The sequence below is a fragment of the Lathyrus oleraceus genome, chromosome 6 (assembly GCF_024323335.1).
Source record: "Lathyrus oleraceus cultivar Zhongwan6 chromosome 6, CAAS_Psat_ZW6_1.0, whole genome shotgun sequence".
NCBI classification, from domain to species: Eukaryota; Viridiplantae; Streptophyta; class Magnoliopsida; order Fabales; family Fabaceae; genus Lathyrus; species Lathyrus oleraceus.
Genome location: NC_066584.1, coordinates 192999929 through 193072017, shown reverse-complemented (window position 1 = coordinate 193072017; position 72089 = coordinate 192999929).

Genomic DNA, 72089 nt, shown 5'->3' with positions numbered 1-72089 from the left:
GGGGCGATCCAGGCAAAAGTTAGGGAATAAGCGAATGACTGTGATCTGAGTTCATCAGTGTTATATCACCGTTTCATTCAATCCGGCAATCTTCGAAGGTTAAAGATTGACTAATCATCCACTTCAGAAAGCAAGATGAGCAGAGCGTCTTGAGGACATACGAACCATAGCAGAGTCGAAACTCAGTGGGACCCCGTTTCCACATTGCCATTAGGATAATTCTCTTTTTTATAGCGATCACCTCTTTTCAGGGATCAGCTTCCTGATGCCCTCGCCTATTCCTGGCACAAATTTTCTCCCCAGTAAGAGTCGAATAATTCAGTTAAAGAGCCTCTTTATTTTTCATTTATCAGTTTGTTTGCAAAAATGTCCGAATTTTTGACAAAACATATTGCATTTGAACATAATGGTGGCTTTTGCAGATGATTTGCACAGGAAAACATTTAAAATTGCTTTGAATGTGCTTAATCCCGGACGGTGAATTCAAACCGAGTAATTCCTCCGAGGCATACGTGTATTTTTTGTTGCAGGTCACAGGAACCGGATGCCAAGTCATGAATCCTCATCCCCAAGCGGTTGACAAAGTCTCTCCTCAGCAGAGCATGTTCCCCAACAGAGTTGACAGTATCCAGACTGTCTATCCCCAGTAGAGTTGACAGTATCCAGACTGTCTATCCCCAGCGGAGTTGACGGTGTCAGACTGTATCTTCCTAGCAACAGCGGAGTGGTTGCATGCCCAACGGACAAGAGGGTGGTGTTCCCAGTGTTCATCTCATCCCCAACAGATTATTTCTAACAGATTTGTTCTAATCCCCAGCTTGAGGACGATTAGCAAGTTCATATCCCCAGCAAAGGTCGTTTCCTACGACATTTCCCCAGGAAGTGTTTTCCCCACAGACTCTCCTCACAGAGCCTCGCCGAAAAAAGTTTCCATAGTTGATACTCCCCCCGCAAGGTCAACTTTTCAAGCAGCCAATTTATTTTTGGTGGCTCATTGGTCCCGGCAGACGGATCATTCCCCACAGAGCATTCAAGGATTGATACAGCGATCTGTTCCCTACCGGAGTTTGCTTCCCCTAGCAGATTTCTTTTTTCTTTTACACCATGCATAGCATTTGCATTCGCATGCATATCATATCAAGCATACACATAAGCTGATAAACAGGTTCTTCCAAGCAGACTGAAGAATTACTTTACAACCAAGGTCATGAGATCCAGCCAGAGGATCAAGCGTGAGTGATCCAGCCTGAGGGTCATTTTGAAGATTCAGCCTGAGAATCGTTTTCCCGTGATCCAGCATGAGGGTCACTTTTTGAAGATTCAGCCTGAGAATCGTTTTCCCGTGATCCAGCATGAGGGTCATTTTTGAAGATTCAGCCTGAGAATCGTTTTCCCAAGAGTCAGCCTAAGGCTCAATTTGAAGATTCCCCAGTGAAGTCGCCTACAAGCTTTATTTCCCCAACAAGTCTAATTGAGGAGTCGTTACAACATGTTCTAGCCCGAAGAATATGTACGAAGCCCAAAAGTGGAATATGCTCGAAGCTGCATATCTAATATGAAGGTTGTGTGTAGATTTCAAAAGAGGGTCAACCAGCGCATGCCTCAGATGCGGGATCCTAATGATGGGAATTTATCATCAAAATAATCCAGATCTAGCCAGAAGATCGAAGTCAGGTCTAGCCCGAAGACCGGAAATAGATTCAGCCAGAGAATCGAAGCAATTCAGATCTAGCCAGAAGATCGAAGTAGATTCAGCCAGAGAATCAAAGGAAATAGATTCAGCCAGAGAATCGAAACAAAGAAGATCTAGCCAGAAGATCGAAAATCGCAACAATTCAGATCTAGCCAGAAGATCGAAGTAGATTCAGCCAGAGAATCAAAGGAAATAGATTCAGCCAGAGAATCGAAACGAAGGAGATCTAGCCAGAAGATCGAAGAAGATCTAGCCAGAAGATCAAAATCGTATCCAACCCGAGGATCAAAATTAATATCCAACCAGAGGACTAAATTGAGTATAGGTTCAGCCAGAGGATCGAAACTCCAGATTCAGCCAGAGGATCGACACTCCAGATTAAGCCAGAAGACTGATTCAGATCCAGCCAGAGGATCAGAAGAAAAATAAACAGCACGGTGTATTTCCGCGTTTTTGTGGTGTTCTCGGAGCGCAAATTTTCGGTCTATCTTTGGTATTCAATCACAGCTCACCCCGTTTGTCTGATAAGCTGTTCGCTTTCATCCTACTCGGTTTAGCTGATGATTGAATAGGGGCAGCTATAACACCCCAAAATTTGCCCTCCTCATTCATGCATTCATTTAGCATTTCATATTGCATTTCATCATGTTAATCAGAATTAGATCCAAAAAAAAAAAAAACGAAAAAAAAAAAAATTTACAAAAAAAATAAATAAATAAAAATAAATTTTTTTAATTAATTAATTAATTAATTAATTAAATAAATAATTAAATAAATAAAATATAATAAAATTTTTTGGACTTGGACCTTTCTCAAAAGCCCACTAAACTACCAATATTAGCCTATAAATACTAGAGTTTCATTGAAACAAAAGCCACACAGAAGAGGAGAAGAAGGAAGAGAAGCAAAATACTCTGAGGTTTCCTTGGAACAAAACCCTGAGGAAAAAGATAGTGAGAGAAGACCTAACGGAGTTCAGAGCAGCCTCCAAACCCCGAAGGGAACTTAACTACACAGAATCACCTCTGCCTCACATAAACCCTGAAGATTGTTTTGTAAACCTCACGGGTGCAACTCAATTTCAATCAAGCTCTCCAATCAGGTTTGCCATTATTCCCATTACCTTTGCCCATGGGTTTAATATGTATATGAATATATAAACAATGCCTTGAATGTTTAACCGTTTAATTTTTGAGTGTATGCCACAGGGTTTGAGGTTTCTGAAACCATACTGTTATTCATGAAAAAATGCTTATGATGTTTCACTAACCCTTTTGTTGAATTTTTGTGAGGGCTCACATGACTTTTGCAGGGATAACTTGCGTGGTTTCCCACTTTATTTGTGGGATAACCCCTGGAGGTTCATTCCGATTACCTGTACTGACTCACTTTTCTTTTATGGCATTAGCTTGGAAGGATCTCAGGGTTTCTTACTCATCTAATTGCTGTTACTTCGGATCTTTATCCGCGTGGTACTTTTACATTTTTCCCGCATTTTACTGCTTTCCTAGCTGGAAGACCTCGACAGGAGGCAACGTTTGAGCCCCTAGGTGGCATTTTACTTTGAGATACATGTTTTGTGTTTTGTATTCATATCCCTGCAGGTAGCGCGGTTCCTTCGTCAAGGACTGCCTTTTTGCCCTTGAGCATCCCAAACCCTAACCCTTCATTGATTTTTCTTCTCCTAAAACCCAAAGCAACGCGTTTACTCCTTCTACTACAGGCGAGTAAGTCTCCAAAGGTCGAGCATCCGGTAGATTGCGTAGTAACGTCGTTCGTCCAAAACCCAAACCATAACCCCGTAGTTAGCCGAACTACGTTTTGCTCTGATTCTCAGGCCAGATGAGATACGTAGGCATAAGACGCGATGTCTTAGCGAGCACACATCCCCCCAACCCATAGGTAGCCGAGCTACGAAGACTTTGATTCTCATATTCAGATGAGATACGTATGCAGTGGATGCGACATCCGCGCGAGTCATTTTCATTTAACCCTTTTTTTTGGTAAACAGCACAAGATAAACTCACACCCTTTAGACGAAAACTACAAAAGTGGATCCCGTAGAGTACTACGGATGCGTAGGGGTGCTAATACCTTCCCTTCGCATAACCGACTCCCGAACCCAAGATTTGGTTGCGAGACCCCGTCTTGTCCTTTCCTTTTTCAGGTTTACTTCGAGCGTTTCCTTTCCCTCCTTTGGGATGAATAACGCACGGTGGCGACTCTTCTGTCATTTTCTTTCGCCGGTTGTTTTTTCGCGCACTGTATTTTTCAGGTTGCGACAGATATGAACTTGCTAATCGCCCTCAAGCTGGGGATTAACAAATCTGTTAAAAATAATCTGCTGGGGAATGAGATGAACACTGGGAACGCCACCCTCTCATCTGTTGGTTATGCAACCACTCCGCTGTTGCTAGGAAGATACAGTCTGACACTGTCAACTCCACTGGGGATATATAGTCTGGATACTGTCAACTCTACTGGGGATAGACAGTCTGGATACTGTCAACTCTATTGGGGAATATGCTCTGCTGAGGAGAGACTTTGTCAACCGCTTGGGGATGAGGATTCATGAGTTGGCATCCGGTTCCTGTGACCTGCAACCAAAAATACACGTATGCCTCGGGGGAATTACTCGGTTTGAATTCACCGTCCGGGATTAAGCACATTCAAAGCAATTTTAAATGTTTTCCTGTGCAAATCATCTGCAAAAGCCACCATTATGTTCATATGCAATATGTTTTATCAAAAATTCGGACATTTTTGCAAACAAACTGATAAATGAAAAATAAAGAGGCTCTCTAATTGAATTATTCGACTCTTAATGGGGAGAAATTTTTTGCCAGGAATAGGCGAGGGTATCAGGAAGCTGATCCCTGAAAAGAGGTGATCGCTATAAAAAGAGAACTATCCTAATGACAACGGGGATACGGGGTCCCACTGAGTTTCGACTCTGCTATGACTCGTATGTCCTCAAGACGCTCTGCTCATCTTGCTTTCTGAAGTGGATGATTAGTCGATCTTTAACCTTCGAAGATTGCTGGATTGAATGAAACGGTGATATAACACTGATGAACTCAGATCACAGTCATTCGCTTATTTCCTAACTTTTGCCTGGATCGCCCCCTTTTCGGGTTTTCAATCCATCGGGATACCCATTTTTGCCTGAGCCGCCCTTTTGGGTTTTCGACTCACCGGGTGTACTCTTTTCTTTTTATATCCCTAATTTTTGCCCGAACCTCTTTATTCTCTTTTTTTGGTTCGTCGGGATGCCCCTTTTTTGCCTGGACTATTCTTTTTACTGTCCAGCGGGTCTATTTTATGCGAAGTATTTTTTTTAACTGCGTCTGAGTTGACAGGGGATGGGAAGTCTTCGCCATCCATGGTTGTTAGCATCAAAACTCCGCCATAGAAAATCCTTTTAACCACGTACGGACCCTCATAGTTCGGTGTCCATTTGCCCCTATGATCTGTGTTGGGAGGAAGAAATATTTTGAGTACCAATTCACCGACTTGATACCCCCGAGGGCGCACTTTCTGACCAAATGCTTTCTTCATTCGTCTCTGACCGAGATACGTCAATTCTGGGTACGTCGTTCCAGCATAGCACCATTTCCCGTTGGTTTGATTGATGACCAAAGCTGAATCCCCGTATACATCCAGGGTTTTAATCTGTATATTGACGGCTTCCTCAAGTCTTAGGATACAAGCTTCGTATTCGGCTTCATTGTTGGTGCAGGGAAAAGTTATTCTGGCACCAAATGGCATATGAACCCCCTTCTGGTGTGATCAACACTATACCAACTCCGCGACCATTGACGTGGACCGCCCCATCAAACATCATAACCCATTTGGATTCAGGGTCAGGCCCCTCCTCCGGGAGTGGTTCCTCTCAATCTTTCAATTTGAGAAACAGGATGTCCTCATCAGGAAAGTCAAACCTCATAGGTTGGTAATCATCAATCGGTTGCTCTGCAAGATAGTCTGACAAGACACTTCCCTTGATGGCTTTTTGTGAAGTGTATTGGATGTCATACTCTGTCAGTATCATTTGTCACCTAGTAACCTTTCTGGTAAGTGATGGCTTTTCAAAAATATACTTGACTGGATCCATTTTTGATATCAATAGAGTCGTGTGAGTCAACATATACTGTCTTAGTCGGCGAGAAGCCCATGCCAAAGCGCGGCAAGTTTTCTCGAGCAATGAGTATCTTTGTTCACAGTCGGTAAACTTTTGCTAAGGTAGTATATTGCATGCTCTTTTCGACCTGACTCGTCATGCTGACCGAGCACACAACCCATTGACCTTTCTAACACAGTCAAGTACATGATCAACGGTCTTTCTTCTCGGCCTGTAGACTTGCCCTGATCTTGATCTCTTTCTTGTCGTCTGCGGTATCAATGTTGATGGTCTCAACCACCTCCTGATAAGGTGTAATAGCTCGGTCCTCCTGTTTCAACAATCTGGCTAACCCTTCAAGCAATTCACAATCTTCCTCAGCCCCTTCTTCGGCTTGATAGATAGGATTGTCGAAGTCATACTTGGCCATAGCAGTGTCGTTAGCAGTGAGATCCGAGTGGTCGGCTCTGCATGATGGAGGATCATGCTTTACCTTAGAATGAGAGATTTTATTTTGGAAAGAAAGAAAAAACGAAAAAAGAAACATTGCCATTTTTTTTGTAAAAAGTAAAAAAACTGAAAGAAAGAGAACACAAAATTGTTTGCAAAAGCCGTCCTTTATTGATGATAAAAATAATTGCGAAACGTAACTAAATGGATGGCCCTACAAATGAGTCGTTACACCTTGGGCAAAGTGTAAGACTTTATTATGCATGTAATAAAGGAAAACAATAAAAATCACTCTTTCAGCAGAGTAACCCGGGCGGTTTTTTTCAGACGACCAATTGTCGAGCTTTTCTCCCGGGACACACGGGCGAATCCAGCTATCTAAGTCACAGTCGCTGTCAGCCTTGTCTTCATCTGCAGCATTGACAATGTGGGGGGAAACCAAACCCCCGCTGGAGAGAGTACCGGTTTCATTCTTCTGAGATCCCGGAGCATACCCCAATCCAAACTTGTCCTCTTTGATGACTGGCTCCACAAATTTGCCCCAGCCTTGGGCATTACCAGCTTTAACCACTTTGACAGCTTGCTTGTATGAAGAGATAGAAGTCCCGACCTTCTCAAACTCAGGTGAAAAGACAGCTTCGGGCGCGACCTCGTTGATGTTTGTAGTTTCGAAGCCCTGACACAGCATCTCATGCATCTCGCCATCCATCTCTACATACTTAAATATAGACAGGTGGCTAACAAAAATATCCTCTTCACCACATACAGTGACGATCTGACCTTCTAGTTCATATTTGAGCTTCTGGTGGAGGGTAGAAGTAACAGCACCGGCAGCATGAATCCAAGGCCGACCTAGCAGACAGCTGTAGGCAGGCTGGATATCCATCACATAAAAGGTGCTCTTGAACACCTGCGGTCCAATCTTAACTGGCAACTCAACTTCGCCAAAGACAGCTCTCTTAGAGCCATCAAAAGCCCTCACAACTAAGTTACTTGGCCTCAGGATGATGCCATCGCAATCCAACTTCATTAAGGCTTTCTTTGGAAGAACATTCAGAGAAGAGCCTGTATCAACCAAAACATGGGAAAGCACCACCCCTTTGCACTCCATTGTGATATGCAAGGCTTTGTTGTGATTCCTGCCCTCAGATATCAGGTCATTATCGGTGAAACCTAGCCCCCGGCTAGCATTTACATTGGAAACTACCGACTCCAGCTGGTTAACAGTTATCTCCGGTGGAACATAGGCCATATTCAGTACTTTCAACAAGGCTGCTCTGTGCGCCTCAGAGCACAGCAATAGTGAGAGAATGGAGATCTTTGAGGGTGTCTGATTTAGCTGGTCGACTACCTTGTAGTCACTTTTCTTGATAATCCTCATAAACTCATCCACTTCCTTCTCGAATGCGGTCTTAGGAGGATCTTCCTCAGTAGTAACCTCTTCGGTGGATACCTGTTTCCCTTTAGCCTTGGCAGCTGCCTCGGCTTCAGTATTCGTGCGCAATGTTGATGGTGCAAATAGGCGTCCACTGCGAGTGAAGCCACCAACCCCTCCAACATTGTCTACAGCGGAGCTACCAATGTCAATGTCTTCTTCGTTAACTTTCTGCCCCTGGCAGTAGATATCACCCCCATAGTGCCACGGGATAGCACTGTCTTTCTCATACGGAATGGGTCCTGGTATTGTGATGGTGATCGTACCAACCAAAGTCGGTTGAGGGTTGTCAGAGTGAATTGTAACCGGTGCTGAACTTTCGATGTTCACCGCTGCTGGTTCTGTACTTTCTGGGAAATATATTGTTGTCGGAGCGAGTCTCTCGGGAACATATATTTCTTCAGGAGTGAAATAAAACGTCACCGTCGATACATCATTCTTCACTGGACGGGCCTGATCGAACTGAAGACAACCTTCATCTATCAGTTGTTGAATACCCCTTCTCAAACTGTCACATCCGTTTTCGGCAGCTTGACAATTTCTGCATTCTTCCCCACAGCCCAGGAAAATTTGTCCTTTCAGAAGTCGGTCTTTAACCACCGATAGCGAAGTCTTCACCTTAGTCACATCAGAAACCAAATTCAAAGTTTCCCCACTATCAACAACATTAATCCTCTGCCCGCCGTGAGTCGGCATCGGGTTATAGATAACATTAGGCACTGGAGCAAAATTGATAGCCTGGGCATCTCGCAAATCTTGTACCTTTAACTGGAGAGCCTTGCAATTATTTGTAGTATGGCCAGGTGCGTTGGAGTGAAAAGCGCATCTGGCGTTGACATCATAACCTCTAGGCAAATTATTGGGATCGATTGGTGGGGCCAGAGTTCTCAATGTAACCAGATTCATGTCAATCAGCTTGGGAAGTAATATTGAATAAGGCATTGGGATTGGTTCGATGACCCGGTTCGTCTGCCTTGGACGTTGTTGATAGTGTCTCTGCTGACCCGGATTACCTCCTTGTTGTTGATTGTTGTACCTGGGTTGTTGTTGCGAATGATATTGCAGTTGAGGAACAGGTGTTGGAATAGTGACTGCGGCCACTTGATCTTGATAATAATTAGGGCGTCCTTTACTCCTGCCTCTGCCGGCATACACAACGCTTGCCTCGCCTTCTTTTCTTCACTGACCGTTACCAGCAAATGGTCTCTTGGGACCTGATGAGTTGGAAGCACTATTGTCTTGAATTCGGCCCATCTTCAACAGACTCTCGATTCTTTCTCCAGCAATTACTATCTCTGCAAAGCTGATTGACGGGCAAGCAGCCAATCTCTCAATATAATTGCCTTGAAGAGTGTTCATGAACATGTCCGCCATCTCCCTTTCAGACATAGGGGGTTGGACGGACGCAGCAATCTGTCTCCAACGCTGAGCATATTCTCTAAAGGTCTCCTTGGCAGTCTAGGACATACCTTGCAACAAGGTCCAATTTGGAGCCATGTCCAAGTTGTATTGATATTGCTTGACAAAAGCCTCTGCCAAGTCTTTCCAGCTCTTGATGGTAGTACGAGACAAATGAGAATACCATTCACGAGAAGCTCCAGTTAGACTGTCTTCAAAATAGTACATCCATAACTTTTCATCTTCCGTGTGAGCTCCCAACCTTCCCAAATAAGATTGGAGATGAGGAAGTGGGCAAGAAGCCCCGTTGTATTTCTCAAAAGTAGGGGGTTTGAACTTGTGAGGAATCCTTACTCCCTGAACCAGACCAAGATTTGTGACATCAAAGCCTAAGGAATTTTGAGACTCCAAAGATTTGAGCTTCTCAGCAAGCTCATCCATACGGCGAGTGGTCTCGAGGGCCTCGTCGTGCAAAGAAAATTGATCATACTGATAATCTTCAGTAACGGGGTGCCCGTTAATCCGAATTCCTTGATTCACATTGTACCTTCCGCCAATACCATTTCCAACATTCCCTGTGTTGCCAACATTACCCGGGTTTCCATCAGCATTTGCGTTACCCGCGTTACCAGTGTTCACAGGGTTATCAGCGTTCCCAGGGTTTCCCTCAGCATTTAGTATCTCCACCTCAGGCCTCGGTTGCCCAACCAATTCCCTCAGCTTTTCTTGACCTGCTGCCATACCAGTCATCAATGTCATGAACTGATCCATCCTTTCACGCATATCAGCCAGCTCTTTCTGTACTTGGTCCATCACTAGTCGTGGACGGTTTTCCTTTTTCGAGTATCTGTGAACTCGCTTGGGACCAATAACTGCCTGATACAGGGAACAAACATTAGACACTGCGGTGACACCTGCAAAACAGACAAGGCTTAATATGCATGGTATGCGATGCACTACTTGTTCAGTTTTAAGGCACCCCCGTTTTGAAAGGGAATACCCTGCAAATGAATGAGCATGAGATGTTGGATGCAAATATGCAGATGATGTTATGCAATGCAAAGGCATGTCAATCAGAATTGATGGATCCGCTTGAACATCTGTCAGGTTGCACTTCCTGGAGAGAAATTAACTGAGGAATATAATACAAGACCAAAACTCTGCTCCAGAAAACCGGGTTGGTTGGAGGTTAAGGTTTCCTGAATTTAGCCCATCCCTCACTGGTAGGTTCTAAGAACAGAAGTTCGTCAGCTTCAGCCCTTCAGTCGCGAATAATACGTTTACCACTGGAGGTTTGGCATTATTACGGGATAAAAGACCTCCACTGACTCCCCTCAACAGGACATCCTAAAGCAAGTTCCCAGTCTTGGGGTCCTCGGATTGATCAGCGAGAATGCGCCCACCAGAGCTAACATAATCACGTCTCGGAGGAGAGGCCTCGACTGAGTTCTCGGGAAATGGTCACCAGAGTCGACAATTTCTAGAGGAACATCATGTCGTTACGGAACATCCGTAGGACATAATATATCCAAAAGAAACCTCGTCTGGGTGTGGTTCTTCACGAACGACTTAACGTAGCAACATGCCACGCAAGCCTCATGATCATCCACTCTAAAACCTGTGTGTACACTCAAGCCTCGGTAATGGGCTTATCTCTCATAGAACATCCCATCCCAACAAACAAACAAACAGATCCAATAGATACAACAGATGCATGCAAATAAATGTACAAAAGCATGAACACCCAATAAACAAGAAATCACACAAGCTAGGAGGGACTCGCTTAGGGAAGGTGGACCAGCAAGAGGTCAACTTCTTAGTCCCCAGTGGAGTCGCCAGCTGTCGCAACCTGAAAAATACAGTGCGCAAAAAAACAACCGGCGAAAGAAAAAGACAGAAGAGTCGCCACCGTGCGTTATTCATCCCAAAGGAGGGAAAGGAAACGCTCGAAGTAAACCTGAAAAAGGAAAGGACAAGACGGGGTCTCGCAACCAAATCTTGGGTTCGGGAGTCGGTTATGCGAAGGGAAGGTATTAGCACCCCTACGCATCCGTAGTACTCTACGGGATCCACTTTTGTAGTTTTCGTCTAAAGGGTGTGAGTTTATCTTGTGCTGTTTACCAAAAAAAAAGGTTAAATGAAAATGAGTCGCGCGGATGTCGCATCCACTGTATACGTATCTCATCTGAATATGAGAATCAGAGTCTTCGTAGCTCGGCTGACCTACGGGTTGGGGGATGTGTGCTCGCTAAGACATCGCGTCTTATGCCTACGTATCTCATCTGGAATGAGAATCAGAGCAAGCCGTAGTTCGGCTAACTACGGGGTTGTGGATTGGGTTTTGGACGAACGACGTCACTACGCAATCTACCGGATGCGCGACCTTTGGAGACTTACTCGCCTGTAGTAGAAGGAGTAAACGTGTGTTATGGAGAAGAAAAATCAATGAAGGGTTTGTTTGCATTGTAGGAACGCGCATGCAAAAGGGTAATGAGGATAAGACCTCATAGCTCTTAACCCTGGACAAAGGAACCTGCATAAAGTAAACACAAAAACATTGCCTCCTATCGAGGTCTTCCAGCTAGGAAAGTAGTAAAATGCGGGAAAAATGTAAAAGTACCACGCGGATAAAGATCCGAAGTAACAATAATTAGAGGAATGGGAAACCCTGAGATCCTTCCAAGCTAACATCATCAAAGAAAGTGGGTCAGTACAGGTAATCGGAATGAACCTCCAGGGGTTATCCCACAAATAAAGTGGGAAACCACGCAAGTTATCCCTGCAAAAGTCATGTGATCCCTCACAAAAACTCAACAAAAGGGTTAGTGAAACACCATAAGCATTTTTTTCATGGATAACAGTATGGTTTCAGAAACCTCAAACCCTGTGGCATACACTTCAGAAATCATGTGATTAAACATTCAAGGCATAGGTTTCACCCATTCATAATACATCACACATTTAGAACATTCAAATTGAAGGCGTAAAATAATGGGAATAGGGCAAACCTGATTGGAGAGCTTGATTGAAATTGAGTTGCACCCGTGAGGCCCTTCAAGGTTTGGAGGCTGCTCTGAGTTCTCTGTCAGGTTTCTCTTCAGGTTTTGTCTAGGGTTTTGTTCCAAGGAAACCTCAGAGTATTTTGCTTCTCCTTTTTTCTCAAGTGAAGCCTTGGTATTTATAGACTGAATTTCATGGTTTTGTGGGCTCAAATGAGAGAGGCCCAAGTCCAAAATTTTTTATTATATATATATATATATATTTTTTTTTTCGTTTTATTTTTCATTTTTTTTCCATTTTTTTTTCTTATTTTTTTTTTCCGGATCTAATTCTGATTGACATGATGAAATGCAATATGAAATGCTAAATGAATGCATGAATGAGGAGGGCAATTTTTGGGGTGTTACACTGGGGATACGATCCAAGCCTGCAAGATGCAAGGGGAGAAAAACTCCTGCTGGGAAAGAAAGTGATCCCTTTGCTGAGCACACGATTCCTGATTCGATCTCCCAACTCTGTGGGGAATAGCACTGCTGGGGACGCTTGTTGATCTGTCATTCTCGAAACGGCAGAGAAACCCACTCAACTAGGGAGTCACTTGTTGGGAAAACACCAACCTCTCAACCATGCTGGGGAAACCAATTCTGAAATCGACCCAGATGACCAACGTCGCGATGCCAAACTCCTCAGAGTAACATCTTCACCAACCGGCTAAACCAATTCTCGAACGGTAACTACAGCTTGGGACTAGCTTATGCTTGCAATGCTGATGCATGAATTTTACAGCGTAATGCTCCACAACCATGGAAATGCTACGCAATTAATGATGCAATATGCTATTCTTTTCTAAATGATGAATGCATAAAAAATATCCCCCTCCGGGGACTCTACTGGGGATTTCGAGGAACTCTGCTGAGGAACTTGATGTCACTCCCATCTCCACCCTGCTAGGGAATAGCGCTGCTGCTGGGGAACGGATAATCCTCACTGGGGACGACCTCCGTTGAACTCGATCCGCTTGGGGACTTCGCTGGGGGAAAACAAACAACGCCCACCTCCGCTGGGGAAACAGCAACCTTCAGACCTGCTGGAGAAACAACCCTCTCAACCCTGCTAGGGGTTGCAGCAAACTTCGGACTAGCTGGGGAAATAACACTCTCAACCCTGCTGGGGATTGCAGCAAACTTCAGACTCGCTGGGGAAATAACACTCTCAACCCTGATAGGGGAGATAACCAACCTCAGGCCTGGCTTCCGAGGGAACACCGATCTCGAACCCGCTGGGGAGATAACAATCTCAAACCGTTGGGGAGGTACGAAATTGACATGGAACACCTGTCGACTCGTCGAACCCTGGCATTCACCGTCCAACCACAACGTCAACTTTCCACTTTTGAGAGCTCCCAGACTCATCTGGTCTCTCCTGATTCATCGCCTTGTATTCTCGGCTTTTCTCTATTTCGAGACAATCGATCTACTCAGATCCGGGCCAACTCTCTAATCCTCAGACTTTGAAGAGTCTTCTTGATTACCCTCTAGGATCGTCGCAATTCTTTCACCGTCTTTTCACCGTTCTTTTATCCCTCGTCCCTGATTGGACTTCAAAGGATTCTTTTGTCAAAAGGCTTCACATCACAACCTGCAAGTGAGTGAAAATATCTAACAACACCTGCAAAAGAGATCGTTAGATAAAAACGTGCCCCAGGCGCGCCAAAATATCAACACCTGGGTCACTCAACCTTCGAAATAAGATTTCGGTTTTCAATCTTATAAACATGCATTGGAAGGGACCCCTATGTCTCAAAATGCAAAGATTCTTATCAAAATAAATGGATGTTTTTGCAATCAAAGCGGTAATGAAAACAAAAACAAAATTATTTGACTGAATATGCATTTTATTGGTTGAACAAAAGGTGGCTCATAACTGAGCAATTCACAGGAAGCAATCCCTGAAATGAGGTAATTGCGCACAAAAGGAAAATCTATCCTAATGGCAATGTGAACCCGTGATCTCATCGAGTTCCAACTCGGTTACACCCAATATGTCCTCAAGACTCTCCGCGCTTTCTGCCTTCTGAATAAGACGCTTCCGACCGATCCCTGCCGGGGATTATCCATGTCATATCCAAAGTACAAACGATCATGCTAGACGCAGTTGTTCGTTTCAATCCCTCTTTTGCCTGGACCGCCCTTTCGGGTTTTCAGTCCACCGGGATACCCTTTTTTGCCCAAGCCTCCCTTGTGGGGTTTTCGACTTTCCGGGTGTACAGTTTTTTTCCTTTTTATCCCTAATTTTTGCCCGAACCTTTTTTCATTTTTTTTTTGGTTCGCCGGGATGCCCCTTTTTGCCTGGACTATTTTATTCTTTTCGTCCAGCGGGTCTCTTATACGAAGTATTTTTTAACTACGTCCGCATCCATAGGGGATGGAAAATCCTCGCCATCCATGGTCGTCAACAACAAGGCTCTGCCAGAGAAAACCTTCTTGACCATGAATGGTCCTTCATAACCGGGTGTCCACTTGCCCCAACGATCGTTCTGAGGAGGAAGGATCCTTTTCAACACCAAATCACCTATGTGGGACACACGAGGTCGCACCTTTCGGTCAAAGCACGCTTCATTCGCTGCTGGTACAACTGCCCATGACGAATGGCTGCCAGCCTTTTTTCCTCAATCAGGCTCAACTCTTCATACCGAGTCCTTACCATTCAGCCTCTTTCAACTTCACATCCATCAGGACTCTCAATGACGGAATCTGGACCTCGACCGGTAGCACGACTTCCATCCCATACACAGCGACAAAGGCGTTGCCCCAGTAGATGTACCCACCGAGGTTCGATACCCGAGCTACAAGCTTCGTATTCAGCCACATTGTTGGCGCACTCAAATGTTAGCCGGACAGCAAAAGGAATATGGGATCCTTTTGGCGTAACCAAAACAACACCAACTCTGCTACCATTCACGTTAACGGCCCCATCAAACATCAGAATCCGTTCGGATTCAGGGTCAGGCCCCTCCTCCGGGATTGGTTGCTCACGATCTTTCGATTTGAGAAACATGATGTCCTCATCAGGGAACTCAAACTTCATCGGTTGATAATCCTCAATGGGTTGTTGGGCGAGGTAATCAGGCAATACACTCCCCTCTATTACTTTTTAAGAGGTGTACTGAATATCGTACTCAATCAAGATCATTTTCCACCTCGCAACCCGTCTGGTCAATGCTGGCTTCTCAAAAATATACTTGATCGGATCCATCCTGGGAATCCACAAAGTGGTATGAACCAGCATATACTGCCTTAGTCGGCGAGCAACCTATGCCAAAGCACAACAAGTTTTCTCGAGCCGTGAATATTTTGTTTCACAGTCGGTAAACTTTTTGCTAAGGTAAATTACATGCTCTTTTCGACCAGACTCGTCATGCTGCCCCAGTACACACCCCATAGATCCCTCGAGGAATGTCAAGTATAGGATTCACGGTCGTCCCTCCACGGGAGGCATCCGAATCGGAGGCTCCTGCAAATATTCTTTTATCTTTTCAAATGCCGCTTCGCAATCATTATTCCACCTGACCGTTTTTCTCAACAACTTGAATATGGGTTCACTCGTGGCTGTTAGATGAGATATGAACCGTGAAATGCAGTTCAATCTACCTAAGAAACCACGAACCTCTTTTTCTGTTCTCGGTTCAGGCATTTCTTGTGTTGCTTTTTTTAGCAGGATCAACCTCGATTCCTCTTTCGCTTACACTAAACCCCAGCAGTTTACCGGACCGCACTCCGAAAGCGCACTTATTCGGATTCAACCTCAGTTTGAATTGTCTTAACCGGTCAAACAACTTGGCCAGATCTGCCAAATGCCCCTCTTCTGTTTGGGACTTTGCTATCATGTCATCCACATAGCATTCAATTTCATGATGAATCATATCGTGAAACAAAGTCACCATAGCTCCTTGATACGTGGCATCGACGTTCTTCAGACCGAACGACATCACCTTATAACAAAAGGTGCCCCACGGTGTGATGAACGTTGTTTTCTCCATATCATCTGGCGACATTTTAATCTGATTATAGCCAGAAAATCCATCCATGAAGGAAAACACCGAGAATTGAGCTGTATTGTCTACCCACACATCGACGTGATGTAATGGGAAATCATCCTTCGGGCCAGCTCTGTTCAAATCCCGGGAGTCCACACACATCCTCACCTTTCTATCCTTCTCCGGTACTGGCATTTACCTCCAAAGCGGCCCCAACCTTTACTTCCTTTCTGACCTCTTCGGTGCCCAGATTGACATCCTCAACTTGTTCCTCGTGCGGTTGAATCACCTTCTCCTGTTGTTTCAACAACCTGGTTAATTCTTCCGGCAGATCACAATCTTCTTCGCCTTCTTCTTCGGCATGATCGATCGGATTGTCGAAGTCATATGAGGGTGTAACAGAATTGTTATCAATGAGATCCGGAGAATGATCGCATCTGCATGAATGTTGATTCATGCATTGCTTTGGAGTCGGGACGATACCAATCAAAAGGAAGGAAAAATGAAAACAAACATTGCCATTTTTATTTATTTTAAACCGCAAAAATAAATGAAAAATAGGGAACACCGCTTTTTATGCGAAAAACATCCTTTTATTAATGATACAAAATGTTGCAAAATGAAACACATGAGGTGGCCTTTACAATGGACCATTACGTTTCGGGCAAAATGTATGGCTTTCATGCAAACAGAATTGAAAAACAGAAATATTACTCTTCACGCAGAGTGATAGTGATGATCTTTTAGGCCTTCCAGTTCTGGACCTCCATCCCTGGTACGCACGGTTTTATCCACGATTCGAGCTCGCAGTCACTGTCAATCTCTTCACCCACCGCACAGACGCGATCTGGATCTAGCATTCCAGCACTGGTGAACATGAACGGTTGACGATGTCCTCTATTCTGCCCAGACGAGTCTTGACCCGACTGATAATCAACCCCAAACCTATCTTCCTTCACCACCGGTTTTCCTTTTGCCCTGGCTAAAACCTCCGCCTTATCCACCCTTTTCGGCGATCGCTTGCTGCCCCAGGGCAAACCCTTGCCTGGCGTTGATTAACTCACCCATCTTCTCTTTCAGCTCGAGAATGTCAGAGTTGGGTGGATTCATCAGTCTGGGTTTGTTGAGTCTGGCAATATATCTAAGCGGACGAGCTATGTGCAGAGGAATGATCCGATGTGCACGAGCACTGATTCCTGAGTCAATCACACAGGTTAGATACTGACACCTACAAAACATAAAATAGGTTAATATGACTCACACATGAATGCAATGTCTATCCATATGAGGAATATTTTTTCTTTTGATTCTGGCTTCATCGAGGCAGATAATAATTCGACCATAACATTCTGACATCAGGATGTTTCTCAACCGGGATCTCAATCAAGAATGTACCCTGAGTATGGATAGACATGGGTTAGATGCGGATGAATGCAAAATGGGAATGATGCAGATGCATGAATGCAAGTCATGATGCCATCCTCCAAGTCATCTGATCACCAATTGTACTGAAGTTCCGGTCTCTGAACTGGTCACAGCCATCTGAGGGACCTAGTAACCGCGAATCCAACTTGAGGAGTTCCGAAATAAACGGAACGGAGGATATACCACCATCATCACAGGACAATCACTGGACAGATAGCCACAAGATCCTCTGGAAAAGTACCCTCAAATTCAACCCGGGGATCCGAAATAAACGGAACCCGCTGATAAATACCACGGACAGCCTTCCGGCATAAGGAATAAATGTCCATAAATCCGACTTATAAATAGGACCCAGATCAAGAACTGAACCATTACATCTGAGACGTCGAACGACACACAAAGGGAAACAGACTGCCAATGGTCGGTCTTACATCTGACTCCGAACAAACAAACGCAAATAGGAAACAGAATGCCAATCGCTGGTCTTACATCCAACTCCACAAAAGAAACAGGAAACAGATAGCCAATCAATGGTCTTACATCTGATTCCATAAACAAACAAACAAAAGAAGCAGGTGACAAACACACACTAAAAAAAGAAAGGGTCTCAATTGCAACTAGGGCAAGAGAAAAGGAAGGTCTCAATCACAACGAGGGCGAGAGAAAAGAAGGATTAATGTTAATCGTCAGTCAAACTCAGCAAGACATCGCGTCTCGTGCCTACGTATCTCATCTGGACATGAGAATCAGAGTTGCCGTAGTTCGGCTAAACCATTTCTGTTTGTTTTATGTTTTTTAGACGGACAACGTTACTACGAAATCTACCGGATGCTCGACCTTTGGAGACTTACTCACCTGTAGTAGAAGGAGTTAACGCGTCCTTAAGAAAAGAAAATCAAAGAGTTTGTTTGTGTTTTAGGATGCTCATGCAAAAAAGGAAGTCCTAGACGAAGGAACCGTGCTACCTTAATTGACATGCAAACGAGAGACTATACGAAGTCTAGCAATCCTATGGGGATACAATCACACCACGCAAAAACATATAACATGAAGTAAACACACCAACAAGGGGGCTCAAACATCCAAGGGTAAGGCTTTAGTCAAGGGGTCATATCAACCTCGACAAACAAGACGGGCTTTAGTCAAGAGGGGTCATATCAACCTCGACAAATAAGCCAGAATGCAAAGGCAAACAAGAGCTCTTAACCACTGACATTGAACGTCAGGGTGAGCAGATCAAAATGGTACTGAGGATGAGACCTCAGGCTCTTAACCCGGGCCTGGGTGAGCTTGAATCAATGAAGACGTGGGGATCCAGAATGAGGGACCCTACTCCACTGGACTGACTCTATATACAAGATCTTGGGTTAGGTTCAAGAGCCTCAACACGTAGTGCGACCATAATGAACGACTCAACGACTAACAGGGGACTGACTGCTAGTCCCTTCTATCTGTCAATTGCCTCTTCACTTAGGAGGACTTAAGTAACATGCCTCGACAAGAGGGTCTTTAGCACAAAAGTAAACAAACACAGTCATTGCCTCCTAAGGAGGACTTCAGCCAAATGCATGCCAAAAGAAACGACAGGGCTTCCAGACTACATGGAGTTAGAGAGTGATTACCTATGTGGTATACCAACCACCAGCAAAGCAAAGCTCAAGCAATGAGCTAAAAGTGACTAATGTACCTGTACAAAAGGCTAGTCAATTAGTAACTCAGACAAAACAATCAGAAACAGACAAAACCAACAGTGGTTTCCAATATGTACATAAAGCAAGTCCTAAAAGGCAATCATTCAAGTGAGTTCACCACCAAAGTACCTACAACACAATCAAAGTTAGTTAACTAAAGTAACTTGCACCTCAAGTAATGAGATCACATCAACCATTATAGCTAATTGCTTGAACCTGAAATACAAAGCTCAAAAAGTGAGTACAAACCACTAGTGCAAAGACTAGGGTCAAAGGGAAAGCAAAAAGTCAAAACATAAGTTAATGTTCAACATGAAGCACATTTAATCAATCATCAACATGTCCTAAAAAGGATCAAAGCCAAATCAATAAGGAAAACCATCAATTGAACAAGCTAAGGCAAAGGCAATCACAATGCACACAATTGGATATCAAACAAACAAAAATCCACATTAAAACAGAAATGAGTCCAATGATTATGAAAACTTTTATGTGCACACAACATATTAAACACAAGCATCATGCAAAAAATTGGAATCAGAAAAGCTTAATTGGCATGGGAATGAAAATGAACAAGATCAACATCAAAATGTGTGACACAAATTGTCACACCATACATTCATGTGTCCAAAACAGAAATGAAAAATGCTAAAAATGCCAAATCAAATCTCAAAAATCATGCATCCTGTTAGAATTCAGCATACCAAATTTCAAAGCAACTGGATCAAATATGAGCATTTCACAATCAATTGAATGAAGCATGGTAATTTTGCATACATGTTCAGACACACAATCTCAATTAAAAATCCAGAAATGATAAAATCAAGAAATCAGCATCATAAAATAATATACATTCAAATGATCATGTAGAAATTTTTTTGGAATAAATTGGATTAGTTTGTTATTTTTTATGATTTTATGAATTAATGAACAAAAAATGAAATAACATGAAACATTACATGGAAAATGAAATATGAACAAAAATTGGAAAATGCCTCAGCCAGGATTCGAGCTAGCGCACTCAGGGTCAAAAGAAGCGCTCAAAGGAATTAAATCAAATGAAATGTCCACGCCTGGAATCGAACCCAGGGCAATATCAAAACGCCGCGTTTGGCAAAGTGGAAAAACAAGTGGAAAATAAAAAGGCATTCGCTGGGAATCGAACTGGAGACGGGAAGGTTGCAAGCGCTTCCTATTCAAAACCCTAGCGCCTGAACCAGATGACCGGAACAGTGTTTCCGGTCATCTTCTCCGATCAATCGCCGACAACAGCAATGAACATTCATAAATTTTTTCCAGATTTTTGCATATTATACACGGTTCGACTCGTCTCATCATCAGGAACAAGGATCTAACATTATTTAAGTCTAAAACTCCATAACCAACGCGAATCGAAGGAAAACAAAATTCATGCATTAAACTTGAATTCACCATATCTAATCATGGTAATAGAATTAAGAATAGTGAGATTCGATTTCTGACCTCTTTGAAGAGTAGTGGATGAATATAGTGGATTCAAGAGCTTAAATCTTCCAGATCTCCTCTATCAACCATGTAATGAAGCTTTATGCACGAATTGAAGCTTGAAAAGGCTTGGATCTAGCTCAAATTGCAACTTCCATGTTCATCTTCATGAGCTTGATGTGCACGAACCTTGGCCAAAATCTTCAAATCAATGCTTGATTCTTCATCAATCACACTCAATAAACACAATTGTGCAGTAAAATCAATGAGTTATGTGAAGGAAATTGAAATTTGAGATGAGAGCAAAAATGGAGGGAAATCTAAAATCTAGATCTAGAATGTGTAATCTGAGCAAAACAGTTAGAATTAAGCTTTTATATCACCTGTTAATTATGCTGCTAATCACAATTAGGCTTGGCTAATGAAAAGTTAATGAAATATGATGTGTATGACCAAATTAGCAAATACACCTATGCATGGCAAAAGCACACGTGAACAGTGCCATGTGAGAGTGTAAAATCACTTAAAATCAGCTCATGAGCATAATTGGCTTGGAATTTTGTATGTATGATGCACCAAATTTGAATTATGCATTTTCCCTCCAAAATGCACTTTAATGGACAAATGATCATGTGATTCTCTTTCATGCAATGCAATGGTAGATTTGAAAAATATTGGTCACAAGAAGCATATTGCAAAAAGTTATCTTTCAAATTGGAGTTTTGGATTAAAAGTTATGGCACTTTGAAGTTTCATGCACACTTGGTGATCATTTGCTCATATCTTCTCAACCCTTCATCAGATGCTCATGATCTTGGATTTTTTGGAAATGGGAGAGAAAGATCTTCAACTTTCATGTTGACCAAAATTTCATTTGAAGCTTCTTTGATGTTGGAAAGTCAAGTTGAATGTGGTCCAAAACTTGCCATTTTTGGAAACTTTGAATTACAGGTCACTTTCCATTTTTGGAAACTTTTGATTTGACTTCAAAATCTTCAAGGTAGATGTTTGTCATGATGAATAAGCCTCTTTTGGACATGAATGAAGTGTCTCAAACCATTTCTCCACCTCCTAGCCTTCAGTTAACTTGCAGTTGACTTTTATGGGCCTCAGATGACGTGGAAGTGCACTGATGACTTTGGGCTTCTGCCACTTGGTAAAATTGCTTCAAAATGATCCTTGGCTCATATAAGCTCTCTAGAATGATCATGTGGCCTTCATCTCAAGGAAAAACTTGCTCTTTTGCACTGAGGAATTCTCTTGATGCCAATGCTAACTGCCAAGATGCAATGCAATATGAAATGATTTATGACCTAAAAAATGAAATGAATGCATGAATGGGGGGGTGCAAATTTGAGGTGCTACAGTAAGTATCAAAGCACCGCCTGAAAAGGCTCTCTTAACAACGTATGGACCTTCATAGTTTCGAGTCCACTTGCCCTTGGAATCGGGCGCGAAAGACAAAACTTTCTTGAGCACGAGGTCACCTTCTCGGAACACCCGAGGCTTGACCTTCTTATCAAAGGCTTTTTTCATCCTTTGCTGATATAACTGACCATGGCACATGGCAGTTAATCTCTTCTCTTCTATCAAATTCAACTGGTCATAACGACTCTGAACCCATTCAACCTCAGTCAACTTGGCTTCCATCAAGACTCTCATTGATGGGATCTCAACCTCCACGGGGAGCACAACCTCCATGCCATATACAAGAGAGAAAGGGGTTGCCCCTGTTGAATGCAGACACATGTACGATAGCCATGCAAAGCAAACAACAACATCTCATTCCAATCCTTGTACGTAACAACCATCTTCTGGATAACCTTCTTGATATTCTTGTTAGCAGCTTCAACATTTCCATTCATCTTGGGTCTATAGGGAGAAGAATTATGATGTGCAATCTTGAACCCGCTACACAACTCTTTCATCATCTTGTTGTTCAAGTTAGATCCATTATCAGTAATGATCTTATCTGGCACACCATATCGGTATATGAGTTGATTCTTGATAAACTTCACAACCACCTGCCTGGTCACGTTTGCATATGACGTTGCTTCTACCCATTTGGTGAAGTAATCGATGGCTACGAGAATAAATCGGTGACCATTAGACGCTTTTGGCTCTATCATGCCAATCATGTCAATTCCCCACATGGAGAAATGCCATGGTGAAGAAATAACATTCAGAAGTGTCGGGGGAATATGAATCTTATCCGCATAAATCTGACACTTGTGGCATTTCTTCACGTATTTGCAGCAGTCAGACTCCATTGTCAGCCAATAGTAGCCTGCTGTCAACATCTTCTTTGCCATGGCATGTCCATTGGAATGAGTACCAAATGAACCCTCATGGACTTCAGTCATCAACAGGTCTGCTTCGTGTCTATCCACACATCTGAGCAGAACCATGTCAAAATTCCTCTTGTAAAGCACATCGCCATTGAGGTAGAAACAGCCAGATAATCTTCTCAAAGTCTTCTTATCTTTAACAGATGCCCCAGGCGGGTAAGTCTGACTCTGAAGAAAGCATTTGATATCATAATACCATGGCTTACCATCTTTCACCTCTTCTACTACAAATACATGAGTTGGTCTATCCAAGCACATCATAGTAATATTGGGGACTTCATTCTAGAATTTCACCATAATCATCGAAGCAAGTGTAGCAAGAGCATCTGCCATCCTATTCTCATCTCGAGGAATATGATGGAAGTCAACCTTAGTAAAGAAAGATGAAATCCTCCTCGCATAATCTCTGTATGGGATGAGGCCGGTCTGATTCGTTTCCCATTCACCCTTAATTTGATTAACAACAAGGGTCGAATCACCATAAATATCAAGATGTTTGATCCTAAGATCAATACACTCTTCCAAACCCATAATACAGGCCTCATACTCCGCCATATTATTCGTGCATTTGAAAGTTAGCCTTGTTGTAAAAGGAAAATGTGTGCCATGAGGAGTAATAATCACTGCCCCAATACCATTTCCATATTGATTTACATCGCCATGAAATACCATACCCCATCGGGAACCAGGCTCTGGCCCTTCATCGAGCGTAGGCTCATTGGAATCTTTCATTTTCAAATACAGAATCTCCTCATCAGGGAAGTCGTACTGAACAAACTAATAATCCTCAATTGGTTGATGTGCCAAGTGGTCAGCCAAGATACTACCCTTAACAGCTTTCTGAGCTCGATACTCAACATCATACTCAGGCAACAACATCTGCCAACGGGAAATCCTCCCAGTTAAAGCAGGCTTCTCAAAGATATACTTGATTGGATCCATTTTGGATATCAACCAAGTCATATGATTCAACATACATTGGCGTAAGCGCTTAGCAGTCCAAGCCAAAGTACAACATATCTTCTCAAGCATTGAGTACCGAGACTCACAATCAGTGAACTTCTTACTCAAGTAGTATATAACATACTCTTTCTTCCCATATTCATCTTGCTGACTCAATACACAACCCATGGAGTCTTCAAGCACTGTTAAGTACATAATCAAGGGTCTCCCTTCAACAGGCGGAGACAGAATCGGAGGCTCAGACAGATACTCTTTGATACTGTCAAAGGCCTTTTGGCAATCCTCGATCCAATCATGACGCTGATCTTTCTGGAGGAGCTTGAATATTGGCGCACATGTGGCAGTCATGTGGGATATAAATCGGGAAATAAAATTCAAGCGGCCAAGAAAATCTCGGACTTCCTTCTCAATTTTGGGCGCAGGCATCTCCTCGGACTTCCTTCTCAGTTTTGGGCGCAAGAAAACCTCGGACTTCCTTTGACCTTGGTAGGATCAACTTCAATACCTCTTTCACTGACAATAAAGCCCAATAACTTGCCGGAACAGACTCCAAAGGTACATTTGTTCGGATTCAGGCGGAGTTTGTACTTCCTCAAATGCTGAAAAAGCTTCAACAAATGCTCTACATGTTCAACTTCCGTTCTCGACTTCACAATCATATCATCAACATACACCTCAATCTCCTTGTGCATCATATCATGAAACAAGGTAGTCATAGCACGTTGATACGTGGCTCCGGCGTTCTTCAAACCGAAGGGAATCACTCGATAACAGAATGTTCCCTAAGGTGTGATGAATGTTATCTTCTCCAAATCCTCGGGTGCCATTTTGATCTGGTTATAACCGGAAAATCCGTCCATAAATGAGAAGACATTGAATTTAGTTGTATTGTCTACCAACATATCAATATGTGGTAGAGGAAAATCCTCTTTTGGACTAGCTTTATTCAAGTCTCTATAGTCCACACACATTCAGACTTTTCCATATTGGCCACCCATTGAGGATATGTAGAAGTCACCAGAAACCCCGCATCAATTTGCTTCTGAACTTCTTCTTTGATCTTCACTGCCATATCAGGGTTAGTTCTTCTGAGCTTCTGCTTCACAGGCACACACTCAGGCTTCAAAGGCAGGAAATGTTGCACGATATCAGTATCTAGACCAGGCATGTCTTCATATGACCAAGCAAAGACGTCGACATATTCTCGTAGCAACTCAATCAACCCCCTCTTGACAGACTCTTCAAGGAGTGCCCCAATCTTCACTCCGCGAACACAATCTTCAGACCCCAACTTGACTGTTTCCAGATTGTCAAGATTTGGCTGAATGATCTTCTTTTCGTGCTAAAGCAGACGGGTAATCTCATCAGGAATCTCTTCAACATCATCTTCTTCTGCCTTAAATACAGGGAACTCAAAGTTGGGAGATGGTGTTTGTCATACCCCGATTTTGGTCCTGAATTTTTTATGTTTTTTATTTTTGTTTAGCATGCTTGGCCTAACCTTACTTTGGTTTTATATGAGGATTGGTCTTGATCCAAAGTCATGGTGTTGTTCATGTGATTGTTAATGCACATATGGTCTTGGTCATCCGAACAACCAACCTTCTTGTGTCACAAGCCAATTGCCAATCATGCCACTTGATTCATGAATATCCCTTTCAAATCCTAATCTTATACCATCATTTCATGGCCTTGTTAACACATACTACCAGTCAAGTCATGTTCTTTTCAAAGTCAAGCACTCAAGTCATAAAATAAACCAATTGTAAAACAAATTTCAAACCATTTCAATTCATTTCACATCATTCTAAACCATCACATTTGATTCTACATAAAAAAAAAGGGGTACAAGTCTTGACAGTTTTGACCAATTGTTGACTTTGGTCAACAGTTGACTTTTTGGTCAACATTGACCAAAGTCACCCAAAACCCAAAAGCCTTAATTTTCACCACAATCATCAATCATTTGTCCATTTACAAGAAAAATGCAAATAAAATTGAATTTTAACCAATTGTTGACTTTGGTCAACAGTTGACTTTTTGGTCAACTTTGACCAAAGTCAACCTTATGCCATTGGTCATCCCTAATCATTAAATGGATGGCCATAACTCTCATTCCATTATCCATGTCCATGTTATCTTTGGTTTAACCACTTGTGCTTGGCTTCTTCACTTTAATGGCAACATGGTCACACCTTGAACCTTTGGAATCTTGCTTTGCCAATTAACTTCCATCATGCTGCATTTGCCCTGCTATACCAACCTTCTGCAACGCCTAACCTGCACAGACCAAAGTCATAACCAACATTAAGGTCAATCCATGAAGTGTTGCTAATATGCCATGACCTAAAACCACAAGTGTTGTCAATGGCCAAGCATAAACCTGCTGATGAGCACTGCCTTGGACGGTTGGTTGAAAATGTGCGTTTCCAGATTGATTCAAATTTTGTTAGTGCAAATCATTGCAGAATATACAGGACCAAGGTTACTAATGAAAATATGGAGAATACCACTTCAATATTCTTGAAAGATATGAGCACAAATGGTACTTACCTTAACTGGGAGAAGTTGAAAAAGAATAGTGCTGCTGTCAAAGTCTGCCATGGTGATATTATTTCATTTTTCTGCTCCTCCTCATAATGAAGTTGCATTTGCTTTTGTATATCGAGAGGTGCATCTTTCAAATCCAGTACCAGACAATGCAGTTGCTAAACGAAAAGCAGAGGATTTTGTATCTGAAAACAAGAGATTGAAAGGTTTGGGCATTGGTGCTCCTGAGGGTCCTATATCTCTTGATGATTTTCGAAGCCTACAAAAATCAACTGGCATGTTCTCAAATAGGAGCTAGACAATGATGCACCATAATTCTCCATCACACCAATCCAGCTTTGAACCTGTCATGGAACATGCTAACAAACATTCAAGCATGCATGTTCATTAACAATGTAACAAGACCTAAAGCATTAACATGAACCAAGTTACATGGTCTGTCAATACTGATCCTGCAACAACACACATAAACCTACCAAGTAATGCACCATAACCAAATGCATGAGAATCACAAATTGACCTGCCACAATGAGGCTGCAATCATCAGCAAGCCAGAGTCCAAACACAACAAGTACACGGCAAGGCAATGGTAGTTCAGCAACAATGTTTCAAAATCTGCAATGCAAAAAAGACTTCCAATCCAAACATAATCCTGCAATAGCCCACGCCTCCAAAGTTAGGCCTACAACAAATGATCAAGAGCAATAACCAAGGAGTTAAAACAGTTCAGCAAGGCCAACCAATTTGTTGCAAAAATAACTTGTCCAAGTCAGAATGTGACTTCATGCTGCAACCTCTTGATCTCCTACTAGAAGTCCAAAGAATGGCCATTGGAAAGTTTGCTGCAATCCTGGTTCATAACTTTCAAACCTGACCACAAACATCATAAAAAACAATTCAAACAATATCATGCCAAGTCCAAGAGCCAATGCTAGTGCTCTCATTACCCTCACTCAAAAAAACACAATCCTGATCTCCTTTAGACAGATACAAACGGTCCTAACTCCTGTTAACAAAAGCAAACTCATTAACAAGGAGTTTGTTAAAAACAGCTTTTGTTTGGTGTTTATGGTTGGGATTATTGGAACTATCATATGGAGCAACAATCAGACACTACAACTTCGATGTGGAATACATGATAAAAAAAAACAGAGTTGTAATCAAACCAATGCTCCATTTAATTCACTGCAGTAAAAAGGATAAAGTAATTAGCAAAGGCAGTAATTCAGGGAATATCCCAAAAAAGGAATGAAGACAAATTTCAAAGAGAAAGTGTAGGCCTGTTTACCTTTTTGTCGAATTTAACAATAAATAGGACAACCCAATTTCTGAGGATCAAAAGGAGTTTTACAGAGGTGCTCTTTTGGAACCCAAGGGACCAATTCGAAACCCTAAGCTGTGAACATAAATAGGAAAGGCAAATCAGTGAGAGGGGGGAATCAGAAAAAGGAGGCGAAAATCTCAAACAAAAAACCCTAAAATCCCAAAATCGGATACCTAGATTGGGAGGCCAACTTCTTCACGCCTTTCACCACCGCCGTGACACTTTGTGAGAATTTCTTTCCTTTTTTCCTTTTATCATTTTCATGTATTTGTTGATAGATTCGGTGAGAGTGATGTGAGTGTGAGAGAGATGTTGAGAGTTGAGAGAGAGCGATTTTGAGAGCGATCGAGAGAGATGAGTGTTTGAGAGGAACGCCGTTTGGGAACGGCGAAGGTGGAGAGAGGTGTGAGCTAGAGAGATTTGGAGAACGAAAGTTGGGGAGGAGGACGATTGGGTTCTGGGAATCCCATCTGCGTCCTCACTTTTTTCTTTTTTTTTTATTATTTACTATTTGTTCTTTCCTAAACAGACTATTAAATCCCATTTTAAGTGACCATTTAGTTTCCCTTAGTTGGTCATTAATTTTGGTTTATGAGTATTTAGTAACATATTTATGGTTATCTTTACCAATTAATTTATTCCTTTTGAAAAACCAACAGCTAGGTGGTCCAGTAATATTAGTCCATCCCATTTTAATTGATTTGTTTTCTAAACTATCTCTAGCTAGTTCTGTTTATATACCCAAGTTGTTATTAGATGATAACTAATGATAAATGGCCTAGTGGAGGGAGGGTAGTTTCATAATCTTAAGTGGAGAGGGTTCAATACTCATGTGTAGCTTTTTTTTGTTTAGTATTTTATTTTTCTTTTAGCATTTTATTTTCCTTTAGTATTCTATTTCTTTTAACATTTTTTTGTTATGTTTATGCTTTATTATTTTCATAGTTTCCTTATCATAACATAGATTTGTTTTCTTTTAATTTCATCATTTATTCAAAACCATTTTAAAACTATTAAAATCATATTTTTCTCGATTCAATGTCGAGCCCTTTTTCACACCCTTGTAAGTCGATTGCTTTTAAGCATCGCCATCAACCTCACATAGCTTACTCTTGGGCTTTCTTACAATGAGCCGGTTCTCTTGCACTTAGACTCATATTTCGCATCATTTTGTTGTTTGGGCCCGATTTAATTATTTCATGATTTTTGACAACCCCCATTCATAACAAATGTATCCCTCTCCCATGAAATGTATAATATTTATTCTTTCATTCTTTATTCATCTGTTAATACAAGAATTAAAATGAACATTCGATAACCATTTCAAAGCAAGATAAAAACCTCGATCCAACGCCGAGTAATCATTTTTCAAAACCTAACAGAACTAGCACGTACTCATCCACCCTTTTGTAAGTCGATTGCTTTATGCATCGCCATTAACTTTGTAAGTCGATTGCTTCATGCATCGCCATCTACCTTTATTCCTAGCACTTCTCCTTGCTCCACTAGTCAATTCTTGTTCCGATTAGGTAGCACCCATTAGATAGAACCCTTTTGTATGATAACATAGGTAGGACTCCCTTATTCTTTTGCATGCTAACATTAGGTAGATATTCCCATTTGTAAATCCTAACACTTAAGTACATATTGCATGACAACTCTAGGGCAGAGCTTCCCCCACTTCTAGACCTTTCCGAGCGTCTCCGATCTTGTGGCATGTAGTCCGTCCTATTGCAAAGAGGTAACTGCCTAAGACTCGATTCAGCGAGCTGCGACACCTACTGCTAGGACGTGAACACATTGCCCACTCTCCTTTGACACAACTGGTGTCCTCCTTTGTAAGTCCATGTTCAGATGGCAATCCCTATGTAGCCGAACTACGTAAACTCTGATTCTCATGTTCAGATGAGATACGTAGGCACAAGATGCGAGGTCTTGCCGAGTTTGACTAACGACTAACAACTAATCCTTGTTTGCTTTCGCCCTTGTTGCGATCCTTTCTCTCGCCCTCGTTGCGATCGAGACCTTTCCCTTTCTCTTTCCCTAGTTGCAATCGAGACCTTTATTCCCGTAGTTAGCTGAACTACGTTTTGCTCTGATTCTCATTCCCGATGAGATACGTAGGCATAAGACGCGACGTCTTAGCAAGCACACTCCTCTTTAACCCATAGGTAGCCGAGCTACGAAGACTCTGATTCTCATTCCAGATGAGATACGTATGCAATGGATGCGACATCCGTGCGAGTCATTTTCTTTGACCCTCTCTTTTAGTAAATAGTACATTAGATAAACACACACCCTTTAGACAAGAACAACAAGAGTGGATCCCGTAGAGTACTACGGATGCGTAGGGGTGCTAATACCTTCCCTTCGCATAATCGACTCTCGAACCCAAGATTTGGTTGCGAGACCTTGTCTTTTCCTTTCCTTCCTCCAGGTTTACTTCGAGCGTTTCCTTTCCCTCCTTTGGGATAAATAACGCACGGTGGCGACTCTTCTGTCATTTTCTTTCGCCGGTTGTTTTTTTCGCACCTCTGTATTTTTCAGGTTGCGACAGTGTTGGATCATTATGTTCAATGGGTTTGATCAACCTGTATAATGATTTTGGATATAAAAGAAATTTCAAATTTCAAACAAAGCAAATCATTATGCAGATGAAAATATTGTTTTTATTCTCTTTTTTAGGGTTTTTTGGTGATCACCAATTTCATGCAAAAAGAAAAAAGGTTTTTTTTTTGGAAAAACAAACATTTAACATGTAATTATTGAATGAATATCATTGTATTAATGTGCCAACAATGTCATCACTTATCTTTTTGGAATGGGAGAAGGGTTTTTAAACAAAAGTGAACACATTACGTGGACTTATGGACTACTGTTGGAACATCAACATCGACCCAATTATTGCAGACTCCTCCAGGGATGACAAAGTTGCCAGAATCTTCCTCTGCATCATCTTCCACGATAGTAGCTATCTCTTGGTATTCGACCGGGTGGATGAAACCTCCACTCTGGAACAACCCATGCTCGTTGAAAGTGCCTGAAGAGTACCATATGCCAGCCCGGGATTTATTGTCTTCCAGCTTAATCATTTGTCCTAAACCAGTAGTTGCGCCATGCTCAATGGCCAACTTCGCATGATTATAGGAAGCAAATGAAGAAGGTATTTTCCTTAAAGGCTCAACAACAGATAAGGCTTGGAACGGAGTCCCAACCTCATCCTCAGCATCAATATAAGAAAAGGAAGACAAATGGCTTACCAAGAGAGCCTTCTCTCCCCTATCACCACCAACTTCTTATTCTTAATGAATTTTAACTTTTGGTGTAGGGTGGATGTCACGGCGCCTGCCTCGTGAATCCATGGTCTGCCAAGCAAGCAGCTATATGATGGGTGAATAGCCATGACCTGGAAAGTGATCTGGAAATCACTAGGTCCAATCTTGATTGGGAGCTCAACCTCACCAATCACAGTTTTTCTAGATCCATCAAATGCCTTCACAACCACTCCACTCTGCCTCATGGGAGGCCCCTGGTAGGAAAGTTTCGCCATAGTGGATTTTGGAAACACATTTAGCGATGATCCTGTGTCTACCAACACATTAGACAAGACATCATCCTTGCAGTTTATGGAAAACACGACCACTGCGGGTCACACCACTGACATCAGATATACTTACAATAGAAGTGGAGGGAAATGACACCTCCTTCCCATCTTCTAACGCAATTGCGTTATATATGTAGGGAACAACTCTATCCGAAGAGTAGGGGACAGGGCCCGCTGGCTTGATAATAAGAGAGGGAGAAACCTTCTTCTTGCTGCCATCATATTTGACAAAAACAGGTTCGGGTATTATGAAAATAGGGGATATAACATTCATTTCATCCTTATCACGATTCTGAAGTATCTCGATCACACCCTGATCCAGCATCTCTTGGATGTCGATCCTGACTTGGCGACATCCTCTCTTATTGACAATGCATACTCGACATCTGTCATGATCATGGTCATAATGACTATATCCACATAATAGTCTTTGCATCTCGACCAACGACTGCCTAATATGACTGACATATCGGACTTTGTACTTGCCAGGGCAACCCTGAACCATGTTTACAGTAGACTTCCCATGCTCGGGCAATGGGTTCTTCTTCACATTCGGACCTACGTCCTCGAAAAACAAGATCCCACTTCTAACAAGGTCTTGAACCTTGGCCTTCAGGGGATAACAGTTCTCCACTTCATGTCCGGAAGCACTGGAATGATATACACAATGAAGCTCTGGCTTGTACCACCACTGAGGGTTGGTTGGTACAGCGGGTGGGTCGCGCGGAGTAATCAGCTTCCTGTCTATCAAAGACGGGTAGAGTTCAGCGTAGGTCATTGGAATTGGATCAAAAGTGACCCTCTTCCTATCGTAGTTGGTGCTGGTATTGTTGTTGTTTCGAGGCTGGTAGGCCTGCTGTTACGGATGTTGTTGTTGTTGTTGATATTGTTGATGTTGTTGTTGTTGTTGCTGATAATGTTGAGTTTCCCTGAAGGCAGGTGCTATATGAGCCACCTGGTGCTGGTTACTAGCAGGGCACACAGTCTTCCTCTTCACAGAGGGTCTTCTCTTGACATGGGAGGACACATCATGTGCCTCCCCCTCCTTCTTCTTTGCAAAGGCCCATAACGCTTCACAGAAGAGCCTTCATCTTTGGCCAGACGTCCTTCACAGACTCCTTCTTCTAGCCTCATCCCCATGTTCACCATTTCGGTGAAGTATGAGGGAGCACTAGCTATCATCCGCTCGTAGTAGAAAGAGCTTAAAGTCTTTAAGAAGATCTTTGTCATTTCTTTTTCTTCGAGTGGGGGCACAATCTGTGCGGCCAATTCACGCCACCTCTGGACGTACTCCTTGAACGTTTCCTTCTCCTTCTGGGACATAGCCCTCAGCTGGTCCCTATCGGGAGCCATATCAACATTATACTTGTACTGCTTGACGAAAACTTCGCCAAGGTCGTTGAAGGAACGGATGTTCGCACTATCCCGACCCATATACCATCTTAATGCGACACTGGACAAGCTGTCTTGGAAATAGTGGATGAGGAGTTGATCGTTGTCAGTTTGAGTTGACATCTTACGTGCGTACTGTAGCACCTCAAATTTGCCCCCCTCATTCATGCATTCATTTTTAGGTCGTTTAACATTTCATATTGCATTTTATCATGTCAATCAGAATTAGATCCAAGAAGCTTGAATATCATCCAAGACACTTTGTGGTTTCTATCTGGGTGAGCAGTCAACACAAGGGAATGACTTGAGTTACTTCCAACATGTTCAAATGGGGTCTATTCATCATTCGACATACTACTCTTGAAGGAACAAAGGTCCAGCGCACAGGTTACAAATTTGGAAAGATGACTTGAACTGTCATGCTCGCTAGGCGAGCAGAATGGTTTGCCTAGCGAGCCACCAGAGTCTGAACTGTCATGCTCGCTAGGCGAGCAGATTCTTCGCTAGGCGAAGCCTACGCATTTTGAAAATAAAAAATATAACAGAAAGGATTTTGGACTTGGACTCTCTCATTTGAGCCCACAAAGCCACGAAAATCAGGGTATAAATTCTGAAAATTTCATTGAGCCAAACCCTATTCTATTCCTATTACCCTAGAAGAAAAAGGAGAGAGATTCTAACTAACTCAGAGCAGCCTCCAAAGACTGAAGGGATCACCTCTACCAATTCCATCTCATATAAACCCTAAGATTGTTCTGCAAACCCAACGGTGCAATTCAATTTCATTCGATCTCTCCAATCAGGTTTGCCTTATTCCCATTACTTTACGCTTTTAATTTGAAATTCCTAAAGCATGAGGTATTATGGTTGAATCCGGGAGAGTGGGTATAGCTAGGTTTCACATGTGGGTTTAGATATGCATGAATGTGTAAAACAATGCCTTGAATGTTTGACCACTTAATTTCTGAAATCGTACTGTTATCCATGGAAAATCCAGAACCCGCAGGCATTCGATAGCCGTATCGCTAGGCGAGCCTGCAGCGAAGCTTCGCTAAGCCTTCGCTAGGCGAAGCAATAGCGATCGCGACAGTAGCTGATTTTTTTCTGTTTGCTCTCCAATCTGTTTCACGCTTTGTTATGACATGCTTTCTATTGCCTCCGGGCACATGTTTTAGTATATATGTCACGTCTTGATGTGTGGATCCTTACACTCTGACCTTGAGTTTTAATACCCTTTTGATGCATTTGTTTGACGAGAGGTTTAGGCCTCCTATTCTTGGTTGCTTTTTGTGAGCTTTTTGTGAGCTTTAATAGCATGATTCATGTGGTTTCTATGATTCTTCTGTTTGGTGTAACTCTTGATTGCACCCTATCTTGTTATCCTAACTTGTTTGTTAAGTTTTTTGTGAGGGCTCACATGATTCCTGAAGAGATAGCTTGCTTGGTATTCCATTTTATTTGTGGGATACCATTTGGAGATTTATTCTAATTGCTTTGCTGACTTGTTTTCTTTGATGGTGCTAGCCTGAGAGATCTCTGGGTTTCTTATTTCTTTAGTTGCTGTTACTTCAGATCTTTATCCGTGTGGTAGATCTCTTGATCCCTTTTACATCTTTCCCGCATTTTACCGCTTTCTTAGCTGGAAGACCTCGATAGGAGGCAATGTTTTGTGTGTTTACTTTTGTGCCCAAAGACCTCCAAGAAGAGGAACCAGTGCTAAAGACCTCCACGAAGAGGCAATTGACGGATGAAAGGGATTAGTAGTCAATCCCCCGTTATTCAGTGTGTCGTTCTTTATGCTCGCACTACGTGTCGATGCTTCAGAACGAAAGCCCAAGATCTTTTGTCCGGTCAGTCAGTGGAGAGGGTTCCATCTTTCTGAATCCCCACTTTTTGTCATGAGCTCACCCTGTCCAGGGTTAAGAGCTATGAGGTCTTACCCTCATTACCCTTTGATCTGCTCACCCTGACGTCCAATGTCAGTGGTTAAGAGCCCAGTTGATTACCTTTCCATGGCTTGTTTGTCGAGGTTGATATGACCCCTCTTGACTAAAGCCCTACCCATGTATGTTGAGCCCCCTTGTTGGCGTGTTTACTTTATGCATGTTTGTTTTGTATGGTGTGATCGTCTCCCCATAGGATTGCTAGGCTTCGTATAGTCTCTCGTTTGCATGTCAATTAAGGTAGCATGGTTCCTTCGTCTAGGACTTCCTTTTTTGCATGAGCAATCCTAAAACACAAACAAACTCATTGATTTTTCTTCTCCTAAGAACACGTTAACTCCTTCTACTACAGGCGAGTAAGTCTCCAAAGGTTGAGCATCCGGTAGATTGCGTAGTAACGTCGTTCACCTAAAAAACACAAAATAAACAAATAGGTTAGCCGAACTACGTTTCGCTCTGATTCTCATTCCAGATGAGATACGTAGGCATAAGACGCGATGTCTTAGCCAGCACACTCCTCTTTAACCCATAGGTAGCCGAGCTACGAAGACTCCGATTCTCATATTCAGATGAGATACGTATGCAGTGGCTGCGACATCCGTGCGAGTCATTTTCTTTTGATCCCTCTTTTAGTAAATAGTACATTAGATAAACCCACACCCTTTAGACAAGAACAACAAAAGTGGATCCCATAGAGTACTAGGGATGCGTAGGGGTGCTAATACCTTCTCTTCGCATAATCGACTCCCGAACCCAAGATTTGGTTCCGAGACCTTGTCTTTTCCTTTCGGTTTTCCAGGTTTACTTCGAGCGCTTCCTTTCCCTCCTTTGGGATAAATAACGCACGATGACGACTCTTCTGTCATTGTTTTTTCGCCGGTTGTTTCTTTTCGCATTCCCTTTTTTAGGCTGCGACAGCTGGCGACTCTGCTGGGGATCCGGTTTCCCTAAGCGAGTCCCTCCTAGCTTTTGTAGTTTTCTTGTTTATTGGGTGTTTATTCTTTTGTACAGTTATTTAGTTACCTGCTTTACCTTATTGCATTCATGTACATATGTCTGCTGTATCTGTGGGTTCTGTTGGGTTGTTTGTTTGTTGGGGTGGGATGTTCTATGAGATAAGTCCACTACCCAGGCTTGAGCGTACACACAGGTTTTAGAGTGGATAGTCATGAGGCTTGCGTGGCATGTTGCTACGTTAAGTCGTTCATGAAGACCCACATTCCAGACGAGGTTTCTTTTGGATATATTCTGTCCTATGGGTGTTCCGTAACGACAGATGTTCCTTTAGAAATCGTCGACTCTGGTGACCATTCCCCGAGAACTCAGTCGAGGCCTCTCCTCCGAGACGAGTTTATGTTAGCTCTGGTGGGCGCATTGTTGCTGCTCAATCCGAGGACCCCGAGACTGGGAACTTGCTTTAGGATATCCTGTTGAGGGGAGTCAGTGGAGGTCTTTTATCCCGTAATAATGCCAAACCTTCAGTGGTAAACGTATTATTCTCGACCGAAGGACCGAAGTTGACGAACTTCTGTTCTTAGAACCTACCAGTGAGGGGCGGGCTAAATTCAGGAAACCTCAACCTTCAACCAACCCGGTTTTCTGGAGCAGAGTTTTGATCTGGTATTATGTTCCTCAGTGGATTTCTCTTCAAATAGTGCAACCCGACAGATGTTCAAGCAGATACCGTAATCCTGATTTCCATGTCACTGCATTGCATCACATCATTTTGCATTCATATCATTTAACACATGTTTATCTATTACTAGGGGTTTACATCTTCCTCTTGATTCCGGTCGGGGTTTTCTGGTTCTCTTAAGATGGACATTGGCAGAAAGAGACACGTCGCCTACAAGTTTCCTGTGGTTTATTTGGAGCCTATTCAACAGCTGATGAAGTGAATGGATCATGATTCTCTAGAAGGGTTCTGGAAGGATTACGGTTTGATTCTAAGTTTCGTCACGGTTCTCTCCAAAGATCAACACGATGCTCTCTTTACACTGCTACAGTTCTATGACCCTCCATTGAGGTGTTTCACGTTCCCAGATTATATTTTGGTCCCTACTTTGGAGGAGGTTTCCAGTTTTCTCAGAGTTCCTATCAAGCCGCAGTTGCTATTCTATAGTTCCGAGTTTCTGCCCGATCTCAGCATGGTTGCTTCAGCCACATATTTGGGGAAATCAGTCTTGAAGGCTAATATGTGTCAGAAGGGAGGAGTTAGTGGTTTTCATTTGAGTTTCTTACCGGGAGAAGCAAAGAAGAAGCTTGAAGATGGTAACCAGAGGGGTTTCAATGTTGTGTTGGCTCTTTGTGTGTATGGGATTGTCCTGTTCCCTAATGTGGTGAAATTGTGGACGTGGATGCCATACGCCTCTTCGTGTTGGGAAATCTAGTGCCGACCTTGTTGGGAGATTTCTTTCATTCAGTGCATCACAGGAATGAGAATAGAAGGGGAGGATTGGTGAATTGTTGCGCGCCTTTGTTTTATAAGTGGTTCAGTTCCCACCTACCCAAGTCAGGAGCGTTCGTTGATGTCAAAAACTCGTTGAGTTGGTCAAAGACACTGATGGGGATAAGAGCTAAAGATATTTCTTGGTGGTCAGACCGGAGCTTGCTTCGGGCAGATATTATTCATAGTTGTGGGAACTTCCCGAATGTACCATTGGTAGGAAGAAGAGGAAGTATCAACTACAATCCTTCTCTGGAAGTCAGACAGTTTGGATATGCTTTAAGAACTCCGCCTTTGGAAAAAGATGTGGAAGAATCTCTGTTTTTCCACTCTTCATCTGATTTGACTGTATCCCGTAAAGCAGCTGAGGCTTGGCTCAAGGTGATCAAGAGAGGAAGAATTGTGCTTGGGAAAGGAGATTGTAGAACTTACCCTCAGTATGAAGAGTGGCTTCAAGGGAGAGTCGAAGAGTTTGGTCTGCCGTTTCCTATTGAAGAACCTTTGTATCCACCTACTCCTGAGCAGTCAACAATGATGAGCCGAGAGGAGTATGACAAATTGAAGAATGCCATGAAGGAGCTTCAAACTGAAAACTCGGAGTTAAGTGGGAAGCTGCAAGACTATATGCGTCAATTCCATGAGGCGGAATATCAAAAGGGGGAAGCTATCAGGTTGCAAGGGGAAGTAGAGAGGAAATTAGTTGTGGAGGTGGACTTCTTCAGGAAAACTGACGAAGCCTTGGGATCATCCAGTTCTGAGTTGAGGAGAGTCAAACAGCAGTTAACAGATGCTCATGGTAAGTTAGCTGGTTGGCAAGAGCAATGGGATACATTTTCAGCTTCTAGGAAGGTAAAGGAGGAGGAGATGGTGGCCGAATTGACTGGTCAGATGGAGAAGTTGAAGATTTTGCTGAACGAGAAGAACAATGAGCTTCTGTGCGCCCGTTCAACCAATGGTTATATCACATATCAACTCAACAAAGCTCAAAAACAGATTGAGGAACTCAAAGTGCTGGCGGGTTTGAAGAAATCCAGACTTGAAGAGGTATTCGGAGAAGATGATGGGAATTACTACAGAGAGCACATCAACGAGATGGGTGGAGTTATTCACAAGAGGAATCTGCTTATCCGGCGTTTGACAGAATCTCTGGATCATCCTGACACAGTGGCACTACTGGATGAAGTGAGGAGCAGTCCTTATGGGTTGTATACAAGAGGCTGATTCCTGATTTTTGTTCCTCTCTTTACTTATTGTATTGTAGTTATAATCCATAGGCTTATTGTGGAGATCCTTTTTCGATGAACTATTGGCTAAGGCCTTTCCCTTCTTGAACCCATTTATATAATGGTTTTCCTTATTGCATCTCGATCTCAGAAGTTTATCCACAATTCGGTCTTCTTGCGCTTTCTGTCGGATGTGAGACTGGAATCAAGGGGGTAGAATACCCGTTGGAATTGATAAACATGTCATTGCATTTACATATTCATTTGCATATCTTGCATAACAGGTACCGTTGCGGTGTTCTTATATTATTTGGTGTTCACTAGCAGGATAGCTGACTCAGGCATTCATCGGTACGGTACCCGCAGAAACCAGCAGAGAGTAATGGAAAGCTTTCAAGTAGATCTAGCAGAGATGAGGACCAACATGGCCCAATTCATGAGTATGATGCAAGGGGTAGTGCAAGGGCAAGAGGAACTCCGAGCCTTGGTCCAGAGACAAGAAACTGTGATTCCCCCTATCGGTCAGAATCCGCCAGAAGAGACCCCTGTCGATGACGCTGCTGTTACCAACCCTGTCAACAACCATGCTAATGGTGACGAATTGCGTGGTATTAGAATCAATGGACAACCCATCATTACAAAAGCTGCTAATGCTCGAGCGGCACGTGCTCCAGTTCACCATCCTTCTCATTTGGTTGACAAGCAAGAAGATATGTTCACCATTCCCAGTGATGATGATGAATTTGGAAAGGCGGAAGAGAGAGAAAGAAAGGTCGACGCCCTTGCTGAAAAGATTCGTGCCATGGAGTGCCAGAATTCTTTGGGTTTTGATGTTTCTAATATGGGTTTAGTTGATGGTTTGAGGATCCCATACAAGTTCAAAGCGCCCTCCTTCGACAAGTACAATGACACTTCTTGTCCCCGAACTCATGTGAAAGCTTACTACCGGAAGATATCCGCTTATACTGATGATGAAAAGATGTGGATGTACTTTTTCCAAGACAGCTTGTCTGGAGCATCTTTGGATTGGTACATGGACTTGAGAAAAGAATCTGTCAGAAGCTGGAGAGAGTTAGGTGAAGCTTTTCTGAGGCAGTACAAGCATAACATGGACATGGCTCCGAGCAGAACCCAGTTGCAGAGTTTGTTTCAAAAGACCGGTGAGAGTTTCAAGGAATACGCCTAGAGGTGGCGTGAACTAGCTGCGAGAGTACAACCTCCGATGTTGGAGAGAGAATTGACATATATGTTCATTGGAACCCTGCAAGGTGTTTTCATGGATCGTATGGGAAGTTGCCCATTTGGTAGTTTTTCGGATGTTGTGATTTGCGGAGAAAGAACTGAAAGTCTTATGAAAGCGGGAAAAATCCAAGACCCTGGTTCTTCAAGTTCTTCAAGTGCTAAGAAACCATTTTCAGGGGCACCCAGAAGGAGAGAGGGTGAGACAAATGCTATACATAATCAGAGAAATGGAAACAGAGGACAACAATACCGTCAAGTTGCTGCTGTGACTATTCCAGCAACCCCACCTTAACAACAACAAAGAGGACAGCCACAACAACAACAACAACAACGCCAATTCCAACCTAGACAAAGAATGCTAGATCGTCATTTCGATCTGTTGCCGATGACTTATGTTGAATTACTCCCTGAACTGCTCAGGTTAAAGTTTGTTGAACTTCGCACTATGGCTCCATTAACAAGGATTCCCGCTGGTTATGATGCTAATGTCCGCTGTGATTTTCATTCTGGTGCGCCAGGGCACCACATCGAGAATTGTCGGGCTTTTCACCATAAAATCCAAGACTTGATCGATGCCAAGACGATTAACTTCGCTCCTACTCCGAATGTGATGAATAATCCTATGCCTTAGCACCCAGAGTAAACAGTGTGGAAGATGGGGAAAATTTGAACTTGGTAGTCGATGTTAATGACGTTCAGACTTCGTTGTTTGTAGTGAAGGAACGTCTGCTCAGAGGGGGAGTATTCCCGGGGTATGACAAGACTTGTTCAGATTGTGGTAATCATGAAAACGGTTGTGTGAAATTGAAAGAAGGTATCCAGGAATTGATGAATGAAGGTTGTTTACAGTTTGATCGAGTGGTGAAAGACCGTGGAGAAGTATCAACTGTTACCATTTACTTCACACCGTCAGAAGGTCCTGCACGTGCTCCAAGAACTATTAGCGCGCCTGTGACTATTGGTACTCCTGTGACCGTAGCTGCGCCCGTGACCATATCTGCTCCGGTGACTGTTGGTGTTCCCGTGATTGTTAATGCTCCAGTAACTATTAGTACTCCTACCACCATTGCTGCTTCTAGTGGAAGACTTTATGAGAATAGCAGAGCAATTCCGTGGCAATATGACAATGCTTCTTGCAGAAATAGAAGACCAGAGAATCAGACCAGATCAGCAAATGAGACTCTAGTAACAGTCGGTTCGGCTGTGGGTAATATGGGAGGACCCAGAGGATTTACGAGAAGTGGTCGTTTGTTTGCACCACAAGTTCCAAAGGAAAACATGTTGTAGTTGAAGACGAACCAGTGCGAAAGGAAGTGGCCGAGAATTCTTTTGAGAAGGACGTGGAGCAATTTATGAGAATTATCAAGAAAAGTGATTACAAGATCGTGGATCAGTTGAACCAGACACCATCAAAAATCTCTATTCTCTCTCTGTTAATGTGTTCCGAGGCACATCGTAACGCCCTGTTGAAAATGTTGAATATGGCTTATGTGCCTTAAGAGATTTCTGTTAACCAGCTTGAAGGCATTATTGCAAATGTTAACACGAGACATGGTTTGGGATTCACGGATCTAGACTTGACACCTGAGGGTCGCAATCACAATAGAGCTCTGCATATCACGATGGAATGCAAAGGCGCCGTTTTGTCGCATGTTTTGGTTGATACCGGTTCTTCTTTGAATGTGCTGCCCAAAAAGGCTCTGAGTAAGCTTGATGCCGAAGGGGTTGTTCTCACACCAAGTGATCTTGTTGTCCGTGCTTTTGATGGATCCAAGCGATCGGTTTTTGGTGAAGTCACGTTGCCTGTGAAGATCGGCCCGGAAGTGTTTAACATTGTCTTCTATGTGATGGATATCCAACCAGCATATAGTTGTTTGTTGGGGCGTCCCTGGATACATGGAGCCGGAGCAGTTTCTTCGACTCTCCACCAAAAGCTAAAATATGTGTGAGATGGTCAGGTTGTGACCGTGTGTGGAGAAGAGGACATCTTTGTGAGCCATTTATCCTCCTTCAAATATGTGGAGATGGATGGCGAAATTCATGAAACTCTATGTCAAGCTTTTGAGACTGTCAGTATTGAGAAGGTGGCTTTTGTTGAACAGAAGAAACCAGGTACCTCGATTGCGTCCTATAAACAAGCTCTGAAGGTCATTCATTCAGGTAACGCGGAAGGCTGGGGCAAGATGATTGATGTGCCCATAAAAGAAGACATGTTTGGCGTTGGTTATCAGCCTTTTCAACCATCAGAGCAGGGTGTCCAGGATCAGAAAGGGCCATGTACTTTCACTAGTGCTGGATCGATGAATCACGGGGATGTCTTTGCAACAGACAATGAAGATGGTGACAATGTTTGTGATATGGATAATTGGGTGCGCCCGTGTGCTCCAGGGGAGAAGATCAACAACTGGACTGCTGAAGAAATAGTCCAAGTTACTCTTCAGACAAAGTAATTTTCTTCTGTTTTGCATTTTGCATGAAAGCCCTACGCTCTGCCCAAGGCGTAGTGGTTCATTGTAGGGCCACATCATGTTTTGAATTTTCAATGATTATCATCAATAAAGGACGTTTTGCAATTAAATTTGTGCTCATTGTCTTTTTTTTTTTTCGTTTTCAAAACCATAAAAATGGCAATGTTTTCTTTGTGGCTTTCTTGAACTCTTTTCTAAAACAAAGCATGAAACATCATTCGTGCAGAATTGATCTTGCGGATTCCATTAAAAACAGTTATGTTATGGCTCAGTATGACTTTGATAATCCCATTTACCAAGCCGAAGAGGAGAGTGAAGAAGATTGTGAACTCCCCAAAGAATTGGCCAGACTATTGAAACAGGAGGAAAGGGTCATTCAACCTCATCAGGAAGAGTTGGAAGTCATTAACCTTGGTACTGAGGACGCAAAGAAAGAGATCAAGATAGGGGCTGCTTTAGAGGAAAAGGTCAAGAGAGGGCTGATTGAAATGCTGCGAGAATATATGGACATATTCGCATGGTCGTATCAAGATATGCCTGGTTTGGATATAGATATTGTGGTGCACAAGCTACCTCTCAGAGAAGATTGTCCTTCGGTAAAGCAGAAGCTTCGCAGAACTAGTCCTGATATGGCTGTCAAGATCAAAGAGGAGGTTCAGAAGCAATTGGATGCAGGTTTTCTAGCAGTTACCAATTATCCCCCTTGGGTGGCCAACATCGTACCCGTGCCGAAGAAGGATGGTAAAGTCAGGATGTGTGTTGATTACCGAGATTTAAACAGAGCCAGTCCGAAAGATGACTTCCCATCACCTCACATTGATCTATTGGTCAATAACACTGCTCAGTCCTCGGTTTTCTCTTTCATGGATGGATTTTCTGGCTATAATCAGATCAAGATGGCGCCAGAAGACATGGAGAAGACGACATTCATTACACCTTGGGGCATGTTTTGTTATAAGGTAATGCCATTTGGATTGAAGAACGCCGGTGCTACCTACCAAAGAGCTATGACGACTCTCTTTCATGACATGATGCACAAAGAAATTGAAGTGTACGTGGGTGATATGATTGTGAAGTCTCAGACAGAAGAGGAGCACTTGGTAAACTTGCAAAAGTTGTTTGAAAGATTGAGAAAGTTCAAACTGAGGCTGAATCCAAACAAGTGTATATTTGGAGTGAGATCTAGAAAGCTGTTAGGTTTCATTGTCAGTAAGAAAGGGATTGAGGTTGATCCAGCGAAAGTAAAAGTTATTCAAGAAATGCCTGAACCAAGAACGGAGAAGCAGGTTCATGGGTTTTTAGGGAGGCTGAACTACATTGCACGGTTCATATCTCACCTAACAGCTACGTGCGAACCGATATTTAAATTGCTAAGAAAAGATCAAGCAATCAGGTGGAACGATGATTGTCAAAAAGCTTTTGATAAGATAAAAGAATATTTGCAGAAACCTCCAATTCTTATACCTCCAGTTCCTGGGAGGCCTCTGATAATGTACCTTTCAGTAACAGAGAATTCGATGGGGTGTGTATTGGGACAGCATGACGAGTCTGGTCGAAAAGAGCATGCAATATACTACCTTAGCAAAAAGTTTACCGACTGTGAAATAAGATATTCGCTGCTCGAGAAAACTTGCTGCGCTTTGGCATGGGCTGCTCTCCGACTAAGACAGTATATGTTGAACCATACTACCTTGTTGATTTCTAAGATGGACCCAGTAAAGTATATCTTTGAAAAGCCGGCTCTTACCGGACGAGTGGCTTGTTGGCAGATGATTTTGACAGAGTATGATATCCAGTACACGTCGCAAAAGGCCATCAAGGGTAGTATTCTGACTGATTACCTTGCCGAGCAACCAATTGATGACTATCAGCCGATGATGTTTGAATTCCCCGATGAAGATATCATGTACTTAAAGATAAAAGATTGTGAAGAGCCTCTTGTCGAGGAAGGACCGGATCCCGATGACAAGTGGACACTGATGTTTGATGGGGCGGTAAATGTGAATGGAAATGGTGTTAGGGCAGTACTCATTAATCCTAAAGGTGCACACGTACCTTTTTCCGCCAGATTGACTTTTGTAGTAACCAACAACGAAGCTGAGTACGAGGCCTGTATCATGGGGATTGAGGAAGCCATTGATCTAAGGATCAAACTATAGACACTTATGGAGATTCTGCGCTAGTGATTAACCAAGTCAATGGAGACTGGAATACTCATCAGCCGCATTTGATTCCTTATAAAGATTACACCAGAAGGATCCTGACTTTCTTCAAGACAGTAAAGTTGTATCATGTACCCCGAGATGAAAATCAAATGGCTGATGCCTTAGCCACACTATCTTCCATGATTAAAGTTCATTGGCAGAATCATGTGCCACACGTTGCTGTGAATCGACTCGAGAGGCCTGCGTATGTGTTTGCAGTCGAGTCTGTTATTGATGAGAAGCCGTGGTTTTATGATATTAAGAATTTCCTCAAAAGCCAAGAATATCCTGAAGGAGCGTCAAAGAATGACAAGAAGACACTGAGAAGGCTAGCTGGAAGCTTTTACTTGAACAAGGATGATGTGTTGTACAAGAGGAACTTTGACATGGTTCTGCTCAGATGCGTGGTTAGACACGAAGCAGACGTGTTAATACAGGAGGTACACGAGGGATCTTTCGGTACCCATGCTGGTGGTCATGCAATGGCCAAGAAGTTGTTAAGAGCCGGTTATTACTGGATAACCATGGAACCTGATTGTTTCAAATACGCTCGGAAGTGCGACAAATGTCAGATCTATGCAGATAAAGTGCATGTACTACCAAACCCTCTGAATATTTTGAATCCTCCTTGGCCATTCGCGATGTGGGGCATCGATATGATTGGAAAGATTGAACCTACTGCTTCTAATGGACATCGCTTCATCCTAGTCGCGATTGATTACTTTACCAAGTGGGTGGAAGCAGCTTCCTATGCCAATGTTACTAGACAAGTGGTTGCTCGATTCATTAAGAAAGAAATTATATGTCGTTATGGTGTTTCTGAGAGAATCATCACTGATAATGGTTCGAATCTCAATAATAAGATGATGAAAGAGCTTTGCAAAGACTTTAAGACCGAACACCATAATTCTTCTCCTTACAGATCAAAGATGAATGGTGATGTAGAGGCGGCAAACAAGAACATTAAGAAGATTGTGCAAAAGATGGTTGTGACATACAAGGATTGGCACGAGATGTTGCCTTTCGCTTTGCATGGGTATCGTACCTCAGTACGTACGTCAACCGGGGCAACTCCGTTTTCACTTGTGTATGGCATGGAGGCAGTCTTGCCAGTAGAAGTTGAAATCCCTTCTTTGAGGGTGATGATGGATGTAAAACTTGATGAGGCTGAGTGGGTTCAAGCCAGGTTTGATGAGTTAAATTTAGTTGAGGAAAAGCGATTAGCAATTGTGTGCCATGGACAACTATATCAGAGAAGGATGAAGAAGGCCTTTGATCAGAAAGTGCATCCTCGAAGCTATCAGATAGGTGACTTAGTTTTGAAGAGGATCCTTCCTCCCGGTACAGATAACAGGGGCAAGTGGACTCCGAATTATGAAGGTCCATATGTTATTAAAAAGGTCTTTTCTGGTGGAGCCTTGATGCTTACAACTATGGATGGTGAAGATTTTCCGTCTCTTGTGAATTCAGATGTAGTCAAAAAATACTTCGCATAAACTGACCCGCTGGACAAAAAAAGAAAGTCCAGGCAAAAAAGGGCATCCCGGAGAACCAAGAGAAAGAAAAGAAAAAGGTTTGGGAAAAAAGTTAGGGAGAAAGAATAAAAATAATATGTACACCCGGTAAGTCGAAAACCTGCAAAGGCGGCTTAGGCAAAAATGGGTATCCCGGTGGATTGAAAACCTGAAAAAGCGGTCCAGGCAAAAGAGAGATTAAAGCAAAGACTACAGTCTGAGTTATCTGTACTTGATCATCGCGTTTCAGTGTCTACCATCTTGAAGGATATGATCGGTCCGATCACTCTTCTCAGAAAGCAAAGAATTTGGGGAAAGCGAAGATCTATAAGTCATAATAGAATAGGGAAATAGTGGAATGCCGTGTTCACATTGCCAATAGGATAGTTTATTTTCTCTTTTGGCGCAATTACCTCTTCCTAGGAATTGCTTCCTGATGTATTTGCCTTTTATAGGCCATTTTCAATCAATAAAAGTCGTTATTGAGTCAAATTGCTCTCTTGTTTTTTTCTTTCATTTCTACTGTTTTGTTTGCAAAAAACGTCCGAATTTTTGATAAACATTGCATCTAAAAGCATGAAGGCTAGATAATGACGTGCGGAAAGATAAAACATCTGAAAATCATTTTGAATGTTGAGTACACTTGAGTATATTTTGTCCATACGATCCCCTGGGGCATGTGTGTCTTGCCGTTTTGCAGGTTACTATCTTTGATTGATGGCTAAAGCAGATGAGCCAAAGTTTGTTCGAAGGAAGACCCCGTCGTTTCAACACTGTCCAGTCGTGTAAGAAGTTGGGTCGTCTAAGTCAAGTTCAGAATTTATTTCCCCAGCATAGTCGAGAGGTTGGTGTTTTCCCAACAAGTGACTCCCCAGTTGAGTTGGTTTCTCTACCGTTCCGAGAATGTCAGATCAGTAAGTATCCTCAGCAGAATTGTTGTATGTCCCCACAGAGTCGGGAGATCGAATCAGAAATTGTGTGCTCTGTAAAGTGATCATTTGCTTTCCCAGCAGGAGTTTTCCTCCCTTTGCATCTTGCATATAGTAATCATCATTTGCATTCGCATTCTCAAATCGCGTAGCATTTCCATTCAGTGTGGAGCATTACACCATATAAAACTCAAACATATGCATACATGCATTAAGCCATATTGGCTCGTATCCCCAATAGTGACAAATCATTTTTTCACATCACTATAGCACATTTGCAGCAGTTGCTCTTGGCAACATTCAGAATCGATAATCCCAGTGAGATTTATTTTCCCACCAGTCCGTGAAAGGAAAGCTTGATTCTCTTCCGATTTAGTCCCCGACAAGTGTCTGCCTTATTATGACATATGTAAATGTCACCCTTGCGATACCGGTAAGTGTCGTATTGATCCCCATAAATGTCTGTACTTTTCTTTGGTGTCGGTAAACATCATTGATTCGAAGTCGGTAAACATCACCCGCTTGTTAACCATCGGTAAATGGTTTTTTCGTTCAAGATTCCCCAACGTCTTGGCTATCCGTAAATATCGAGTATTTCATTTTCGCCATCGGTAAATGGTTTTCGTTTCATAAGTATATTCTTTCCTTGGTGTCTGTAAACATCATTGTTCGATGTCGGTAAACATCGAGTTCCTTCCCAGTCATCGGTAAATGTCTGGTCTTGTTTCACTTTTAAACATCATTGTTCGATGTCGGTAAACATCGAGTTCCATCCCAGTCATCGGTAAATGTCTGGTCTTGTTTCACTTTTAAACATCATTGTTCGATGTCGGTAAACATCGAGTTCCTTCCCAGTCATCAGTAAATGTATGGTCTTGTTTCACTTTTAAACATCATTGCTCGATGTGGGCAAACATTGAGTTCCTTCCCAGTCATCGGTAAATGTCTGGTCTTGTTTCACTTTTAAACATATTTATTCGATGTCGGTAAACATCGAGTTCCTTCCCAGTCATCGGTAAATGTCTGGTCTTGTTTCACTTGCTCCTCCCCAGTGAAGCCTCCATCGGTAAATGGCCTCGCTTTCTTTGATATCGGTAAATATCAAATCTATTTTGAAGCCGCCATCGGTAAATGGCCTCGCTTTCTTTGATATCGGTAAATATCAAATTTGTTTTGAAGCCGCCATCGGTAAATGGCCTCGCTTTCTTTGATATCGGTAAATATCAAATTTATTTTGAAGCCGCCATCGGTAAATGGCCTCGCTTTCTTTGATATCGGTAAATATCAATTTCTGTTTTGAAGCCGCCATCAGTAAATGGCCCTGCTTTCCTTGATATCGGTAAATATCAAATTTGTTTTGAAGCCGCCATCGGTAAATGGCCCCTCTTTCCTTGATTAGTCACCTACAGAGTGCAAATTCTCCGGTTCTTTTGGTATTCAATCCTTATTTACCTTGGAAGTCTAATAGCCGTTGCTTTTATCCGCTCAGGTTCACAGTGGATTGAATAGGGGCAGCTGTAGCACCTCAAATTTGCCCCCCTCATTCATGCATTCATTTTTAGGTCGTTTAACATTTCATATTGCATTTCATCATGTCAATCAGAATTAGATCCAAGAAGCTTGAATATCATCCAAGACACTTTGTGGTTTCTATCTGGGTGAGCAGTCAACACAAGGGAATGACTTGAGTTACTTCCAACATGTTCAAATGGGGTCTATTCATCATTCGACATACTACTCTTGAAGGAATAAAGGTCCAGCGCACAGGTTACAAATTTGGAAAGATGACTTGAACTGTCATGCTCACTAGGCGAGCAGAATGGTTAGCCTAGCGAGCCACCAGAGTCTGAACTATCATGCTCGCTAGGCGAGCAGATTCTTCGCTAGGAGAAGCCTACGCATTTTGAAAATAAAAAATATAACATAAAGGATTTTGGACTTGGACTCTCTCATTTGAGCCCACAAAGCCACGAAAATCAGGGTATAAATTCTGAAAATTTCATTGAGCCAAACCCTATTCTATTCCTATTACCCTAGAAGAAAAAAGGAGAGGGATTCTAACTAATTCAGAGCAGCCTCCAGAGACTGAAGGGATCACCTCTACCAATTCCATCTCATATAAACCCTAAGATTGTTCTGCAAACCCAACGGTGCAATTCCATTTCATTCGATCTCTCCAATCAGGTTTTCCTTATTCCCATTACTTTACGCTTTTAATTTGAAATTCCTAAAGCATGAGGTATTATGGTTGAATCCGGGAGAGTGGGTATAGTTAGGTTTCACATGTGGGTTTAGATATGCATGAATGTGTAAAATAATGCATTGAATGTTTGACCACTTAATTTCTGAAATCATACTGTTATCCATGGAAAATCCAGAACCCGCAGGCATTCGCTAGCCGCATCGCTAGGCGAGCCTGCATCGAAGCTTCGCTAAGCCTTCGCTAGGCGAAGCAGTAGCGATCACGACAGTAGCTGATTTTTTCTGTTTGCTCTCCAATCTGTTTCACGCTTTGTTATGACATGCTTTCTATTACCTCCGGGCACATGTTTTAGTATATATGTCACGTCTTGATGTGTGGATCCTTACACCCTGACCTTGAGTTTTGATACCCTTTTGATGCATTTGTTTGATGAGAGGTTTATGCCTCCTATCCTTGGTTGCTTTTTGTGAACTTTAATAGCATGATTCATGTGGTTGCTATGATTCTTCTGTTTGGTGCAACTCTTGATTGCACCCTATCTTGTTATCCTAACTTATTTGTTGAGTTTTTTGTGAGGGCTCACATGACTCCTGAAGAGATAGCTTGCTTGGTATTCCACTTTATTTGTGGGATACCATTTGGAGATTTATTCTGATTGCTTTGCTGACTTATTTTCTTTGATGGTGCTAGCCTGAGAGATCTCTGGGTTTCTTATTTCTTTAGTTGCTGTTACTTCGGATCTTTATCCGTGTGGTAGATATCTTGATCCCTTTTACATCTTTCCCGCATTTTACCGCTTTCTTAGCTGGAAGACCTCGATAGGAGGCAATGTTTTGTGTGTTTACTTGTGTTCCTAAAGACCTCCAAGAAGAGGCACCAGTGCTAAAGACCTCCACGAAGAGGCAATTGACGGATAGAAGGGATTAGTAGTCAATCCCCCGTTATTCAGTGTGTCGTTCTCTATGCTTGCACTACGTGTCGATGCTTCAGAACGAAAGCCCAAGATCTTTTGTCCGGTCAGTCGGTGGAGAGGGTTCCATCTTTCTGAATCCCCACTTTTTGTCATGAGCTCACCCTGTCCAGGGTTAAGAGCTATGAGGTCTTACCCTCATTACCCTTTGATCTGCTCACCCTGACGTTCAATGTCAGTGGTTAAGAGCTCAGTTGATTACCTTTCCATGGCTTGTTTGTCGAGGTTGATATGACCCTCTTGACTAAAGCCCTACCCATGTATGTTGAGCCCCCTTGTTTGCGTGTTTACTTTATGCATGTTTGTTTTGTATGGTGTGATCGTCTCCCCATAGGATTGCTAGGCTTCGCATAGTCTCTCGTTTGCATGTCAGTTAAGGTAGCACGGTTCCTTCGTCTAGGACTTCCTTTTTTGCATGAGCATTCCTAAAACACAAACAAAATCATTGATTTTTCTTCTCCTAAGAACACGTTAACTCCTTCTACTACAGGCGAGTAAGTCTCCAAAGGTCGAGCATTGCGTAGTAACGTCGTTCACCTAAAAAACACAAAACAAACAAATAGGTTAGCCGAACTACGTTTCGCTCTGATTCTCATTCCAGATGAGATACGTAGGCATAAGACGCGATGTCTTAGCGAGCACACTCCTCTTTAACCCATAGGTAGCCGAGCTACGAAGACTCTGATTCTCATATTCAGATGAGATACGTATGCAGTGGATGCGACATCCGTGCGAGTCATTTTCTTTTGACCCCTCTTTTAGTAAATAGTACATTAGATAAACCCACACCCTTTAGACAAGAACAACAAGAGTGGATCCCATAGAGTACTACGGATGCGTAGGGGTGCTAATACCTTCCCTTCGCATAATCGACTCCCGAACCCAAGATTTGGTTGTGAGACCTTGTCTTTTCCTTTCCGTTTTCCAGGTTTACTTCGAGCGTTTCCTTTCCCTCCTTTGGGATAAATAACGCACGATGACGACTCTTCTGTCATTGTTTTTTCGCCGGTAATTTCCTTTCGCATTCCCTTTTTTAGGCTGCGACACGTACATCACAAGATGGATGAGAGGGCAAGTGTTTCCTTTATATTTTTCAATCTCAGGCACTTTGAACTTGATAGGAATCTTGACATTTGGCACAAGGCACAACTCAACAAATTTTTTACCAAAGAGGTCTTTCCCTCTTAGAGTCTTCAGTTCCTTGCGCAGCTCAAGGAATTGGTCATTCATAGCATCCATTTTCTCGTAGACATCTGGGCCCTCAGATGGCTCAGAGTGATAAATGGTGTCGTCGACTCTCGGTAACGTGTGCACAACGGGAGGTGGCACTGCAAGGACCGGGCTAGATGCCGGCAGAGAAGCAAAGGTCAGAGCAAGACCCTCTGGCACAAATTTCGCGAGAATCCCCCAGGGAAACCCGGCTGGCATAGCAGACGGAGCGAAATGAGCACTGACGGCAGGCACAGTAGAGGAAGCTACCTCTGAGATGACCGTCCTCTGGGGAGGAGTTGCAGGCGTTGGAGAAGACTGGCTTTGGACGGCCAGAAATGACTCCATCAGGGTAGTCAGCCTAGCCACTTCCTCCTTAAGTTCTCTATTCTCTTGTTCAAGATGATCCATCAGCTTTGAAGAATTGGCTCTAGTGTTGTACCGGTGCGTCAACTTGTCTTTAAAATAAATGAAGAACACAAAGTTAGACCACTGATCAAGAAGCCCTGAACAAAACCTGCCTATGCATATGATGCATGCAATGTTTGTGCATATGATTTATTTTTTGTTTGAGGAACTTTTTAGAGATCTATTTGCAAATGTTTTGGAAATATTACTCTTTTTTAGACATATAATGGAATATTCATATCAATAAAATTTGGAATTTTTTTTTACACCAAAGAAGTACAGTCTTGGTAACCAAATACAATACAAGAGAGAAGGAAAAATGACATCCTATGGAACCCTAGAAGCAATCGTCCAAAGCTCTCGGGATTGGAAGATAAGCTGCACGAAGCCTCTTTACCTCTCTCTCATAGGCGGCCTCCATATCTGCCTTCTCCTTGGCGAGTCGGTCATACTTCCTCTTCCAAAACCTGGATGACTGAGGAAGAAGAGAAGTAACCACATCATCAGGCTCGTCGATAACCTGATGCTCCAGAAATTCTATCAAAGCATCCTTATCTTTGAGTTGCTGAAGTAGCTCTTCTCGCTCACGGACCCAAGCACATGAATGGTCTTCATCTCTCAACTCCTCTACTCCTTGGTTAGGGAGGGTTGAAGGCCTAACCATAACCATAGGTGTAGGTCTCGGGTAATCATAGGGCATGCGGTACTCAGAAGCTCTCTTCCTCACCCAAGAGGTGTAAGGTTCCAAGGCAATACATTTCTTCGGACCAAGCTCTTTCCTTCCCTTCCTATGAATCTTGCGCCAAGCGCGAATCATCCTGCCCTTCAAGTTCTGGGGATCTTTACCCTCTTGAAAGAACACACCTTCTAACAAAATGTTATTAGGTTTGTCCTTTGAGGGGAACCCAAGCTGACGGCGAGGCAAGATAGGGTTGTGGTTAATTCCACCACATGTACCAATAAGAGGCACATTGGAGAATTCACTACAAGAATCAATAATCTAGACACCATCATATACACGGTTATACCAAAAGATATCATCATTAATGAGATACATAAGTCTCGTGGACCACCGTAGACATCCTTTGTTCTCCTTGAAGGCGAGTGTCTGAGGCAAGTGTGAAATAAACCACTTGTACAACAGAGGCAAACAACACACAATGGTACCACCACCCTTTGCATGCCTCATATGCAAAGAGAAATAAGTGTCACCCAACAGAGTATGAACAAGATTAAGAGTAGAGAAAATCCTAATAGCGTTCACATCCACAAAATTGTCGACGTTTGGAAATAACACTAGCCCATAGATGAGAAGTACAAATACGGCTTCAAAGGCGTCCTCACTCATGGCCTTCCCAAACAGAGTAGCTTGGGCGATGAGGAAATCTGATGGGAGACCTTGAATTCCACCTTTGGTAGTCATATGAGCACCAATATCAGATATATCTATGTACAACAGATCAGCAATCTCTTGGGAAGAAGGAACTCTTTCCAAGCCACTGAACGGAAACTGATCTAGAATAGGTATACCCACAAGATAGGCATACTCCTCAAGCGTAGGAAAAAGCTGGAAATCCAGAAAAGTGAAGCAATGGTACAGAGGATCATAGAACTGCACCAACACACTCATCAGACCTTCATCCACCTGAGTAGCAAGAATAGACAGAAGCTTCCCATGACGGGCTTTGAACTCCAAGGGATCTAATACATGGGATGTTAAACTCCTTAACTCTTTCAAGTCGGGTTGTCTGAACTGTACTTCTTTGTATTCCTTCTTTGCTTATCCATGCCTGAAAATTTGCAAATAGACCTCTTAAGTTCCTTGAAATTTTCTCGTTATTGATGATATGAATGCAAATGAACGCATGAATGCATGGATGCAACAATCACACTTAAGGATCAAGAAAATCACACCATACAAAGGTCACGGGATGGATCAAGTCATCCTTAATATCAATCATCCACTTAAGGATTTACGAGAACGGATCAACCGCGAATCAAGGGTTTGTTGTAAATCACGAGCATGGAGTCTCGGTTAAGGACCACCCAAGGGGAGTGTACTATGGTTAAATCTGACAATCATGTTCTAGAAGAGGTTCCCATAGTCATCATCTCATCTTTCGGATATTATCGGATAAACGACTACTCGTATTCCAAAAATATTCTCAAGAGAGGCTCTTATGAGTGTAGTATCGCGTAACAATCGTATCAAATCTTACACTTGAACGATATTCGCACTACGTCCTAAAATAGGCCAAGATGGGCTAGGTAATCTAAGGTCCTTGGCTTCTAAGGTATATATTGGAAAGAGTAATGTCTAACCACGACTACTAGTGTGACATTATTGATCCCAACAAAACCTCCACCAAGTGAATGGGCTTGCAAGTCAACTTGCTAAGGAATAAATCCACACAAGTCAACAAGACTATGCCATTCTCCTATCATAAGTGCACTTGAGTTCGGGTATAGAACTCATCTCACAAGAGACCACGAAGCACACAAGCAATTGAATATATCAAGCAATTCATACATTACAAACAATACAGTCATCCCAAATTTGCACAAAAAATATGTCACAAATAAACATACAACACAACAAAGGCAAAAAGTAGGCTAAACCCACTAGGAAGCACAATTGATCCCCATCAGAGTCACCACTTTTCTGTAGTGTGGTATTCGTTACCTTTAGATTTATTGACTAAATCAAAAGTAAATCATACAATTCGAGTCGCCACCGCACTTCTATTTATCCAAAGGAAAGGTTAGAAAGCGAACAAAAACCGAGAAGTTTTATCAAATCAAAAACTAATAAAAATGCCAGAGATCTGGGTAAGGGGGTCAGTTATCCAATGGGAAGGTTTTAAGCACCCAAAATGTCCTTAGTACTCTAAGGGAGCCCTTTTTGCAAAGTTGTATGCCAGGTTGGTATTTATGAAAATATTTGTGCAAACAAGATTGGGGAAATGAGAAAAGAATATACAATTATTTACATTTTGTTGTTTGAATGGATAAACCCATTGCCTACGTACCATCATAAAGGTAGGATCAAAACCTCGTAGTTCGGGGTAAAAAACTCAAAATAAGTTGGTGAATTGATTTGTCACAAGCCTTAAGGTCTTTTGTTATTAAAGGGAGAAAACTCAACCTAAACCACAATCCACCATGTGAGGAGAGCCTCAACATACTAGTGAGGGATCCACCCTATAATAAGTATGGAAGACTTATAGTCCAATCACTAAGGATAAGGTGAGGTTTACATCAACCACTATGATAACTCAAACCTATGGCTAATGTTTAAGAAAAGTTTTAACAAAGGTGGCCATTGGAACCACAAAAACAAGCTTTGAGTGAGTTGTATTTACAAATTAGAAGTATTCACAAAATAAATCAAAGTTGACTTAAGGTTCAATTCAAAATAAGTATTATGAAAAGAGTTTGGAAAGTCAAAGGCATATGTCCTAGGTTTCTAGTTTTGAAAATAATGTCAATGTTTGCATAAAATATGTTTGGCTTGGGTTAGAGTGAAGAGAAGAAGAGAAGGGCTAGTCCTAAACATGCAAAGATGAGAGAAGATAATAAAACCCTTGGAGTTCCTTTCTTGAGATCATAAAGATGATTCAAGTTACTCATTTCCTTTGGACTTAGCAATTAACTCAAGCAATCAAACAAATCTTAAATCAAGCTCCTAGGATTTTTCAATTGGCTTGTCTCTCTTAACTTGGATGCTCATGACAATGGTCCTTATAACTATCTCAAGTTTGGGATCCCTATCACACAAGAACAAACAATCAAAAAGTTCACAATGCAATAAGTGGAATGGACAAAGAAAGAGTTTAGATTAGGGGTCCTTTCAAGTCATCTTCAAGATTTAAACATTCTAAAGGCATGAGGCCTCGTTGATCTTCAACAAATTTAGCATTCTAAAGGCATGATGCCTAGTTGCTCTTCAACAAATTTAGCATTCTAAAGGCATGAGGCCTAGTTTCTCTTGAACTTCATTAAGAATAGGTGAGGTCCTAGTTCTAAGTCCTTTCTCCTTTTTGCATTGGGTTCACACAAACAAAGACAAACCAAGCACAAAGCAACAATATATTTACACAATAATGTGCTCAAGTGAGCAAAAGGCAAATGACATAAACATAAACATGAGCTAAAGTGAGCAAAGGAAATAAGGCAATATGAATAAATGAGCAAGAAATTAAATTGCATTAAAGTAAATTGCAAGAATTAAATGCTTGAGTTAAAAGTTAGTCATTAGCAATAGTCACACCTATCTGAGGCCGGTGAATAAAACTATAGGCAAATAAACACAAGTTAGAGATCATGACTAGTAAGCCAAGCTCCTACAACTTGCCATGCCAAAAGAAAAGAAGAATGACCTTGTATGGATTTTAGGTTTTTTGCTTGACCAAGAAGGAACCTATCTTGGACACAAAGCAATTCACTTGATCTTTGATCAATTTGAATTTGATTTAGATCAAATAAGGTTAAGCCTCCCATATGTCAAGGCTAACCACAAATCATTAACTCATTGGTCAAAAGAAAAAGATGAAGAAAGGAGATGAAGATAGAATGTACAAGATGAAAATTCAAATGACATAACCAAAACACAATGATCGAATGTGAATGAAATCAACATCAATCAATGGTAAACAGAAGTGAAATGAAGATTAGAAGTCAAGAAAGGTCAAACATATTTTTGGTATTTTTTGGAATTAGAATAATACATACAATAAAATGAACAAAGTAAGGTCAAACTTTAAATCCAATTCAAATCAACTTGGATAAGTCCAATTGGATCATCATAAGTCTAACATGGTCAAACTAGGTTTGACAAACTTTCTCAACATTTTTTGAAAACAAAAACTAATTTTAAACAATTAAAAATGGAGAAAAATAACACAAATGGACTAAAATCTCAAAGAAATCTCAAATCAATTAAGAAATTGATGAGAATATTTTTCATAGACCTATCATCATCCACATGTATTAACAAAATATTTTTGGCATTTTTGAATATCTAAAAGTATTTAAAATGAATTAAAAACAATCAAAAACAAAATATTTCACAAAAAATATTAAATTGAATCACAAAAATAATTAAATATTAGATTATGAAACTAGAATTTAAGAGATTTTTGTTGCAATTGGTCCCATATTTTTGTGATTCCAAATAAAGGAGTTATGAATTTTTGAAAATAAAAGGAATTAAAGAAAATAAAACAGAAATTAAGAAAATAGAAAAAATATGGAGCGCAGGATCAACACTCTTTAATTGACGTGGATCATCCAAAGGCCATGAAGCGCGCGCCCATTGCGTTCCCCAGTCAAACGCAAAGCAAACACAATTAAATAAAGTCAAACATAACAAAGGCCATTATTAGATCACCATAGTTGGATCCAATGGACATGAGGCCATCCACGTGGGGACGGTGGTGGAAACCACCGTCTTCTCCGGTGAGCTCACTAAATCCGGCCACCAGTTGCAGGTTTTGCAACCTCAACCAAATCAAACGATCTTTATACCAAATTAAAGCTGGGGTGATGTACAGCCCCCCTGTAACCTTATTTTTCACTCAAGATCCCTAAGGAAGGAGAAATCTGAGGTTGAAAATCTAGGTGTTCAATCTACAGAGCAACAATTCATGAAATTAAAGCCACCATTGGCTTGCCACTCACACGAGGACTTCAGAAAACCAAACCAACACAAGCAATGCACAATATATTGTGAGATTCGAAGCAAAACAGTTCAGATGTAAAGCTTTGAAGTGCAACTTTGATGAACACAATCCACTCCAATTCTTGATTGCAGCTTGATCTTGAGGTGTTGTATGAGTGCAAGGCTTAGGAATTAGTGTTGAAAATCAACTAATGTTGTTGAAAATCAAACTTGAAAAAGAGAAATGAAAATGAAAATTCCTTTGGTGAGAGGTTAGGATTCAATTCCAGCAGGGTTATAAGTGCCTTCAGGTTGAGAATTGAATGAAGTGAGCATGCTATTTATAACTGAGATCCAAGGCAAGGTAGATGAAAACCGTGTGCATGAAGCTTTGGGTCCTCCATGCATGGGCCTGTACAGGCGCATGTGAGGCCCAAAAGCTAATGGTTTTTCAAGCTGAGAGCAAAATGGAATGGTTTGGACGTGCAGTTTGCATTACAATTGCTTGTGTATGAAGTTTCATCATGAAATGCATAAATGGTCACAAATATTCATCTCTTAGAAAGTCCTATTTGAAAAATCCAAACATAGGAATGTGAGTAATGGTTGGAAAGGTCTTGACATAAGGAACAAAAGCTATGTTGGACAAAAATCCATTTGGAGTTTGGAAAATTGTGAAAACTGGCCATGAAGTTCAAGGTACAAAACATGTCTTTGAAAATTTTGCCAAAAATGACCAACTTCAAGCCCTTCTGTTTTAATGATTAAAGTCTCAAATGAAAAAACCTTCAACGTCAAAGTTATAGATATTTTCAAGATGATCAATTTGGACTTATATTTTGCATCATTTGGATTTTTGATGAGAAAGTTATGGGCACTTGAAGTTGGACTTTTTCAAGATTCAATGGCTTTGGTCCAAAGTGACCTATAATGTTTTGTATTATCAAATGTGTTTCTTTTAGGATTATGAAATTTTGTCCAACATAACATTTGAATTATACATCTCAAACTTTCCAATGCAATTGGTCTCACATCAAAATCATAACAAATGAAGGAGTTAGGTCCTTGCGAAGTTGACCCAAAATTAGGGTTTCAATCAAAATGACCTATAATGTTTTGAAATGAATGATGACCTTCCAAGTTTCAAATGAATTTTTGATGAAAAATAATTTTTTTATATTGTTCTTAAGAACACCTTTTCTCTTGGGATCATCTTCATTTGACAAACACATCAAAAGTTAGGGCTTAGTGGATTTCAAAATAGTCATATGACTTGACTGGTCAACTTCTCAAGTCCAAACTTCAAATCTTGATGAATTAATGATTGAGGATACTCAAATATGCTCATATATACATAAAATAATGAATGAAAGAACTTCCCTTGATTGAATTTGATCATAGGTTGAGGTTGCTTGATGGGCAGGGCACAGTCAATGCACAGCCTGATTGCCTTGCTGACTTATTTTCTTTGATGGTGCTAGCCTGAGAGATCTCTGGGTTTCTTATTTCTTTAGTTGCTGTTACTTCGGATCTTTATCCGTGTGGTAGATATCTTGATCCCTTTTACATCTTTCCCGCATTTTACCGCTTTCTTAGCTGGAAGACCTCGATAGGAGGCAATGTTTTGTGTGTTTACTTGTGTTCCTAAAGACCTCCAAGAAGAGGCACCAGTGCTAAAGACCTCCACGAAGAGGCAATTGACGGATAGAAGGGATTAGTAGTCAATCCCCCGTTATTCAGTGTGTCGTTCTCTATGCTTGCACTACGTGTCGATGCTTCAGAACGAAAGCCCAAGATCTTTTGTCCGGTCAGTCGGTGGAGAGGGTTCCATCTTTCTGAATCCCCACTTTTTGTCATGAGCTCACCCTGTCCAGGGTTAAGAGCTATGAGGTCTTACCGTCATTACCCTTTGATCTGCTCACCCTGACGTTCAATGTCAGTGGTTAAGAGCTCAGTTGATTACCTTTCCATGGCTTGTTTGTCGAGGTTGATATGACCCTCTTGACTAAAGCTCTACCCATGTATGTTGAGCCCCCTTGTTTGCGTGTTTACTTTATGCATGTTTGTTTTGTATGGTGTGATCGTCTCCCCATAGGATTGCTAGGCTTCGCATAGTCTCTCGTTTGCATGTCAGTTAAGGTAGCACGGTTCCTTCGTCTAGGACTTCCTTTTTTGCATGAGCATTCCTAAAACACAAACAAAATCATTGATTTTTCTTCTCCTAAGAACACGTTAACTCCTTCTACTACAGGCGAGTAAGTCTCCAAAGGTCGAGCATTGCGTAGTAACGTCGTTCACCTAAAAAACACAAAACAAACAAATAGGTTAGCCGAACTACGTTTCGCTCTGATTCTCATTCCAGATGAGATACGTAGGCATAAGACGCGATGTCTTAGCGAGCACACTCCTCTTTAACCCATAGGTAGCCGAGCTACGAAGACTCTGATTCTCATATTCAGATGAGATACGTATGCAGTGGATGCGACATCCGTGCGAGTCATTTTCTTTTGACCCCTCTTTTAGTAAATAGTACATTAGATAAACCCACACCCTTTAGACAAGAACAACAAGAGTGGATCCCATAGAGTACTACGGATGCGTAGGGGTGCTAATACCTTCCCTTCGCATAATCGACTCCCGAACCCAAGATTTGGTTGTGAGACCTTGTCTTTTCCTTTCCGTTTTCCAGGTTTACTTCGAGCGTTTCCTTTCCCTCCTTTGGGATAAATAACGCACGATGACGACTCTTCTGTCATTGTTTTTTCGCCGGTAATTTCCTTTCGCATTCCCTTTTTTAGGCTGCGACACGTACATCACAAGATGGATGAGAGGGCAAGTGTTTCCTTTATATTTTTCAATCTCAGGCACTTTGAACTTGATAGGAATCTTGACATTTGGCACAAGGCACAACTCAACAAATTTTTTACCAAAGAGGTCTTTCCCTCTTAGAGTCTTCAGTTCCTTGCGCAGCTCAAGGAATTGGTCATTCATAGCATCCATTTTCTCGTAGACATCTGGGCCCTCAGATGGCTCAGAGTGATAAATGGTGTCGTCGACTCTCGGTAACGTGTGCACAACGGGAGGTGGCACTGCAAGGACCGGGCTAGATGCCGGCAGAGAAGCAAAGGTCAGAGCAAGACCCTCTGGCACAAATTTCGCGAGAATCCCCCAGGGAAACCCGGCTGGCATAGCAGACGGAGCGAAATGAGCACTGACGGCAGGCACAGTAGAGGAAGCTACCTCTGAGATGACCGTCCTCTGGGGAGGAGTTGCAGGCGTTGGAGAAGACTGGCTTTGGACGGCCAGAAATGACTCCATCAGGGTAGTCAGCCTAGCCACTTCCTCCTTAAGTTCTCTATTCTCTTGTTCAAGATGATCCATCAGCTTTGAAGAATTGGCTCTAGTGTTGTACCGGTGCGTCAACTTGTCTTTAAAATAAATGAAGAACACAAAGTTAGACCACTGATCAAGAAGCCCTGAACAAAACCTGCCTATGCATATGATGCATGCAATGTTTGTGCATATGATTTATTTTTTGTTTGAGGAACTTTTTAGAGATCTATTTGCAAATGTTTTGGAAATATTACTCTTTTTTAGACATATAATGGAATATTCATATCAATAAAATTTGGAATTTTTTTTTACACCAAAGAAGTACAGTCTTGGTAACCAAATACAATACAAGAGAGAAGGAAAAATGACATCCTATGGAACCCTAAAAGCAATCGTCCAAAGCTCTCGGGATTGGAAGATAAGCTGCACGAAGCCTCTTTACCTCTCTCTCATAGGCGGCCTCCATATCTGCCTTCTCCTTGGCGAGTCGGTCATACTTCCTCTTCCAAAACCTGGATGACTGAGGAAGAAGAGAAGTAACCACATCATCAGGCTCGTCGATAACCTGATGCTCCAGAAATTCTATCAAAGCATCCTTATCTTTGAGTTGCTGAAGTAGCTCTTCTCGCTCACGGACCCAAGCACATGAATGGTCTTCATCTCTCAACTCCTCTACTCCTTGGTTAGGGAGGGTTGAAGGCCTAACCATAACCATAGGTGTAGGTCTCGGGTAATCATAGGGCATGCGGTACTCAGAAGCTCTCTTCCTCACCCAAGAGGTGTAAGGTTCCAAGGCAATACATTTCTTCGGACCAAGCTCTTTCCTTCCCTTCCTATGAATCTTGCGCCAAGCGCGAATCATCCTGCCCTTCAAGTTCTGGGGATCTTTACCCTCTTGAAAGAACACACCTTCTAACAAAATGTTATTAGGTTTGTCCTTTGAGGGGAACCCAAGCTGACGGCGAGGCAAGATAGGGTTGTGGTTAATTCCACCACATGTACCAATAAGAGGCACATTGGAGAATTCACTACAAGAATCAATAATCTGGACACCATCATATACACGGTTATACCAAAAGATATCATCATTAATGAGATACATAAGTCTCGTGGACCACCGTAGACATCCTTTGTTCTCCTTGAAGGCGAGTGTCTGAGGCAAGTGTGAAATAAACCACTTGTACAACAGAGGCAAACAACACACAATGGTACCACCACCCTTTGCATGCCTCATATGCAAAGAGAAATAAGTGTCACCCAACAGAGTATGAACAAGATTAAGAGTAGAGAAAATCCTAATAGCGTTCACATCCACAAAATTGTCGACGTTTGGAAATAACACTAGCCCATAGATGAGAAGTACAAATACGGCTTCAAAGGCGTCCTCACTCATGGCCTTCCCAAACAGAGTAGCTTGGGCGATGAGGAAATCTGATGGGAGACCTTGAATTCCACCTTTGGTAGTCATATGAGCACCAATATCAGATATATCTATGTACAACAGATCAGCAATCTCTTGGGAAGAAGGAACTCTTTCCAAGCCACTGAACGGAAACTGATCTAGAATAGGTATACCCACAAGATAGGCATACTCCTCAAGCGTAGGAAAAAGCTGGAAATCCAGAAAAGTGAAGCAATGGTACAGAGGATCATAGAACTGCACCAACACACTCATCAGACCTTCATCCACCTGAGTAGCAAGAATAGACAGAAGCTTCCCATGACGGGCTTTGAACTCCAAGGGATCTAATACATGGGATGTTAAACTCCTTAACTCTTTCAAGTCGGGTTGTCTGAACTGTACTTCTTTGTATTCCTTCTTTGCTTATCCATGCCTGAAAATTTGCAAATAGACCTCTTAAGTTCCTTGAAATTTTCTCGTTATTGATGATATGAATGCAAATGAACGCATGAATGCATGGATGCAACAATCACACTTAAGGATCAAGAAAATCACACCATACAAAGGTCACGGGATGGATCAAGTCATCCTTAATATCAATCATCCACTTAAGGATTTACGAGAACGGATCAACCGCGAATCAAGGGTTTGTTGTAAATCACGAGCATGGAGTCTCGGTTAAGGACCACCCAAGGGGAGTGTACTATGGTTAAATCTGACAATCATGTTCTAGAAGAGGTTCCCATAGTCATCATCTCATCTTTCGGATATTATCGGATAAACGACTACTCGTATTCCAAAAATATTCTCAAGAGAGGCTCTTATGAGTGTAGTATCGCGTAACAATCGTATCAAATCTTACACTTGAACGATATTCGCACTACGTCCTAAAATAGGCCAAGATGGGCTAGGTAATCTAAGGTCCTTGGCTTCTAAGGTATATATTGGAAAGAGTAATGTCTAACCACGACTACTAGTGTGACATTATTGATCCCAACAAAACCTCCACCAAGTGAATGGGCTTGCAAGTCAACTTGCTAAGGAATAAATCCACACAAGTCAACAAGACTATGCCATTCTCCTATCATAAGTGCACTTGAGTTCGGGTATAGAACTCATCTCACAAGAGACCACGAAGCACACAAGCAATTGAATATATCAAGCAATTCATACATTACAAACAATACAGTCATCCCAAATTTGCACAAAAAATATGTCACAAATAAACATACAACACAACAAAGGCAAAAAGTAGGCTAAACCCACTAGGAAGCACAATTGATCCCCATCAGAGTCACCACTTTTCTGTAGTGTGGTATTCGTTACCTTTAGATTTATTGACTAAATCAAAAGTAAATCATACAATTCGAGTCGCCACCGCACTTCTATTTATCCAAAGGAAAGGTTAGAAAGCGAACAAAAACCGAGAAGTTTTATCAAATCAAAAACTAATAAAAATGCCAGAGATCTGGGTAAGGGGGTCAGTTATCCAATGGGAAGGTTTTAAGCACCCAAAATGTCCTTAGTACTCTAAGGGAGCCCTTTTTGCAAAGTTGTATGCCAGGTTGGTATTTATGAAAATATTTGTGCAAACAAGATTGGGGAAATGAGAAAAGAATATACAATTATTTACATTTTGTTGTTTGAATGGATAAACCCATTGCCCACGTACCATCATAAAGGTAGGATCAAAACCTCGTAGTTCGGGGTAAAAAACTCAAAATAAGTTGGTGAATTGATTTGTCACAAGCCTTAAGGTCTTTTGTTATTAAAGGGAGAAAACTCAACCTAAACCACAATCCACCATGTGAGGAGAGCCTCAACATACTAGTGAGGGATCCACCCTATAATAAGTATGGAAGACTTATAGTCCAATCACTAAGGATAAGGTGAGGTTTACATCAACCACTATGATAACTCAAACCTATGGCTAATGTTTAAGAAAAGTTTTAACAAAGGTGGCCATTGGAACCACAAAAACAAGCTTTGAGTGAGTTGTATTTACAAATTAGAAGTATTCACAAAATAAATCAAAGTTGACTTGACTTGGGTTCAATTCAAAATAAGTATTATGAAAAGAGTTTGGAAAGTCAAAGGCATATGTCCTAGGTTTCTAGTTTTGAAAATAATGTCAATGTTTGCATAAAATGTGTTTGGCTTGGGTTAGAGTGAAGAGAAGAAGAGAAGGGCTAGTCCTAAACATGCAAAGATGAGAGAAGATAATAAAACCCTTGGAGTTCCTTTCTTGAGATCATAAAGATGATTCAAGTTACTCATTTCCTTTGGACTTAGCAATTAACTCAAGCAATCAAACAAATCTTAAATCAAGCTCCTAGGATTTTCCAATTGGCTTGTCTCTCTTAACTTGGATGCTCATGACAATGGTCCTTATAACTATCTCAAGTTTGGGATCCCTATCACACAAGAACAAACAATCAAAAAGTTCACAATGCAATAAGTGGAATGGACAAAGAAAGAGTTTAGATTAGGGGTCCTTTCAAGTCATCTTCAAGATTTAAACATTCTAAAGGCATGAGGCCTCGTTGATCTTCAACAAATTTAGCATTCTAAAGGCATGATGCCTAGTTGCTCTTCAACAAATTTAGCATTCTAAAGGCATGAGGCCTAGTTTCTCTTGAACTTCATTAAGAATAGGTGAGGTCCTAGTTCTAAGTCCTTTCTCCTTTTTGCATTGGGTTCACACAAACAAAGACAAACCAAGCACAAAGCAACAATATATTTACACAATAATGTGCTCAAGTGAGCAAAAGGCAAATGACATAAACATAAACATGAGCTAAAGTGAGCAAAGGAAATAAGGCAATATGAATAAATGAGCAAGAAATTAAATTGCATTAAAGTAAATTGCAAGAATTAAATGCTTGAGTTAAAAGTTAGTCATTAGCAATAGTCACACCTATCTGAGGCCGGTGAATAAAACTATAGGCAAATAAACACAAGTTAGAGATCATGACTAGTAAGCCAAGCTCCTACAACTTGCCATGCCAAAAGAAAAGAAGAATGACCTTGTATGGATTTTAGGTTTTTTGCTTGACCAAGAAGGAACCTATCTTGGACACAAAGCAATTCACTTGATCTTTGATCAATTTGAATTTGATTTAGATCAAATAAGGTTAAGCCTCCCATATGTCAAGGCTAACCACAAATCATTAACTCATTGGTCAAAAGAAAAAGATGAAGAAAGGAGATGAAGATAGAATGTACAAGATGAAAATTCAAATGACATAACCAAAACACAATGATCGAATGTGAATGAAATCAACATCAATCAATGGTAAACAGAAGTGAAATGAAGATTAGAAGTCAAGAAAGGTCAAACATATTTTTGGTATTTTTTGGAATTAGAATAATACATACAATAAAATGAACAAAGTAAGGTCAAACTTTAAATCCAATTCAAATCAACTTGGATAAGTCCAATTGGATCATCATAAGTCTAACATGGTCAAACTAGGTTTGACAAACTTTCTCAACATTTTTTGAAAACAAAAACTAATTTTAAACAATTAAAAATGGAGAAAAATAACACAAATGGACTAAAATCTCAAAGAAATCTCAAATCAATTAAGAAATTGATGAGAATATTTTTCATAGACCTATCATCATCCACATGTATTAACAAAATATTTTTGGCATTTTTGAATATCTAAAAGTATTTAAAATGAATTAAAAACAATCAAAAACAAAATATTTCACAAAAAATATTAAATTGAATCACAAAAATAATTAAATATTAGATTATGAAACTAGAATTTAAGAGATTTTTGTTGCAATTGGTCCCATATTTTTGTGATTCCAAATAAAGGAGTTATGAATTTTTGAAAATAAAAGGAATTAAAGAAAATAAAACAGAAATTAAGAAAATAGAAAAAATATGGAGCGCAGGATCAACACTCTTTAATTGACGTGGATCATCCAAAGGCCATGAAGCGCGCGCCCATTGCGTTCCCCAGTCAAACGCAAAGCAAACACAATTAAATAAAGTCAAACATAACAAAGGCCATTATTAGATCACCATAGTTGGATCCAATGGACATGAGGCCATCCACGTGGGGACGGTGGTGGAAACCACCGTCTTCTCCGGTGAGCTCACTAAATCCGGCCACCAGTTGCAGGTTTTGCAACCTCAACCAAATCAAACGATCTTTATACCAAATTAAAGCTGGGGTGATGTACAGCCCCCCTGTAACCTTATTTTTCACTCAAGATCCCTAAGGAAGGAGAAATCTGAGGTTGAAAATCTAGGTGTTCAATCTACAGAGCAACAATTCATGAAATTAAAGCCACCATTGGCTTGCCACTCACACGAGGACTTCAGAAAACCAAACCAACACAAGCAATGCACAATATATTGTGAGATTCGAAGCAAAACAGTTCAGATGTAAAGCTTTGAAGTGCAACTTTGATGAACACAATCCACTCCAATTCTTGATTGCAGCTTGATCTTGAGGTGTTGTATGAGTGCAAGGCTTAGGAATTAGTGTTGAAAATCAACTAATGTTGTTGAAAATCAAACTTGAAAAAGAGAAATGAAAATGAAAATTCCTTTGGTGAGAGGTTAGGATTCAATTCCAGCAGGGTTATAAGTGCCTTCAGGTTGAGAATTGAATGAAGTGAGCATGCTATTTATAACTGAGATCCAAGGCAAGGTAGATGAAAACCGTGTGCATGAAGCTTTGGGTCCTCCATGCATGGGCCTGTACAGGCGCATGTGAGGCCCAAAAGCTAATGGTTTTTCAAGCTGAGAGCAAAATGGAATGGTTTGGACGTGCAGTTTGCATTACAATTGCTTGTGTATGAAGTTTCATCATGAAATGCATAAATGGTCACAAATATTCATCTCTTAGAAAGTCCTATTTGAAAAATCCAAACATAGGAATGTGAGTAATGGTTGGAAAGGTCTTGACATAAGGAACAAAAGCTATGTTGGACAAAAATCCATTTGGAGTTTGGAAAATTGTGAAAACTGGCCATGAAGTTCAAGGTACAAAACATGTCTTTGAAAATTTTGCCAAAAATGACCAACTTCAAGCCCTTCTGTTTTAATGATTAAAGTCTCAAATGAAAAAACCTTCAACGTCAAAGTTATAGATATTTTCAAGATGATCAATTTGGACTTATATTTTGCATCATTTGGATTTTTGATGAGAAAGTTATGGGCACTTGAAGTTGGACTTTTTCAAGATTCAATGGCTTTGGTCCAAAGTGACCTATAATGTTTTGTATTATCAAATGTGTTTCTTTTAGGATTATGAAATTTTGTCCAACATAACATTTGAATTATACATCTCAAACTTTCCAATGCAATTGGTCTCACATCAAAATCATAACAAATGAAGGAGTTAGGTCCTTGCGAAGTTGACCCAAAATTAGGGTTTCAATCAAAATGACCTATAATGTTTTGAAATGAATGATGACCTTCCAAGTTTCAAATGAATTTTTGATGAAAAATAATTTTTTTATATTGTTCTTAAGAACACCTTTTCTCTTGGGATCATCTTCATTTGACAAACACATCAAAAGTTAGGGCTTAGTGGATTTCAAAATAGTCATATGACTTGACTGGTCAACTTCTCAAGTCCAAACTTCAAATCTTGATGAATTAATGATTGAGGATACTCAAATATGCTCATATATACATAAAATAATGAATGAAAGAACTTCCCTTGATTGAATTTGATCATAGGTTGAGGTTGCTTGATGGGCAAGGCACAGTCAATGCACAGCTGAATTAGGGTTTCCTTGGGAAACAATCCTCAAGCCCATTTGGTTTATCTTGATCAAATTGGAAAATTGAGATACTTGGGAGACATATATGATGATTGAGAGCTTTGGGGACCATTGTCATGCTTGCTTTCATCTTCATTTGGCCACTTCTTTGGGCATAGGAGCCTCCTAGGAGCCTTGGATCACATGACTGCTTAAGCTTCAAAACAAAACAAGTTAGTGACATAATTTTGTGCTTTTGGTTAGTAAACAAAATAAGAAAATCAATAATATACAATTCAAGCATGCTTGGTGGTCTCAAACCAACTCACACAAGTTCCAACCCAAGGGTAAAGAACCAAGATGCTATGATCCTTGAGGCAATGCAATGAGCAATGTTATGATGCCATGAGGGATCTTAGGGTCAAAATGAGGGTCTTACAAGGGTAACAAACAAGGATATCTCAGTCTCAAATAGTGGCATTGGACAAGTCCTTTAAAGCCTAAGGAATGTTTCCTACTTCTAAGTCCAAGAGTTCAGATCAAGTCAAAGGCAGAGGTCCAACAGTCCAACAACATATTTTTTAGGGTTTTTGTTGTTATTAGGTATTTTAAGATCCTAAGACCACAAACATAAAAAATTTAAAAGCACACAATATACACGAGCACAAATGATATGGCTAAAGTGAGCAAGGTAAAAATGACTGAAACATAAACATCTTGCATGTAATGTAAATGACAATGAATGATAAAGACACTGAAATTTAAATTGCATTGAGTAAATGACTTGAAAGTAAAGAAATAATAAGGAGAAGTTAGTCAAATATTAGTGAAGAGTTTTGATTGTTTAAGTCATTCTTTGGAGAAGACTCAACCATTCATTCACAAGTATGAAGACATAAACCAAGACATCATCTATGAGAAGGGATCCAACTTGGATAAATCAACAAGTATGCCACTAGATATAACAAATGGTAAAAAGGCTAAGTCTTCACACAATGCCATGAAGAATGGGAGACTTACAATCTCACTTACAAGAATGCTATGCCTTTTGGGACAGATTTAGCTTTATGTTAAGCAATCGTAATTGGACTTATGTAGAAGTCACTACTATCTGAGGTCGGGCAATAAAAAATATTGGTGTTAATGCATGTTAGAGACATGGAACAAAGAACCAAGCTCCTAAAACATACCACACACAAAAAAAGGGATGGTCATGTAGCGGTAAATTCATGACCATCAAGCTATGGATAAACTTAACGTTAAAAAAACCAGAGTCGCCACCGCATTTTAATTGTTTCTAAAGGAAAAGGGAAAAGTACGAACAAAACCCAAAGATAAGAAGTTTTTAAATAAAAACTAATAAAACTCCAGAGATTACAGGTAAGGGGGTTGGTTACACAGAGGTAAGGGGGTTGATTACAGGTAAGTGTCCTAGGTACTCCTAGGGAGCCCTTTTTTATGTGTGTATGTGTTTTGATATAAAATGATGTTTTAAAAGTAGAGTGTGGGGATGATAAAAGAATTCATTGATTATATTTTTATGTTTGACAAGACCTTCAGACTTGTGCCTATGTACCAACATAAAAATGAGGGATCAAAACCTCGTAGTTCGTGGTATCAATTTCAAAGTGAGTGAATTGCTTTTAGTAAAAGTTGAAGTTTTAAAAGAGGCACAAAGGGCCTAAAAGAATTTGAATGAGTGTTAGTTCTTTTTGTCTTTTGAAATTTTAAGTCAATATGGTTAGATTCATTTACAAGTTTGATTTAAGAAAAAAGTTAAAAATGCAATGGCATAAGGCCAAAGTTTCTAATTTGCAATAAAGTCTAAGTTTAGAAATCATAAGAAAATAAGATTTTTAAAAGAGGGGAGAGATTTTGAAATTTAAGAGAATGAGAGGAGAAGAAAAGACTAATCCTACGAAAAAAAAATAAAAGTTAAGAGTTGAAAAGAACTGACAATGGGATGCAATCCAATAGACAAGAATGTCATATAGAAATCCACTTTTCCTTTGGACTTTAAATCAAGCAATATCAATAAACAAGTAGCAAGATGAAGAGCAAGACATCAAATAAAGATAGCTACATCCAAGCAAGCAAATTCATAGTCTTCTTCTTAATCTTCCCATGTATCAGATGAACTACTTCTTTATTGGCTCAGAATAAGGAATTAGGTACAGGTTCAAAATAACATTTACATCAAGACCATGTAGAAGATGAATTCATGTGGATCCCAATACTTGCATCAGTTGGAAACTCAACTCATAGTAACTTGGTTCATAAATCTTGACATTGGCCAAGTCCTTTTGCATAGGGAATGTTGCCTAATTCTAAGTCCAAAGCTCAGATCAAATTCAACAGTCCACACAAACATTTTTTTAGGGTTTTTGTTGTTTATTAAGTATCTTAAGGTCCTAAGACCACAAACATAAAGAAATATGTACAACCACAATATATGGCTCAAGTGAGCAAAGTGAAAATGACATAAACATAAACAAGTTCAATGATATGTAAATGACAAATGAAATGGTAAATGGCTTGAATTTAAATTGCATAAAGTAAATGACTTGAAAATAAAAAGCAAGATTAATAAAAGTTAGTCAAATGTTAGTTGATTAGATGTTAGTGGTGTTTTGCTTTTCAATTGATTAAGTCATTCTTTGGAGAACACTCACCCCTCTATTCACAAGCATGGATCCTTGAACCAAGACATCTTCCAAAGGAAGGGAAAAAGGTTAAGTTTCCATACAATACCATGAAAGGGGGGAGAATTACAATCTCACTTACTAGAATGCTATGCCTTTGGGTCAAAATTTAGCGCTATGTTAAGCAATCGTAGTTGGACTTATGTAGAAGTCACAACTATCTGAGGCCGGGCAATAAATTTTTTGGTGTTAATGCATGTTATTGGTATGGTATAATGAACCATACTCCTAAAACATACCACACACAAAAAGAAAATGATCAAAGGAAGGACCTAATCTCATCCATACTTGTATTGGTTCATCTAACACAAAGTTATTGATGAACCAATTAGCCTTAGGATATTGAGACTTCATTGGTCAAAGAAAGGGATGGGATAGAATGGGATTGAAGATGAATAGGGAGGGGAGATAAGATCAACACAAATTGGTCATGAGAGGACTTTTATCAAATTAAAATCATTCATTCATTTTTGGAGATGAAATGTACATTTCATCAATCCCCTAAATCCAATGATTTTAATCCAACAAAAGTCAAATCAACCTTGACCAAGGCCCAAACACAAAGTCAAACTTCATAAGTCAATAAAAATGGCTCAACATAATTTCTACACAATTAATCAATTAAAAATCAAATTAAAATGCATTTAAATAAAATTATGTTTGATCAAAAACCTAAAACCTCTTCAAAACACCAAATAAATGGCCAAGAGATTTATCCTAGGTCAAACAAGGTCAAAGGACCTTAGAATTTTTTTTTCATTATTTTTGAAAAGTCAGAAGTATCAAAAAAACGAGGGACATCTGATCTCCCTCATTAATTGAGGTGGCAGATCAGATGGCCAGGAGCGCGCATTCCACATGGACTCAAGTCAAATGCGCTGCAAGCATGGTAATCAGTTTGGACACGTGAGATTAACTCATTTCAAACAGATCAGATGACCTGGATTGATCCAGCGCACCACTAGAGCCCTAGCTCCGGTCATCTTCTCCGGTGAGGGCCACCGGACTGGTCCAACCAAAACCTTATAAAAAATGAAAAGTGAATACACTAATTTGAAGGAAAAATGCCCAGGAGCACGAATCTGGCCTCAATTTTGTCCAATTCCATGTATATAAAAAGATACAGGGATTTGAATTTTGAGGATCATGAACTGAGTTGCTTCGATTTAACCTCAAAGCAACTCAATCTTCTTGCCTACATTGATAGGAATTCAGACAACCAAAAATCAATAAGAATGGTGAAGAATTGAGGGAGAATCGAAGAGATGAAAATTCTGAAAAGCCACCTTCAATGGGGCTTCAGATTGGCACGATCTTGCTTTCAATTATGCTTGACCTTGCTTCAGATGCTTAATGGAGGTGAAATGGATCAAGGAGAAGTATGGACTCTTGGAGTTTCAATCCTCTTTGCATACTTGTATGGGCATGTGCTAGGCCCATCAATTGATGTAATCTGATCCATAATTGAATCTTAATCATGCTGAAACCAAGTTGGAAGGCCATGCAAATGTGTATGAAAAGTGGAAGTAGAAAACATCAAAATGGTCCTTCAACCTACACCCATGCATATGTCCTTCATACTTTGGCCAAAAGAGATGATTTTCGAATTTT